The sequence below is a fragment of the Amblyomma americanum genome, chromosome 5 (genome assembly GCF_052857255.1).
Source record: "Amblyomma americanum isolate KBUSLIRL-KWMA chromosome 5, ASM5285725v1, whole genome shotgun sequence".
In the NCBI taxonomy this organism is placed as follows: Eukaryota; Metazoa; Arthropoda; class Arachnida; order Ixodida; family Ixodidae; genus Amblyomma; species Amblyomma americanum.
In genome coordinates this window covers 176,894,490-176,966,578 of record NC_135501.1, presented here as the reverse complement: position 1 = coordinate 176,966,578, position 72,089 = coordinate 176,894,490, and the positions used below count along the sequence as shown (strand labels likewise).

General features: G+C 46.4%; 4 non-coding genes across 4 annotated transcripts; 2 read left to right on the top strand and 2 right to left on the bottom strand.

Moving 5' to 3' along the window:
- Positions 1-24,625: 24,625 nt before the first annotated feature.
- TRNAT-AGU (transfer RNA threonine (anticodon AGU)) lies at positions 24,626-24,699 on the bottom strand. Its single transcript has one exon. It is a non-coding gene; the product is annotated as a tRNA-Thr (tRNA).
- Positions 24,700-41,947: 17,248 nt separating this feature from the next.
- Positions 41,948-42,021, top strand: TRNAT-AGU (transfer RNA threonine (anticodon AGU)). Its single transcript has one exon. It is a non-coding gene; the product is annotated as a tRNA-Thr (tRNA).
- Positions 42,022-51,088: 9,067 nt separating this feature from the next.
- On the bottom strand, positions 51,089-51,162 carry TRNAT-AGU (transfer RNA threonine (anticodon AGU)). Its single transcript has one exon. It is a non-coding gene; the product is annotated as a tRNA-Thr (tRNA).
- Positions 51,163-68,215: 17,053 nt separating this feature from the next.
- TRNAT-AGU (transfer RNA threonine (anticodon AGU)) lies at positions 68,216-68,289 on the top strand. Its single transcript has one exon. It is a non-coding gene; the product is annotated as a tRNA-Thr (tRNA).
- The last annotated feature ends 3,800 nt before the right edge of the window (positions 68,290-72,089 follow it).

Here is a 72,089-nt window from a genome sequence, read left to right as displayed (position 1 = left end):
ACTTGTCATTGTTTCATAATTCAAACTTATTCCGCCAGTCTCTGCAGAAGTCACTTTTACGTTTTGGATAGCATTAACTGGCAGGCACAACCAGTATTTTATAGCTCTTACAAGTGAAGACTTGGTCACAACAATCTTTAGGAAAAGATAAAAAAGATTTTAAAAAAACTCGGGAAAGGCTAAGCCGCCTATCCGCTAGTGGCACGGCCTCCACTCTGATGAACGTTACTTTTCAATTTTTTTTTTCAATGCGTCTAGGGTTGGTTTCAGGAAATCAGTGATGCCGGCTACATTTGATATCCCTGATGGACAGAATGGCAGGGACATTTTGTGTTTTAAATAATGCAGGGGGGGGGGGGGGGGGCACTTTGTTGACCTAAAATGTGGTGAGGCGAAAGCCTTTAGCGCGGTATTGCTGCTTCTGTCACTAATGTGACCTCGGAATTTCTTATTTTAAATTTTTTATTTTCACTTTTTTTTTCTTTTTCTTTTACCATGTATTTTATTGTGTTTTCATTGTGTTTTATTTTCATGACGTCGTCACTTTGATTGAAAGCAGTAGTGTGACACTTTTCTGCGAAAATCCTCGCTGGCGAGTGATGAGCCTACAAAATCTTTCGCCTTACGATTCATTTTCCAAACCAATACACAGAGATGGACGTCGCCAAGTTCCAGGGCGCCCCTCAGGAACTGCTGTCTAGTGCTGCCACTTCTTTCTTTCACACCGTTGTAATCTTTTATTAAAGGGGTTTTTGTTGGGAAAACAGTTCCGGTTGATAAAGAAAACAATATTTGAAAAATTATGTGTAATTTTTTAATGGGTAGCAATTCCGTGCGTGTGAAAGTGTGCGACGTGTGTGAATTCCTAATGTTCTTGGGCCACTCGTGTTATTTTTGTGCACTAATGCGTTCTAAATACACATACATCAATGTTGAGACTTTCCTCGATAGTAGAACACAATGCGTGTCCGATGAGACCATTACAGTTCTTTCCGAGTAATTCTGTATACAGCCACCGACACTGTTCGCACTGTGTCGGTGGAAACATTATTACATGATCGCTGTGCTTTCATTGACTAGTTATCAGATTAGTTCTCCGTGCCTGAGATGTTATGCACCATTTACATATACCCATCACTCGCTGACTAGCAGAGCTCCATCTGTATAATATTCTGCACACAAGAATGCCACACGTTAATAAGTGATGATTCTCATTCTTGTCACGCGTCGTTGTCATCAGGATGTTTGCAGTGCAGGTCCACACGCAGCGATAGCGGCATTCAATGTCGGACGTTGACTCAAGTCCTCAAGAAAGCTTTATCGACGTCATACGAGTTAACAGCGTTGAACACAGCGTTGATTTTGCAGTGGTCAAATGTGAAAACACACCTCAATCGCTCCAAGTAGAAAAATTGAGGAAAAGCGGTGCTCACTCTATCGTTGTCGCCGAAATTCCAGAATAGTTCTTGCTGATACGCCGGTGAATGTGCAGATTTACAGCTTACAAATGTATGGCGAGGACACACTGGCGGAAGCAGGAAGCACTCTGACTGAAGAAGCGCGCAAGAGGTATACGATAAGTGGTTACTCACGCGGAGGTGTTTGCCATCTCTTGCATGCGAGCCTTGCGTTAGATACGCCTTTGCCTACGGCTGCAGGTCGGCCTTGAAAGAGGAACTTACGCAATGGGTGCCCCTCATGTGAGCTGTTCTCTTTACCACACGGCGGGGTGCAATGGCCTGGCTTGAGCTGGCATGGCTCAAACGTCAACAACGCATATCAAGTAAATCAACTGCGCTGAATACAAAGCTGGAGAAATTAATCAGGAATCGAACCCCTGATAATATGGATAATATGATAGCTTACTACTGTATCCTAATGAGCGCAGTCGCCAGTAAAAAAGAATAGCACAATGACGTCACTGGAGCGGTGAAAATCACACAGCCAGCCTGGCGCGGCGCCCTGCTTTGCTAAAACACCTGGCACTTTTGCTATCGGCGTGTTCGTAACCGCGGCGCCAAGGGTTTCTATCGGCCGCTCCTGTGGTACGACACTAGTGCGAATCTTTTTTACTCGAGACTGTACGTGTGTGATTAGGGGGCATTGATTAAGGAAGTAGTGATTAAGCGAGTAGCAAAGTGGATGTCGGTGAAGGGTGAGGGTGCGCGAACGACTGCATGCCTGTGTCACGTGAATCATGTGATCTGGTAACATTGGTAGAGCACGTGATCCAGTAATATGCTAATGAGATCAAGTAGAATCACGAACGGGACCCATTAACGCTATCATACCCTTAAAGGCGTAGCTTAAACGTTCCCCCCCCCCCCAATCCTTTTTGTGCGTTTCGACAAAGGTCCCAATTGAATAGTTGTAAACTCATTCGGGCTAGCTTGAGAGTTTGCACTATTGATTACCCGCTGCACACCAGTTACACGCCAGTTACATACCAAAAACTGATCATAATTGCGGTGCAAAATAGTGGCGAACCTTGGTGTTTTACAGCGGCAGCTATTATGCGCCCGTCCCTGGCTTTCTCGTCGCCGTTGTCGCCGCCGTCGGCGTTACCGGTTGGTGCGCTAATACAGAGTTATAGCATATATCGTTACCGGGTTTACGTTACCGGACGCCGGACTTTCCAGTTAGCGTGGCGCACGCCAGAAGACGTTTTAGCGTACCCTCTCTCCCGTTACAAGTTACCGTAAGGCGGAAACGAGTGATGATGATGGCAGATGCCTAGCTTTTATTGCAAACAAAAATACGAATTCATTGAAATCATTTCTATGAAGTGAGATCCTAGATGCACTTCAATAATATTTTTCTCTGCATATAAAGACGTTCCGAATACACTTCAGCTAATAGCCGACTCAGCGGCTTTTCAAATGTGCCCGTAAAGCTAGACACACTTGCCTACCCTGGCCAGTATACAATTTCACTACGTAGACCTCAGTAAGCTTGCATACACAGCGCCCATTGCGTTGCGAGCGCTGTAAAAAAAAGCACAACTACGACACCTGTTTGCCGTGCCTCGTCGGTTCATTACGTGTTTCTATGTAAACACAGTGGCGCCATCTAGTGACAGAAAGTTAAAGCGCGCCAACTCCGGGCCGGAGAAACTTTTTATTTTCTGCAATTACTGATGAATATAGTAATAGAATTACCATTTTTATCTCAGGGTAAAAATCATGAAAATATCGAGAAATGTTAAATCGGGAACAAAACTGAAGAGCTGCAGTGTAGTCGTTGCTATTTCGCTATGTACACGACATATAGTTAGGCTTAACTGCTCAAAAATTGGCAAATTATCTCAAAAACATGGCCTAGTTGTTACTCAAACCTCGACGTATGAGTGAGAGTTTCCAAATTAAAAGCGAATGCCATCATGTATAGCGAGAAATGGCGCCGAAGAACGCGGCGGCGGTGCTGTATTTGGTCCGAAGGGGCCGTGCAATGCGCCGCCATGTTTGTTTACGAACGAACGCTAACTCTCTGCAACGCTTAAAGAGATTCCGTAAAGTGCTAGCGGACCGGTAACTGGCGGCGCATGCGCAGATGTCGCTAGCCAGGCCCGGTAAACGGTAACGTAAACACGCTAACGATATGCTATAACTCTCTGACATCCGCCGACGTGAGCGTAGTGTGACAAGGGCAAAGACAACGCAGGAAATGCATTTGTCGATATTCTCCCAACCGATACTTGTCTAGTGTGACCGCGCCTTAGCGTAGCGATCATTCACCGTTTGCTGTCTAAAGCAAGCGTTCGATACCAGCTGCGGTGATGTTTTTGCTTGCTTACTGCAAGTTATGCGGTTGGAGAGAACCAAGTGAAGGCATGAGACAAGCGAATGGCTTTGTGTCTCGTCTAATGGGTGCGGAGTGTGCCCTGTCACATTTTAAATTTAACCTCCAGCAATATTAAATCAATACAACTCAGCGCAGTTTACGGAAAACCTCTGCTCCAGTGAGGCATTCGTACATCGTTAGCGGTGTACTCGTCAAGGCGCTAAATCTGTATCAAAGCTGAATACTACTGCACATTCTAACGCAAGGTTTTAAAACAGTCGAGGAAAGTTCTGAACGTTGAGATGTACAGATACTGACCGAATATAACGGCAGCTCGATGCACTTCTGCAAATGGCGGCGCCTCTGGCAGGGGGCGCTGACTTTGTATGAAACTCCGGCAATAGTTTCATGACCAGGAAAGCCCCAACGGACACTATAGCTTCAGTTTGGCAACAGCTGCTTACACAAGAGGACTAGAGTTGCGCCACCATCTCACCCTCTCCTCACCACCCCTTTCTTCTTTCCCTCTTCCCCACTCCTGTTCCTCCTCTTCGGTGTTAGGCTCCTATATAATCTCCGACGAGGATCACCGCAGAAGCCCCGACGAAGGCAGGTCCTCTAGTCGAACCCCAGACCAGCAAACACCATCCCCCCTCTCCATGGTTCGTTTGTGCTACTGTTAAGGTATGTAAGCTACGCGATCCGCTGCGTACATTGCTCCTCAGTGCTTTACACAAAGTGTGCTCGAACTTACTGTAATTCCTGTCCTGTCCTGGAATTCCTGTCCTGGAATTACTGTCCACTGTAATTCCAAACTTGTTGACGCCTTCCTCCGCGGGAGAGATAACTGCCTTTAGGTTTCTACAAAAAATACCCTGCAGAGCTGGGTGCTTCGTGAAGCTGGAGAATATCTCACTATGTGGACATTACAGTCTGCTGCCCGAAAAAGAGAGGAGCTCGCGCAAGAAACACCCTTTGAGGAAGTTCCTCTTTCAAGGCCGAACTGCAGCCACAGCCAAAGGCTTATCTAACGCAAGGCTTGTATGCATGAGACGGCAACGCCTCTGCATGAGGAACCACTTGTAGCTGTAGCTTGCCTCTTCTGTCACAGTGCTTCCTACTACCGTCAGTGTGTCCTCGTCACAAATTTGTAAGCTTTAGAACTTAATGTTCTCCGGCGTAACTGTAAGAAAATTCTGGAGTTCCGATAGCGTAAGCACCGTCTATCTCTTCATTTTTCTACTTGAAGTGATTCAGGTGTGGCCACATTTGACCACTGCAAAAATCAATGCCGTGTTCTAACCTGTGCTTGCACGCGAGGTCGTTAAAGTTTTTTTGAGGACTAGAGAACTCTTTCGCTTTTTCTCCAGGTTGTTGTCATCAAGTGTCCACTGGTAAGCACTGAAAGACTGGTTGTACTTGCTTGTTAACACTTCTCAAAGTCTTAAAGTAACAGCTACAGCGACTGGAGGAATTAGCTTGAAATATGATACACTGACATGCATGCATTTATCTTGAATTAAAACCAGGCCACTGTTTGTAGCTGGTCACATGTCAACGCGGCGGAGGAACAGAAGAATAATAATCTGAAGAAGCGCTTAAGGCGGCTGATTTTACGAACGGATTAGCATGCCTAGCATGATTTCCAATAAATGGCGAGGACAGACCATTCTCTCAAATGTGATAAGCATTTCGGCATGCTATACTTTACGTTGCAAAATATGAGGTAACCATTTCAGTCGGGTGCACGGCTTCGTTCCAAGAAATTAAAATACTAATGCACATTCTTCCCTGCCTCAATTAGCGAAAACCGAAACTATGCGCCCAAAGAGAGGCGTAATAAAATAATTTAGGGAAGGCACCAGTTTTCGATGTTTCTCGGTCACAGATGTTTTAATGCTCCTTACGGAAGCCCAGTTGTGCGATGGACTGCCATCATCCTCTTCAAAGAATCCAGGTCATGAAGAAAAGCAGCCACTTTTGTATGCAGGACCAATTCTTTGCGCAGCGGTTGGTCACCAAATCTGCTCATTTTTGGGTATATTACTTGCTCCAGGGGAATAATTTTTTTAATAAGAAAGACAGTGTGTTACTAGTGCGCTGGATGCACGAATACTTCTTCAATAAACGATGATAAGTTCTCTCGCGGTGTGGGTCCGTGGCGCCATCTGTTGCAAACGAAAGAAGTCATAAATTCTGTCTTTTCAAAGATGAGAGGGAAGTTGACATAAAACTGCGTGCTCTTCATACAAAAAGCTTTTTAATTAAAATGCGCTCTAGTGCAGAATACAAAGCTCGACAAGCAGGATGATACTAGATAAGCTAATGCGCTTTTGACAGCCCTAAACTGTCTATCAGCGCATAGGTCACCTTCACCGCAATGCAAGGATGCTTTACAGCAACTTTATCGCCACAGGCGCACAGAAAAAATGACGGACGACACTACAGACTAGTTACGTGCTTTGAAAGCGAAACTCGTTTTTATTGTATGTTTCTTTTCTTTCTAATGACGCACCTGTCATTAGGACACAGTCTTAAGGCAACGCATATACTAGATCCACCTTTATTCGGCAAGGAGCAACGTGGTTTTTGAGGTCTATGGGTAGCAAGCTCGCTTCGCAGTCTGAATGTCCTTGGTTCAATTACCCGCACCATCGCTAGTACTTTTTTTCATTGTTGATGACGTCACACCAATTCTTCGGTACCACTTCTGCGATCAACGCCGGCAACGACAGGTTTTGTTGCTGGTGAGCCATTAAGGCTTTCGCCTTAAAAAAGAACAACATGCGGAACTTGGGCTGCCATAAAGAGCAGCCTATGCCGTAACACCGCCGTGCCTTGGTGCAACAGTGCTTGAACAGTGCTGCCAGAATCTATAGCACGGCGCAAAAAGCGCACAGCACGACTTGCTAAGCACAAGATAAGTCTCGGCTACGTTGGCCGGGAGGAGATATCGGCAGAAAAAGGCGCTGGCTCAAGGTTCACGAGGGAAGATGATAATAACGACCCTGTTTGTCTGGCGCAGGTCTACGTTGTCTCAGCTGTCTGTGCAGTATGCCTATTTTGGCAGCTCACTTCCGCCTCTGGTAGCACACAGAGCCCGCATTTATGAAGACAAAATATTTTCGCATCATTGGAACCTTCTTGAGTCCAAGTGCTCTTTCGATTTAGGGTTCAGGCTCGTGGAGTAAGTGAGTGAGTGAGTGAGTGAGTGAGTGAGTGAGTGAGTGAGTGAGTGAGTGAGTGAGTGAGTGAGTGAGTGAGTGAGTGAGTGAGTGAGTGAGTGAGTGAGTGAGTGAGTGAGTGAGTGAGTGAGTGAGTGAGTGAGTGAGTGAGTGAGTGAGTGAGTGAGTGAGTGAGTGAGTGAGTGAGTGAAAAAAACATTTGTACATCGGCAAAAAGAATGGGACCAGTGAGTAGTCAGCGCTGGAGAAAATACTCTACCTCCGGCATATTACACCTTCAACCAATCCGATATATATAAGTACATTCCCTGACTTTTTCCCTTTCGAAGAAGGACAAATAAGTGGCAGCGTAGCAGTGCCGTTGGCTCACCCTCGTTCGTGTTATTCGATAATCTCACCTAAAAGATGTGCTTACGCCAAAAGGTATTGGGTTAGGTCGATAAATGAAAGATGTGGCGCCAGTCGCTCATCAGGTCCTTGATTCGTTGATGGAATGATTGATCGGTTTGTTTTATTATTTACTTATTTACAAAATTACGTGCCGCGGAACCAGTTACTGATGATGTCCTTCATCTCTTATTTAATTGTTAGAATGATTTCTTCCTTTATATATTTATTTATATTTTATTTTTCACGCGAAAGCAACAAAGTCGGCAGTAGCGGAAGCTCTTGGTAAGAATGCGATACATGTCAGTAATGCTTTCGCGCCCTTCCACTTGATTTCGTTTCGTACCCGTTCAGTCAGTTTTGGATGAGTGAATCTAGCAAATGTTCACGATTTTTTTTTAATTTTATTGGCGCAATGGACTTAAAACAAATCCATTAGAAATTGCGTTTATAAAACGATAAGCAAAAACACAGAGAAAGTACGAGGGCTCAGGAATTGCTGTTGTCGGGCTGGTTGGTTACTGTCTTGTAAATCTATAAAAAATTGCGCTAAACTGCGCTCGTCCTGTCTTTGTGCCGTTGCTTGCGTCGTTTTTTAGAGCAATTTCGTATGCAATTACAAGACAACAACCAACTACCCGAAAACCACTATTATCAAAACAAATGTCATTGTAAACATCTTTATTATAAAAAATTATTGATCAATATTTCTTTTAGAAAACTGTAATGTGGACAAGATTTGTTGTGGCATGGTATGCGAGGGCTCGTGAATAAGTTCTATCAGTAGGAGGCTTTTAGCATGAACCGAAATCTCCGTTCGCGATTTTTTCTTACATTCTCTCTTTATCGTAAACTACCTGTCGTGTCTGGCATCGAACGCACGGGCCAAGTGAAGCATTCTTGGACAAATATTTTGAATACTGGAATATTTTAAGGTACTGTTATGGAAATATTGAAGGTAAGGGTGTATGTTTCCAATACGTAGCAAAATCTTTTTTGTGTGACGTTTTTTCGCCGCTCGCATGGAGTAAACCATTGTGCAACGTTTGTGACGGTAGCAAAAACGCCAATAGCAAAAAATTTCGAGGCTGCCAAGGGGAGATCTGCAGGTATATTGATTGTTATAGTGAACTCTTAGAATATGTATGAAACTGTTTCGTTCATCAACTCTTTGAAAATTGAAAATTGATTTTAAGGGAAAGGAAGTGGCGCATTATCTGTCTCACATATCGGCGGACACCTGCACCGCGCCGTAAGGGAAGCCGTTGAAAAATGATTTTTTCCAGAATTGCTGAGCCCCGCCGCGGTGGCTCAGTGGTTAGGGCGCTCGACTACTGATCCGGAGTTCCCGGGTTCGAACCCGACCGCGGCGGCTGCGTTTTTATGGAGGAAGAACGCTAAGGCGCCCGTGTGCTGTGCGATGTCAGTGCACGTTAAAGATCCCCAGGTGGTCTAAATTATTCCGGAGCCCTCCACTACGGAACCCCTTTCTTCTTTCACTCCCTCCTTTATCCCTTCCCTTACGGCGCGGTTCAGGTGTCCAACGATATATGAGACAGATGCTGCGCCATTTCCTTTCCCTCCAAAAAAAACAATTAAAAAAATTGCTGAGCACGACGTACTCACTTTCCGAGCGCCACAACTTTTATTTCATCGGCGCAGATATGGTAGCAATAATCCCATCCTTTACTATACCTATCCGACATGTACTACTTTTATAAGACCTCTGATCCACTGGGTACTTTTCAAAGATGTTTTATAGATCTTTTAAAGCTTTTTACACACCCGATCATTTATCTTTTACTTCCTACAAAAGCAGCCTGACCGATATAATTTTTATGGAAGCACCATAAAGGAAGAGTAAGGACAACTGAAGTCAGTCTCTCTTTATCTATTTTCGCGTTTTTATCAAAAAGTGGCTACTTTCGAGATTTTCGTCACAATAGTTTGGTGCGAGTGCCGATGAATAGTACTTCATTTCCAGCTGCAGTTTTTTTTTTAATTGAACTCGAACTCCGGTGCCAAGCGATCATAAACAGGGGTGCAAAATTAGCATCCAACCAACCGAATTTTGCACCGAGCAAAAATTGGTTGGAGTCTCTCTCGGTGTTACTTACATGGGCAAGCAAGCGTGTCAAGCACACAGGACAAGCAAGCGCTTGTTCATTGTTCCCGTGTCTCTCCTTCGTCCTTGTTGCTTCGCGCTGCTGACGATGATTCACCAGCTAGCCCGTACTAAGATATTAGTTTACATAAAAGCGCCTTTTATTCAAAAATCAACACAATTTCCTACTTTTTTTTCCTCGCAGGGCAGTGATAAGAATTCAGACATGGGTGGAAACAAAGCTGCGGTGGCTTGGGCCGCTGTGCTTCTGGCATGTTGGCTGGAATACTGCGAAGCCGCTACGAGTTGGTGGAGTTCGAGTTACTCGTATGTGCAGGAATCAAGCTCCGTTGGCCGCGTAGGATGCAACAATGGTAAGCCCACCACGTGAGCAGCGGTAACACTAGTGCAGTGAAGTGCTCTTATTGCGCCTCGCATGGAAGACAACTACACTCAGCGATGTTTTATCGCGGGTGACGTCATTTGTGAGTTTTCCAATGCACCAAACATAGGAGGCGCCATGAAGCCACTTTTAACGCGATATAGCATCAGAAGCCTCATTGGGGAAAAAAAAATGTGTGGTTGGTCATAAGATTCGGCCATTGGCTGGAGAGAAGTGACGTTACCCGACATGATAATTCTCATTAGCTGGAGGGAAGAGGCGTCATTAGAACACATGACTCCCATTGAATAGAGAGAAGTGACGTCATCAGACCGGAAATGACGCCACGTCCAGTAAAGGCATCAATATCTCCTAATGACATCTCATATTGCCAACACATTGGAGGCATCCCTGTGATTGTTTAATGTATAAAAATTCTGACACATTTATTAATAACGAAAACAGTTTATGAAGAACGGAAAGGCGCTGCAACAGATTGGCCTGGTTCGGACACCCGAACTGAGCTTTTGAGGGAAGGAACGAAGGGGGTGAAAGGAGCGAGAAAAAACAAAATGATAGTTTTGACGCAGTTAAAATGAGTGTGATTTGCTTAAGCACTTGGTTTCGAATTAGCTTGACTATTGCCTAAACACAGCTTTAACACCCCATCTGCAAGACAACTGTTTTCTTTTTAAGTTTCGTACAACGTGACCTTCGCCCAGCCACACCGTATCCAAGTCATTGCATCTAAATGCGCTAAGGTAAAAGGTAAAGGGTAAAAAGAACAAGGTTCAAAGGTCGAGGCTTCAGTGACCCATCGGCTTTTTCAGGATTGCTAGTGAAATAGTGCTTCATGTTCAGTGAAAAACGTAGCGTTTCGCCAGAACAAAGAAAGGCGACGACAGGACGGGTGCTAGACTTACAAGTGAATCAAAACGAACAACGAAAAAACGTCCCATCACTGAGCTACAACACGCATGCGCAAATCTTAAAAGAATGCAAAAGACAAACGCCAACAGTGATTCATTAAAGAGGCCTGCAGTGCGTGACTTCACTAACTGTTACATCCGACGCATACGTGCGCATTAAAGGTACTTTGACGTCGGCAAGTTTGGGCGAAGCTGTCGACATTCGCAAGCAGGTCTAGGAATCCTCATTCATCTTTGTATTCTACCTAAACCGATTTCTTGGAGTTCCGGTTGTTATTGCCACTCTTAAGTCGCGTTCACACTTGTCCAAAAATCCGGCGATCGAATCCGCTTCTCTCGCCGGAAAAACTGTTACCTGTTCTCACCTGTTAACGCCCGGGTGAGGCGGAAACACCGCGTCGCTGCTGTTTCTCCCTTTTACTCTTCTCGGCCACCACGTCACCGCTCGCGTACTACACACATATGGTTAGAAAGGAGCATAAATCGATGCTGTCTCTGTACCATAGCCATATGCACGCTTACGTGCGTTAAACGCAGGCACGTTTCCATTTTTAGTTCAGCGTATGCAAACCGACTCTCAACTAAATGTGCAGTCTAGTGGCGCCATCTGCTTGTCAAGACGGGAACCAGTACTGTCAACAAAACCGACGCTCCTCTTTAGCCTAGTAGCTGCAGAATGGTCGCACTAACTTATACGTGTACTTATAGGTGAGGTGAGACGAAGCGATGGACCGGTGTCCCATTTACGGCCAGTGAACGAGCTGAAAAAGGCAACAACAACGACGAATTCATTCCGAGCCGAGGGGTCCTGCTTCGAAGGGCGCCGCCATGTTTGAAATTGAAAATTGAGAATTGGTTTTTGGGGAGAATAAATGGCACAGTATCTGTCTCGCATATCAGCGGACACCTGAACAGCGCCGTAAGGGAAGGGATAAAGGAGGGAGTGAAAGAAGAAAGGAAGAGGTGCCTGAGTGGAGGGTTCCGGAATAATTTCGACAACCGGGAGATCTATAACTAGCACTGACATCGCACAGCACACAGGCGCCTTAGCGTTTCGCCTCCATCGAAACGCAGCCGCCGCGGTCGGGTTCAAACCCGGGAACTCCGGATCAGCAGCCGAGCGCCCTAACCACTGAGCCACCGCGGCGGATCCATGTTTGTCGCCGCGGAATTTTTCCGGCGGCGGAAATTAGTCCCGGACCGATCGGCCTCGCCGCGCCGCTTTCCGCCTTCGTCGGCGTAAAAAGCGGCCGAATCTGCCCGAACCCGCTTCGCTCGCCAGAAATTTGTTGTAGTGTGAATGCGCCTTTAAAATTTATGCGCAGGAATTAGTATCAAACCTGTATGAACTTTTTCTACATCAGTCGAAACAAACTCTTGTTCGAGGGGGAGAAGATGTCATTCGGCAGGCGTTTGCGAACCTTTAAAGAGGAATAACGTGGGCCCTTTCTTCTTTGAAATATCTTCTTTTGCCAAACAAAAGCTAATCGTCTTGAGAGTTCCGACCACAGTTTCGTAATCCGAGCTTTGTTACTCTCGAGCCCAGGTTACAACGACGGAAGTTTTGAAAGCTTTCTGGAACACTCCCTGGACCAAACGCTGGAGGAGATGCCAGCGATGTACTCCTCCCGGATGAAGTTTGAATATCAGGACCAAGATTGGGAGCCTTACACTGTGGACGGACTGGACTGGCTTCGACGTGTGGGGCCAGTCCAAACCATCTGCAGGGCCGGAATGCCGGTAATGATAACCGTGCTTATTTGATGACTTTTATGACGCAAGGGTATATTTGGCCAGAGAGCGCCAAGGCACAAGGTTGTTCCTTCCACTCAAGATGGGGTCACAGACCCATTTCCCTAGCATTCCCAAGACAGGGGAAAGCTTGTAGCCATTGTATCCCTGGTGGGTACCCGGCTACTGATCCGGAGTACTCAGGTTCGAACCCGAACGCGGCGCTGCGTTTTTATGGAGGAAAAACGTTAAGGCGCCCGTGTGCTGTGCGATGTCAGTGCACGTTAAAGATCCCCAGCTGGTCGAAAATATTCCGGAGCCCTCCACTATGGCGCCTCTTTCTTTCTTCCTTTCTTTCACTCTATCCATTATCCCTTCCCTTACGGCGCGGTTCAGGTGTCCGCCGATATGAGACAGATAGTGCGCCATTTCCTTTCTCCAAAATCCAATTATTATTATGGGTACCCGGCAGCACTGTGGATCGAAACCCGCACCTCCCGAATGCGAGGCAGATGCTCGAACCCCTAGGCAACCGCTGCTGCGCGCTTAGAACTATTTCACCTCGCTGTTAGTCACTAAGCCTTAGCGGCACTCACGTCAGCTGTTTAAATTCTGAAAACTGAAAAGTTTAGCTTAATCACGTCCCCCTACGGAACTCACTGTCCACGTCTTGCGTTTACTCACACCTCACAGAGCTTTTTTTTTTCGCTGAACGCTATTCTTGATTTACAAATATAAAATAAGCAAAAGTTGAGAGATTTTATTGCGCATGCACATTGCTCAGGTTTCTGAGGTAAAATTAGTTGTCCCACGAGTAAACGAAATTTGTTTAGCAGCTTGCTAAGGAAGCAGAAAATTCAAAGGAAGATAAGCAAAGGAGACGCTCGTGTCTACCGGATTGCATGCATGCACCTTGAAGGAGTAATGGACCTCCGGTTCAGGCTGTCGAGTTCACATCTCCATCGACATGTTCAACTTTCTTGGACAAAAATTTTAATATGCTGCAAAACTGTAAGCTACTGGTATAGAAAAAGTGAAGGTAATTTTTCATTCTTCTGATATGCAGCAAAATCTTTCTTACATAGTGTTCCTATTGCTCGCATCGAGCAGTCAAGACGGCCACAGAAAACCAATGGGGAACGCTTATGACGACAGCAAGAACGTTAATAGCAAAAAAGTTCAAGCCTGCCGACGGGAGATCTTCAGATATATTTATTGTTATAGTCAAATCTTACAATATGTGAAAGAATTGCTCTCATTAACTTTTTCCCCTTCAAAAATGCTTTCGTCCAGATTTGTTGGGTATGAAGAGAGTAGGTTATTGCCCTGAATTACACAGCAACTCACTCTCATAAACGTATAAGTGAAGGAAAAATGAAGATGGAATTTAAGCTAAGAAGAGAGGTCGGGATGTCAATGGTGTACTTTTTGTTTCTGTGCATACCTTGTATGGTTAGGTGCAATTCTTTTCAAAAGACGCCGCCTCTGAACATCTTTCGTATTCTGATGCAGGTATTGCGACATTCAAAAGAGGTTCTTCACAACTAGCCCTTTTAAAATGGCCACCAAATGATGGCTGAAATTGAGTGCAGCTCTTTACCGGTTAGAATTAAGTCTAACAGCTCAAAGAAAATTGGCCAATAACGCGCCACCAAGTGCGGAGAAGGGCACACGTTAACTCCACTATTTTTTTTAGACCCCGTTAGGTATTGATTGTTTATTCCGTTATTTAACAACGTCGTCGCTATAAACTGGGACTTATAGATTCTCTTCATGGAGGTTTTTTTTAGGATATAATGTCTTTTTTTATTCCTGACCCAAGTGAGCGATTAAAACTGAAAGACGTGTTTGCTTTATGCATGTTGTTTAAGGAAAGACTAAGCGATACTCAAAAATAGGATCTTTTAGGTAAAAATATGGCTTTTTCAACATGATATTACCAGTAATGCATGACACCAGAAAACCGGCGAATTGTTTTAGATGGTGCGCTCGTTAATCAGTTTTTCATTAACTTTTTAAATATTAGAGTTATGCGCCTCGTTGCGATTAGAGATTTGTAGCCGGTCGTTAGTAATAGCCATACGAGTTTTTAGAAATTTTAAAACGCTATTACCCTTGGCGCTAAATCTCGAAAAAATTTGGCTTTTTTTAATAGTCACGTGCACAGGAAAGGTTGCTTGGCGTGCATGCTGTATGAAAGCGCATGTATTTTGGCACGAAATAGGCAAATTTTGTGAAGCCACAGCGCCGATGACAATTGTTTTTCGAAATTATAAAAACTGATATGGCTATTACTAACGACTGGCTACATATCTCTAATCGCAACCAGTTACCTAGCTGGGATAGTTAAAAAGTTAACTATCAGAAATTACTTAACTATCATACTACTTAAGAGAATTCCCCGGCTTTCCGGTGTCCGCCAGCAATGACAATACTATGCCGCGGAAGCCATTATTTTACCCCCAAAAGCCTATTTTTGAAAATTACTCAGTTCCCTGAAACACCCTGTACATGCGACGCATTTTATTCGCACATGCACACGCACACACGTCTGCATGTGTGCTTACGCACAAAATGTATGCTCGAATGAAAAAAAAATCATGCAGCACACTTCCCGTATAAAAATGGTATAGAAACTGTCTACTGATTTTTTGTAGACTTCATTGCCTTCCCATAGATATTTACTTTTCTCTATTCATAATCCATGGACCATCTAAGCAAAAAGTCTGCTAAAAGTGCATGGCCATACATCTATAGGATATATAAAGACTGTCTATAAGATTTATATATCTGTAGACTAGTCTATAGGATTTGTCTATAGACTGTCTATAGACTTTGTAGGCAGAGGTCTATGGACAGTCAATTGACTGTCTAAAAAAATTTTGGTATGGGTTGGGTGATAATGTTACGTACGGCTAGCTGAAGAATGAGACGGGATGATTGATGCCAGTGAAATGATTTTAATGGCCGCTGGCCTAGCGCGAGCGCTCCGTCCCGCGCCGCTGCCAGCTTAGTCTTGTTCGTGACCCTATCTTTCACCATTTTTTTATTGATGACATGGACATACACGAATATTTTCAAGGATGCAATATTCGGCGCATGCCTCGCAGGTTGTGAAGTTCCGACTAGAGTCTGACATGCCCGTGGTGGCGTCAGTGCCGTTGGGCACCAGATTCGGCACCCTCTTCGCGAACGTCACGCATCACGGCTTGAGCGTCGACTTGGAAATCCCGATCAGAATTCAACGACTGTCCACCTCCCGTCGCTGCAATCTGGCCTGTGACATCAGCGTTTATACCGGCTCGGTTACCGTCTCACTCTCGACTGCACTCATCACTGTCGACGGTCTTTGTGAAACGGTGCGGTTTGTCAGCTGCCAAAGCAGCCGACGCAGTGTCGTGCAGAGTCTCGCCAGCGCAGCCCTCCGTGAATCTCTGGCAAAGAACTACATCGAACCATGGCTGAAGAGGGAATTGCGCGGTGAGTTGGCTTCTGACCGTGATTCGAGAAATTACATTGACTCTACACATATGAAAGGCAGACACGAAAAAACAGCACACGTCAAAACAGCACAGGGAAAAACGGCACAGCGGAAACACAGCACAGGGAAAACAGCACGGTGACAAAACAGCACAGGGAGAAAGCAGCACGAGGGACAAAACGGCATAGCTAAAAACACACACAGCGAAAAACAGCACGACGACAAAACATCAAATCGGAGTAAGGTGCAGCGCTGATGGACTATCATAGCCATAACCGCAAACGATAAACCAAAACACCTGCGGCAGCGACATTTGGAGTTAGCGAATACTCGTTTCGCTGGCTCAGTAAAAAACATGGTAGGTTCATTCAATGAGGAACATTGTTGCCTGAACAGTGCATATAACAGAACTAGTGGTTATGTAGTCTTTGCCTACTTGGCTTCACTGATCTAGTCTCTTCATTATTAGGTAAGAATAATTTGGGCAGCTGAGAGAGAAAATGGTCCGGGCATCTGCTCTGCGGTCAAATACCCTGCGTAGTTTATCTTGACTTACTTGCACCAATTCCTTATTTTTTTTGCTGAACCCTCGTAATCTTCAAGCCCGATTGGAAAATAAACATACTGTGAAACGAAATTTCATGCGTTAATTCTACAACTCTGCATCAGTAGACTCTCACCTGTGTTTGTCACGTTTTCTGGTGGTTCCTGAGCAAAAGGGTAAAATTTGGCGAAAACTGATGTTTAATAGAATTAGGTTCCGAACGAAAAAAGTAGGTTTGGTTAAATGTTGCGAACATTGATGTTTCGAGATAATTCATGATTGAATATGTAATGCGCTGGTGCATGAATATTCAGGTCAGGTGTGCAGTTCATTTTTTCTAAGTAGCCACCGGTAAACCTCAGACAACCACTTTTTAGCGTCCTGGTTAAACACCAAACAACCTGAATATATCGGCTCGGGTAATTCTGCCATCGTTAAAAGTAAGCATCATAGACCACATATTTTCAGTGTATGAAGGCCTTGTTGCTCGCTGCAAACAAAATTCCTGCAGGTTCAAATGCTGACAGCCTGAGTTTTGAAGAATAAGCACTTTGGGGGCACCCAGAGCACTACGTCGGGCGTATTTTCCAGACCTCAGCATCATGATTGTCAACCCACCCAAGTGACGCTTCCAGAACAGCTTCTTCAGCGTTATTCATTCCACTACCCGCCATAGAAAAGTGGACATTTGAGATCGCGAATATTACCCTGCCCTCTTCTTTATTGAGTCTGTGAAACAAGCAGTCGCTTACTCGAACGGTCGCTGCCGCAGGTGTTGTGATTTACCGTTTGCGGTTGTGGCTGTCGTAGGTCACCCCTCCAGCAGCGCTGCACCTTACTCCGATGTGCTGTTTTGTCGTTGTGCCGTTTTTTGCCTGTGCTCTTCTGACGGCGTGCTGTTTTTTTTCCCTGTGCCGGTTTGTCGCTGGGTTGTTTTTACCATGTGCTGTTTTGTCGCTGGGCTGTTTTTTGTGCGCTGTTTTGACGCATGCTGTATTATCGCGTGCTTTTCTTTCATAGCGAAATATGATAAGCATAAGGAAACACATTATTTAGAAATTTTTTTTCAGAGCTCTATAACTACCGCAACACTAAAACATAACAAATTTGCAGTCGGCGTAAATAAATAAAAGTACTGCCTATATTTTTTCTCTCTCCTTTTCTGGCATTCTTGGGGGCGGGGGGAGGGGGGGGTGGGGGGGGCTCAAACTATTGGCAGTACTCGAAAGCTGTCTTCAAAGGCTGCTTATGCGACAATGCGAACACAAACTGAGAGGAATATTGTCGTCGTCAACCTTCCAACTGACTGACACCGATTCCTCAACTTCTAGCCGCAATAGCAAGCGTTCATGTTTGTATTGTGCCTGAAGTAGTTAATTTGGTCTGATTTTCCTAGTTTGCGTGTGGTTCCAGATAATCCATTCCAAATTATTAACTCAGTCAGTGTAACTACACACGCAAAGAGGTCAGCGTCGTCGCAAAACTCCCCCCGGTGTGACGCAAGTTTTAATATCATTTACTGAAACGTTAAATTCGAGCCGCTCGTATACAATTATGGGAAGGTGGAGTCCATAAGATATGGAAAATTATGGGGACATCCACAAGTTTTCTGTATGAATTTTATAACATTTTCATATAATTTCCATAAATTGCACGTATCATCAATGGAGTCCGTAAGTTTCCATACGCGCTTTCTATAAAATCCACACCGGCTCTATACACTCCGCATTGCCTCCATATATGGAAATACATGGGATTATAGGAATCACCTTATGAAAGCTTTCATAGGGATGGCGCTTTGTCTACCGACTGAACAGAACGACTAGCGATGCTGACACATTTTTCATTTCACTTTCGACTACAAAATTGAAGACGTGCCCTACGCAACAACGTCGTTATGCAAAGAAGGAGAACGGCTGAAGGAGTACTGCCGGGACCACTAGAGGAGCACTGTCAGGGATGTTAGAAGAGCACTATGAACGCCGATAGGGGAGTATTGTTAAGGCCAGTAGGAAAGCACTGTTGAGCCATTAGGGGAGCGTTCCATTGCACGCCTATGTTGCGGAAATATAGAACTTTCTACACATTCTAAAAACAACCCAGATCACAGCCGAGGAAATCGAACAGTACGAGCATTACTCTACGGAAATTCCGCGTTACCAATTATAACTTCTCAGCCCAATATTTCTGTTATATTCATTAGCTTAATATTCGAATTATTTTTTTAGTAATTTCTTTAATTGCTAAAAGCAAAATTGCTCTTGTTTGTTCAAGGAAATAGGCAACATTACTGGTTGTTTCAAACCTACTGCATGTGTCAAGACCTGCTGCATGCTAGCCTCGTCTGTTTTGGTTTTTTTTTTGCTCATTTCAGGTTCCTCTCTGCGAAGAATCATGAGGCAGCGGTGGATTTCGCATAACCAATCTCCGGTCACCAGCTTCGTCTGGTAAACGGGGACAGCATAACACAAGTCGATCAATTTTCACGGGACGCATTTCTACGCCCGAATCGCGATATCACAATTTATGTCTGTTATACCAGCTTTGGTTCTAGGCAGTAAAGCTGAAAGCAGAAAACGTACGCGAAAATTTTGGTTTCTTGTATAAGATTCAGGTTTGAAGTATTTCGCGTACGGCTGGCTAATTAAAAAAAATGAAAAGGTGCACACAAAAGGTCATTTAGTGCTGTGAATGCGAAGCAGCCATTGACTTAAAGGCCTATTATTTGAGAAAATAATCAAAGAAATCAGACTACAAATAGTGACGCAACAAGAGGTTAATGAACCCAGTCGATCGCCTGCCTGCTTTGCATACATTGCTGTAAAAAGCGCTGCACTTTCACAGTGAAATTAGAGGGCTGCCTTTTAGAAAATGGGGGGGGGGGGGGAAGCAAACATTTTAACTAATAGGATCAAAAGCTACGGTGAGCAAACAAATTACAACATCAAGTGCTCACACAATCAAGAAGTATGAGAAGGTACGGATTAATTAGTAAATAATAGTAGTGAGCTTTTATTCACAGGAAGTATTCAAGCAAGCACTAGCTTTGAAAGATCACCCCCACCAAAGAATTTAATAATTTAATGAAACAACTGGTCTCATTAAACACTATATGTACCTAACATAAAATAGAAGTAGCACCGGACTTTCGAGATTCCGCAAAGTGAGCAGACCATGACACGTGGCGTTATCTAAGTACGATAATAAGGCAAAGTAAAAAGGCACTATCACAAAAGAGCATCTACAAAACTGACTTTTACCAAAAACCCTTTCAGTCGCAGTTTTCAGCGCTCAGCAACACGCAAGTAGCGTAAACGTTCAGCGCAGTGCTCACTTTGTGAGAGATTGGGCTATATATTCCTTCAAAGCGTTCCCTAACAGTTAAAGCGATAAAAAGCGTGTGTACACTTTGAATCACCGAAATTTCACGTCACTAAAGCCCTGTGCGTAATATTTATACATTTAATAACTGCCAAAAGCATGTTGACTGCGTCGTTGCTTGACAACGATCGCAAATAAATCCGAGTCACGCACTATTTGCCTCCGCGCAGAATACACAACGTACAAACAGATATATTGCAGCTGCCAGAAAATGAACAAAATTCACAACACAACATTTGCGCTTTCCTAAAAGCAAATAAGCTATCATCCGAAACTCATAGCTGACACCACCTATACAGCTAGTCGTTATCAGCAACCTTTCTGGCTGCTATACGCCTTCACTGACAACGGCATATCATAAAAGTTGAACATTCTCAGACAAAAGTTTTGAAAATTGAAAAACCGTAGGTACTGTTCTGAAAATATTGAAGCTAGGTGATGGCCCATTCTTCCGATATGTAGCAAAATCTTTCTTTTAAAGTGTTTCCACCGATCGCATCGAGCAGCTAAGACCGCCATAGAAAACCAATCGGGAACGCTTGCTTTTGATGATAGCAAAAGTGTTAATAGAACAAAAAATTGCAGAGTACACTTAAGCTCCGCCTTACGGGTGTGACGCGGTAGCGTAGTAGGTTATGCTTTCCATTCTGAGCAGTTTGACACCTAGAACGCATATTCATTTTTAAATTGCTTCAAATAAATATTTGATCAATTACACATCCTAAACTGTCTTAATTAGCATGATGAAGCATACGCTTTTCATTCTGAGAATTTTGACACCTTTGAACCCTTTTTCCATTTTTTCAATTTTTTTCATTTCTTTAACTACTCAGTTAATTAAAATCATTTCAGCAACTCTTCATCGCCAATCACACACCAGTCAATCTTAAATCACTGGAACCACAAATTACCATGACACTGTTTTTTTTTTTTTTTACGCAGCCCCCGATTATTTCTGACATGAGGTGCCGACTATGCCGACGGCTTTTTGACCGAACGCGCTGTATACGCTATCGCGTAAAAAATTGCAAGATTACCATCGGGTGGTCTGCGGATATACTGATTGTTACAGTGAAATCTTACATTATATGAAAAAAAATAGCGTTCACAAAAGATTTTCCCGCTCAAAAATGCTTTTGCCCAGAATTGCTGGGTACGTACCGGAGGGAGTGTGACACCGCACCGTCCCTGTGTGAAGCCAATGGAGCAGTTGTAAACTTGGCAGTTTCCTACGCAGCAACATTTCTTCGCGGGCTGTGCGCTCTGCGTATCGAACGATTACGTTTTCCGGGGTGGCAGCAACGTCAAAACCTACGACTTCAACCATGGCTTAAACTGTGCCTAGTGCGGTAAAATGCGCTCAGGTAACCGATGAATACTTAGCACCAGGACAGAGTAACCAAGCACTTGAAGTTAACTTTTATAATAGGCGAGCAGCCGCACCCAACGAAGTGATGAAGCCACGAGTTGCTGAGAGCAACACAGGCCGGTCAAGGCCGGCAGCATGTTGGCTGGCAGTCAGCGATAAGCAAGCAGAAGAGTCATGGCATAAGAGCCACTTCCCGCAGATGCGAGCGAGCATGTTTTTTATCGAAAACTGGTTGTACTTTCCAGCAAATGTACGAAAGTAAAGCCAGTAACTATAGAATGTTGTTTCAAATGACTATGAACCAGAAAAATAAAACCAATTACTTTTTTCTTGCTCGTACTTGTTTCACTCACCTCATTTTGGCGCTTGAGTTCCACTGCTTCAACTGATGTCGCTGGCGCTTGGTTCTAGACCGCGATCCAGCACCGCCTTCGCAACCCAGATCAATTGACCTAGATCTAAATCTTTCACATGGGCACTGCTAAATCTTTGGAGCAGACGTCGTCTGCTCAAAAAAAGGTTTCGATTCCTCTCAGAATTGCTGCACCCCATTTGTTGTTTTGTGTCTTGATCCAGTTGCACGGAATCATGATTTCTGTTGCGCACAAAAACATATTGGAGAAGTATGCACACATGGAACCTGTGCTCAAAATAACCAATATCTGAAATATTCTTACTCTCGAATAATGTAGAGTGACCTCCTATATACGTTCATCACTTTAAATAGCTGCGCACTATATAAATCTCACTGGCGCGTTTCCACGAGCCTTGTGATCCATCTCACAATTTCTGTTGGAATTTATGTAAATAATAGGCAAACACTGGATTTCCCGATATAGATTTTCTAAAATCTGCTCACAGCATGAGTCTTTCAATATTTGGAACTTGGAATGCAGATCACAGTTTGATTGCTTTAATTTGCATCCTAGTCTGTTTCAGGCGCTCCGCATTTCTGTGCACTGCAAAAATACCTTGCAGAACAGGGCATACAACAATTACTGTGTGTTTTAAAAGCAACTTCACCAGCCTTGCGCAAAAGACAGGAATGTTCCGCTAAGACAACTCGCCGTCTCACAAACCGACCGCTGCAATTGGAAAACTGCCCCTACAAACAAAATATCAGTGCACAAAGTTCTACACTGATGCCTCAAAGACATCCTCAGTTTCATGTGCAGTGCACAGTTGTCAATTTTCTGAAACAAAAACACGGAATAGACACACAAACATATTTACTGCGGAATTCCATGGTATTCTGTTGGCTGTTAGATTCATCCTGGAAAAGAAAGTCCCGAGCTCTGTTATATACTCAGATTCCTTAAGTGTGATTATGGCCCTGTCTACTGGGAAACCCTGTAAAAACCCTGTAATGAATTCCCTCTTGACATGCTTTATGTCTGCGCACACATTAAACCTTAAAATTACAGTATGCTGGGTATCAGGTCACTGTGGAATAGACGGAAATGAAGAGGCTGATAGGCTTGCAGCATCAGGTGCCGAACTGAGTAGGATTGATATAAAACAACTTACATACCAGGACCTCAGGCTATATATTAGGACTGCACTTCGCAAAGAATAACAGCAGGATTGGGATCAACAAACAGACAACAAACTGCACACAATAAAACGACGGATTGGGAGGTATGCCACAGAAAAACAAAATAGATTCAATGAAGTCGCTCTCTGCAGACTGAGGATAGGACATGCATGCATCACATACTCGCATCTTTTACAGGATTCTCCGGCACCCCTATGCGCGAGATGTGGGGTACACATCTCTGTTGTCCACACATTAATCATATGCCCCAGACTGGATATGCAAAGACGACAGCACTTTCATGAACTTTACACATTTAACATACCAATGCACCCTTCATTATTTTTACGTGATCACCGCATGTTCTCATCGGAGAGAGTTTTTAAACATTTAACTGATGTAGGTTTTTTAAGAGAGATTTCATATTCAAAGTAACCTCAGTACCTCCTCATTGCTGAGGAGTGTGCTGAGCTCACCCATAGCTGCCAGACGCCTCGCTCCTCTTGCTCAAGTAAGGGCTGTGGTTGAGGCTACCTGGCCTCGGCGTTCATATATAACTCCTCTTAGAACAATTTTAGGCATTATACATCATTTAAGCCATTCCACCAGATTTTTAGGCACAGCGCTGTGTTCGTCCTTGTTCGTCCTTCTTCTTTTCTGTCTTCTGTCTTCTTTTCCTTGGCTAAAAACGTGCCGTTGCGCTGAAGAACTATGAACTTCAATCAACAATACCAACTAGCCCAAGAACTAACTCTACTGAAGTACATTTCTTCAGGCTATAATCATGCACATACTCACTACTCCTAGGCCCTATACACCTGCTTTTAATGCTATCATCTGTACACATTCCAGCCCGATTCGACCAGGAACATCGTGTTCTGGCGCCCTTTGGCCTTAGTTGCCCTTGCGCCATAAAAACCTAGCATCATCATCAGCAATTGGAAAACTGCCGGAATTGGACTTCTAGCTGCTAATGTGGGCGCAGTGTTTTTGACTAAGCACGGGCGAATTTACACAAGCTTGACTCCATAGCATCAGCACCGATATGAGTGTATGTTGTGCCATACTATGAGCCATATGTTGTGTTGAAAGCTCCACTCTCCGAGCTGCAGCTTTAAAGGTCAACAAGGTTTCACTTTGACCTTGAGCCAGGCTTCGCACACCTAACGTCATACCACGTGACTGGCCACAGCTGGAGCCCAACTGCGCGTGCGCCGCGCCGCGGCGCAGCGCCTTCGCCGTACCACGTGACATGACCACGTGATTAGCCGTATATCAGGCGCGCCTCGCCGCGCACTCTTCAGTGGGAGCCGTTCGGGTCCCGACCACGCGGAGCGATGCAGCTGGGTCCTTCGCTCGTCTCATTAGGAACAGCTCAGATAAACCTCAACCATTTTTGTGGAGCTCAATTGTCACTCTCGTTGTTGGTTCTTGTAAAGGTTTAATGATGTTGGGTACCCCTTTACAACTGGCATGCTCGCGCAGGTTGGATTTACAAGTTTCGAGAATGTCGCATTTCTGCTGTTTAAATGTTTATAAATGCGAGGGAAAGGTGTTCCAACGCTTATTGCTACGTTAAATAAATTTTAAAAAGAAATGAAATAAAGAACATTCAATTAACCGTTAAGCAAAACGATAACTTAACATTGTTGCAACGTTTTGAAACTACCTGGCAGGTGCCAGAAAGAGGGAAAGGGGTGGAAAGCCCTCGTATTCCTTGTCATAAATGTATTGGCCTTTAGGACTCCTAGTCTCGAATTATATACACTCATGCCTGTATGTCTCAACAGTGAGGAAAAGGAAAAAAGAAAGCTGTCCAGGCACCGGTGAGATTCGAACTCACGATCTCCTGTTTACTAGACAGGCGCTTTAACCAACTAAGCCACGGCGCCGACGAGACACTGCACCAAGCTCGTCCTAAATAAGCTCCGACGAATGCAATAGCGCATATTACGGATGTAATTATCGTTCAGTGCACGTTGCCTCCACGCCTTGTCCGCTTGCTCATCGCCAAGGTGAGCACGCGCGCAGTGCGTGCCTAGCTTCCCAGAAGAACAGCCGTCGCGATCGGTTGCCTGTCTCGTCCGGGGCCGTCGTTTCACTGGAGAAAGCGGAAGCCCGGAGTAACAGAGGCGGTCGTAATCCTGGAGTATATGTTAGGCCTCTTTGACATGACAGGTTATCATGAGAAACTTCAAGATCGCGTGATCTTGACCTTGAGCAAAACATGGCTGAGTGCCTAGACAGGCAAAGCATAAAGGTAGCGTAAAAAAAATATGAAGAATTTTAAAGATATATTTCAGAGTCTAGGAAAGGACCTGTCCACACTCCACCATCGGCACCGAAGCATTGGCAAGGTAAGGGTATACAACTAGTTACGTTAGGTAATGGCCGCAGATCCGGGTGGACCGTGAGAGCGAAATAACTAGGAGAATAAGGCTGAAATCGAGAGCATTTGGCAGATACTTTTATATAATGAATAACAATTTACCTCAAGATAAAAGTATATAAGCGCCGTATGCCGCAAGTATTGACCTAAGGGGCAGAAACGTGGAGCATAGCCAGAGGGTTGATATTAAGTTGAGGACAACGTAGGTACCTAAGGAAACACAAATGATAGGTAGGTGGAATGTTCATAGAGAGGAAGAGAGCAGCGTGCTTCAGCAACACACGTGAGTTATTGATATCCTGCTCGAAATCAAGAGGAACAAATGTGCGTGGGCAGGGAATAGGATGAGAAGGCAAGGTACCCGATGGTTCATGAAGGTAACGGAGCAGATTCCAGGGAGGGCAAGCGTAGCAGGGAGCGTAAGAGTAAGGTGGGCGGGTGAGATCGGGAAGATTGCAGTTGTCCGCATCCGTGGACAGATTTTTTTCAGTTCTTGTGAACGGACGGTTCAGTGGTTGTTTCTATGTGCACAGTGTGTTTCTCTATCACCCTTCATAGAAAAAAAAACCCTGGCCATGGCTGTTTTTCCATGGAAACATACTTGCGTGGAGCAGATTTTTTGGCTTGAAGGTGTATATAAGAGAGCATTGATACTTACTCAGTGCCGGCACTCACCATGTTGGATGGTGTCTGCATACAATGGGGCACTGCTGCTTATAATTCTGATGTGAGAAAGTTACAAATGTCAGTCGGAACCATGCCAATCACCCGCCGTGGGTGTGTGCCATTAAGCCTGAGGACGTCATCATCATCATCATCACCCCATCGAAAAAAGGACACTGAGAGCTGGCTCGAGCGCGAGCGCCGAATCTTAGTGAAGAAGTTGAGGACGAAGACTAAAGTACACGCCTCGCTCTTCTCATAGGCCTTCCTTCCTTCCTTCCTTCCTTCCATCATTCCTTCCTTCCTTCCTTCCTTCCTTCCTTCCTTCCTTCCTTCCTTCCTTCCTTCCTTCCTTCCTTCCTTCAAAGACGACCTCCGATCTCACTGCAATCAGAAAAGAAAGGTGGCCACCCAAGCTGACGAGAATTCCACCGGCGAAAGCAGAAAGAGCCCTGCTACGTCGTTAACGTGGAGGCGCCACCCCGTTGCTGTACTGTTCCACCACGGGTTCCGCTTTCCTGTGCCACCTGCACGGAGTGTGGCTGTTCTCGGTGCGCGTCATGTACCAATGGAGCCGGCTCACCCCAGACGCGTGCTCAGCCGGCGGCGTGGCGATATGGAAGAAAATGGTTATTCCGTTCCTCAAGGACAGCGCCTCCAGCCACTGCATATGGTGAGTGTACTTCATCAGCGCCAGACAGAGCACGGGCACGTCCGTCATTTTGTGACACGCCTCGAAAATGTTCCTACATACGCACTTTTCTGCCCCCTACCGTTCAGTGCTCACTTGTCATCGGCGTATACCGTGGACCACTCGAGGCGCTTACCGTCGGCAGCTTACGGAGTGGAAGCAGATCAACTCCTGGAGGACGGCACCTACAGCCACTGCACCAGGCATGTCTACTTATTCCGTATCTACTGACGCGCCTATGTAGGCAGACCTGCCGGTTTGCAGCGGTTTTCGACACTGGTCCGATGGACGCTGCCGTTCTCTGTTATCTATTCAGTGCCGAGCTGCCCTCCGAATACCTCATGGACCACTGGTGCCGACCGCCACCGGAGGCGTTCATCACCGACAGCGTTAAGCGGTGGAACCAGATGGCTGCTCAAGTCCTGGAGGACGACACCTACAGCCACTGCACCAGACATGTCTACTTTTTCAGGTACCACCGATACGCGCAGGCCGGCCTGCCAGTTTGCTGCGCTGTTCGACACAGAGGTTCCGTAGGGGAGGGCACCGGAATAAATTTGACCACCTGAGGATCTTTAACGTGCACCGACATCGCACACCACACGGGAAACTGAAATAGAACTTATGAAAAGCGTATAAAGTGACATAGGTACGGCCACACGTGCATGATCAAAAAAATAATAATAGTATGAAAACCGGACAGAGCATGCGGTAAAAATGTATTTCATGCAAGAATTTTGGACCTCATAACCAGTTGCGAGTTCGGGCTTTTCATTCGTGCATCTCTGTTTCTTGTCTCGTTAGCAGTGTTGAGTTGAAGCACGCAGTAACTAAGAAGCTGAACCAAGTTGCCGCGATTTTAACACTGCTTGAATTGTCCACATTCCCGTATTCGCTGAGTGTTTGGTCATCCAAACGGGCCCTCAACGGGCGCTGTCGTGCATTTCGCGGAGAGGGTGGAGATGCGATGCAACTTTCGCTGTTACTTCGCTCCGTGAAAACCAGAAAAAGAATGTGAAGGTTGTTTAATATTCCACACACGCACACACCTGAAATGAACGGGTATACAGTCAGGTTTTACTGCCTCGTCATCATTGTAGTCTGGCCGCAGAGTATGCGCAGACAAGCATTTATACCCGCGAAAGAGGGGACACGACAAGACCCTAGCGTTACTTGGACCTCGCTGCTCATGCACCTAATTTCGCCGGTTTAGCGCAATTGTTGTAACGAAGGGACAGTGCTAGATATTGGTAAGGCCTGGGTATACGCTCTCCATCAGCTACAATGGTAAGACACGATGCTGCAGCTGTAGCGAGGTATCCTGATATTCTGTGATGCTTCTCCACACTCAAGGGAAGTGAATTTGCAGTGAATTTCACATTAACTTGAGCAGACAAAATTAACACTGGACGGAGGGGACCTGAGAAACAGTGGTCCTCTGTATATTTCCTCTTCTGTGCGTCTTCGCTGCCATGCAGTCCCCTAATGCTGGCGTGGTGGGAAGCCTCCACAAGAGCGCCTCTTCACCCCCATATCACACTCCACAATCCCTCGTCATCTCTTGCTAGCCCCCCTTCTAGGATTCTTCCCACCCAAGCTTTATCATTTCATTTATTTGGTCTACCTATCTCGAATATTACGGCATCAATAGATTAGCGCCTTCCTTCTGGAATTTTCGTTGAACTCCTTGGCTTTCACCGACCTACGTATATGGTCGTTCCGAACTATGTCCTTTCAAGTCAATCCGAACATCCACATCTGCTATGGTCTTAAAACACAGGTTTCGATAGTTGTGCAGAACCGAGCTAGTCTAGCCCCGCCAACACAGTCTTGGCTGACCTTATCTCCGCGAGATAGAAGGGATACTGAATATAATTACTCACAAGGAACGAATATAGCCTGCATTATTCGGAGCTCTTGTCTCCGGCGAGCTGTTTCGATCTCGAAAAATCAACTTGCCCCTTCCTGCAGTTTCACTAACATTGGGAATTCTGTACACGAATTGATCACTAACTAAGCGATGCTTAGTGGGGTTATAGCAGCAATCGCTTTTATGAAGGCCCCAAATTGGGATAGCAGGTTTCAATTCAGCTCTTTCACTGTTGCTCACGGTTCACAACCACAAGAAATTATGTACAGAACACGAACGAAACGCAAACCGTCAACTCGTACGGGTTTAGTAGTAAATTTAAAAAACTACAGAAATGTAATCCCCGCAGGTGCGATAACCTGGGTGGCGACCGGTGGACCTGTGGGATCATCTGCGACGTCCGAAGCACCCACGTTGGAGGGTGTACAGCAGCATCTTGAGCTACTGCCTTCCCGTGAGTCACTTGCTGCTGGCTCTGTTTGTCACCACTTTGGTCACACTTTCATGGTTTCATGACGCTCGTTGTGTCATCACGAGAGGCGTGGCGATGGGCCCCTTCGCACCCCTTCGCTGCTCACTGAACTCAGCCCAACCGACTTCTGTGCGATCACAACGCAGCTCACCGCCACGTCCACGACCGTCGACTCCATCTCGCTTATGTCCTTCGGGATACTCCTCGAGGGGACAAAGCGACGCTAAACAGCGTCGCAGTTCTATTAGTCACGCATGCAATGATGGGCTGTCCTCTCCATACCAATGACATTTTATTAACTAATTTTTTTCATTGATTCTGCATACATCTAAGTGACATGGTGGCATTAAAAACCGCCTTGTGCACTCTTTAGCGTCGTGAGCTAATTTATTATGCACTAGAAACATTACGCTTAAGTTCGCCTCATTTCTCGACAAATACACGTCGATATGAAGAATTATCTGCATATACGTATTTGAATTTTTGCAATTTTAGTGCTGTCGCAAGAAAACAAAGAATTCAAGTTGAGACGCCTGATGATCTCCATAAATATTGTAACGTTCTGTTAAATGTTTACAAAAGTTCTTTACTGCCAGCGATAAATGACACCGGGGCCACGCTTTGGGCCGGGCTGGAACAGGTATACAATTTTGCTGATGCAAGTGCACCAACGGTGCGGTAACTGATGGTACAGGCGCGTATCGCGAAGCCCCCAATAAACCGGTCTCAATCCTTATAGACGCCGTAGCACTCCTGCGATGAGGACACAGCCAGCGGTGACGTCCTCGATAAGGTGCCCATGGCGCGGCGAAATCCCCAGTTCCTCATATCTACCGGGTGTTTCAATTAACACCACAGTTGGCGGACACTAGAAACCAGGTGAGTCGCTACTGAGCTGGTTGTTTATTTTTTTTTTGCAACTTGCTGCTAGCCGCTTTGTTACACGACTGAGTTAAATATGATTGCACTAGACACGTCATACGGGGAAAAAATATCCGCAAAAAGGAAGTTCACTCAACAGAAATATTAACTCGAACTATGAGTCGGGCGTCTGGTTGTAATCAGATATGTAGCTATCTCTAAGAAAAGACATCGGTTTTTATATCATAAACACGATTCCTGACGGTGCTGCGGCTCAACAAAGTTCGGGCTTTACTGGCGCAATCCAAAAAAATCCCACCTTATTTGCGGCTTTACCAGGCGGAAAAGGACAAACTGGATGTTTTAATCCGTAAAGGGATAAAAACAGCACTAGGTTTACCACCCTGTGCGCCAACAAAAAAGATTTTGAGTCTAGGGGTTTCGAATACCCTCGAAGAGCTCATTGAGGCTGCAAGGACCTCGCAGTATCAGAGACTTTTACGCAGTCGTACTGGTCGCAGCATTCTGGAGAAGCTGGGGCACGAGCCTCGAGCGTGCTCGAGACGTACGGACCTGGTTCCTAGACAGGTTAGGGACAAATTAAAGATACCCCCACTCCCCAAAAACATGCATCCCATCTGCCATGAGAGCCGGAGGAAGGAAAGAGCAGTAGCGTTGCAAGCCCGCTTTCAGGGCAGACAGGATGTCTTGTATACGGATGCCGCACAATGCACAAACAGTTCGGGGCACATTTCGGTAGCCACTAGGGAAAACGGAGGCCCGGTAGCGTGCTGCAGCACCAGACACTCGACAGTAACGGAGGCGGAAGAGTTGGCCATTGCGCTGGCTCTAACTCAACAACAGGTTAAAATTATCGTGAGTGACTCAAAATCAGCAATTAGAAACTTTGACGCGGGCTGCATTTCAGCTACAGCAGCACGAGTGTTGGCCGGCAGTCCACCACCGGCAGAACTGGTAGCGCTCATCTGGACACCCGCGCACCAAGGGTTGAGGGGAAACGAGAAAGCGCACGCACTGGCCCGAGGATTAGCTACTTTCCGGGATCCCAGTGGCGTCTTGTGCACAACCCCTTCCCCCTCGCGCGATGAGGAGCTCCTACAGTTCGAAGACGACCTTAACACGTATCAGGAAATCCTAAACCATTACAAATTAGGCCGAGCGGTACTTCCAAAAGCAAGTAATCAGCTAACCAAAAACGAAGAGGTTGCTTGGCGCAAGCTCCAAACCGGAGTATTCCCTAACCCTCAGCTTTATAGCAAGTGGCACCCTGAGATTTTCAGCCCCAGGTGCAAACGTTGCGACGGCATAGCGGACATGATCCATATGGTATGGACATGTCCGAGTTTTGGACAACTTGACCGAACAGATGAGTCCTGGGAGGCACTGCTTCACAACGAGGACGAAACTAAACAACGTGAAGTCATCCGTCTCGCCCTTGCCGCTGCTGAGATCCAAGAGATCCCGGTCGACGGCTGAGGGGGAGGACATGGCTGGGACCGAGCGGCGCCTCGGATACCCATCATCCTTTTGACGGGTGCTAATAAATGTTATTTCTCTCTCTCTCTCTCCCCTTGCCGAGAGTGCCGAGTGATGTCCATCAAACTGCGTCACTCCACTTAACGATTATGACAAGAGCTACACTGCCAACCGAAATAAACAAAAAGTGTGCCGTCTGCACCGCGCCTGTTGAGGATCAGAGTTCGGCAGCCCAAGTTGCATATAAAAATATATATCGGCGTTATATTGAAGCAATGTTCCCGAAGCAATCGAGTTCCTGTGAGAGCAATAAGACTAAGAAAAGAAAAACGCTGGAGGCTGGAGAACCGATTAGTCACAAAATCACAAAAAGAATGGCTTGTGAGCAGCTAACCCTTTTGGCAAACCCTACATAAAGAATGCACATTTTTCTTTAACGTTCATCCGGGATGACCAGTCACACTTAAACGCTTCAGCAAACGGTTGAAAGGCCATGACAGCCTTGTTACAGGCTCTCTCTTTATGTCCCTGCTGATGCCTGCACATTCCGAGGCACATGGTAATAAAGAAGATCTGCGTCTCGGTTGTCCTGTCCAGTATTTTTGGTCCGTCGTTATGCTTTACCGCCGTGTACGCACTGTACGCCAGCTCCAGCGCAGGCACGACTGGGAAGATGTCCTTGTCCACCGAACGGAGGCACGCTACGCGCTTCTCGTACTCGGCCGCAGACAGTCCAGAAATCCATCGATTCCCGATGCTTCCGTACGCGTCGACGACAACCCCTGTGCTGTCAAGCGCGCGCACAATTTCCCTCGCGTACTGGTAACCGAGGCCTCCGTAGTTCACCGCCCGGGTCCCGGCTGCGTAGAAGAGAGGTCTTGACAAGGCTGCCATGGAGATAAAGGCGATATTCAAGACGGGGACGTAACTAATAATCGGCACATCGTAGCTACCCGGAGCGCCCAGGAGCTCAACGTTGCCTACAAGATTTTTCGTGGTGTAATTTCTGATCGCTTCTCTAGTCTCCATCCAGTATTCCATGAAAGAGGACGCATTGTCAGGAAAGGCACGATATATGTTGAATAGATCGCCTACCGTGATAAGTTCATTTGGGGGCCAAAGCAGGGTTTTGAGGCCGTCAAGCTTCGCGATAGCCATGCTCTTGCTACGCCATTCTAGCCAATCTACGTCCCTTATCAATTGTACTGCTCTTTGATGGATTCCTTTTATCAGCTCGATGATGGACTGGCGTTCAAGAGGCGTCAGACGCGAGAAAGCAAAGAGAGCATTGACCAGCAGGTGGTAGCTGGCTTCCACCTGAGACGAGCAGTAACGGTGGAGCGTTTTGTTGGCGTCTGGGTCGTGTCCATGTGACAGTAGCATGGAAGGGTCAGATATTGGGCCATAAACATCCCGGAATAGCCACAGGACATGTTGCATCAGCTCCCTGTTCTCAAACCTGGCGAAAGCCGCGTTGATGGCTTCGAGCAAGTGCGCTTCTTCAAAGATCATCAAATCTTCTTTAGAAAAGTTCTCATTCGATCTGATGTGCTGATTAAGCAGCTGCGGCATGTCACTGGCGAAACTGGCATGATTGGATGCGTCGCCTAGGGCAAACCTGCGCAGTGCGTCGGTGGTAGACGCGCTCTTGCTCAATAACATGCGGAAGATTGCCCTCCTGGTCTCGTAGCTTCGGAGGATGACGCTGTCACTGGCATGCACACCCTCCGTTTGACTCCAACGCTTGCGGTACTCGTCTCTGCCGTTCAGACCCTCTAGCGCTGCCTGCCACTCCGCTATCAGCGGGTTCCGGGTGATGAGTACTCGGCGAGATGGGTGGTAAGCGTTCCGGGGCAGGACGGCAACCCGGAACCACAGCGGCGCCTGCCAGTTGTATGCGACGTCCACAAGAACACCGAACACACTCGCCACTTGCGCTCGCTGGTCGATTGATCGAAGTTTCAGCATCTCCATGAACTGCTCTACGGCGTCCTTGTTCGCTGGCTTGTGAGTCAAACAGCTGGCGTACATTGCAGCCGCCTTGTTTCCGACCGCTAGGAACTCTTTCCCGTCCTCGAGTAATTTCTCGAAGCCATCCAGCCAATGTCGCCGCATGGATGAGAGAGTGGACGTCGAAACGTCCACGCCGTATGCCGTGGCGGAGGGTGTCTGGTGGCGAGGGCAGACAAAAGCATCGAAGTCCTGGCACGGGTCGACGCTGTCGTTAAGGATGGCGTCGAGGAGGTTCCTGTGTGCCGCGCAATCCAGCGTCATGCACAGCCAGCTGCCCCCGGCTTTGATTTGGCCGGCATGCAGCACTGTTGTCAACACGGCGGCAGCGATTAAAACGAAGCCGGTGAGCGCGGCAGCTGTCTTCGCGTCCAGCCAATGGAGCCATTTGGCGAAGCCTTGGGGTGGTGGTGTCAGTTCCTGTCAATAAACAGAAGGTAATGATATCGACGGGGGACACTTGCAAATCGGGAAAAAAATACGCATGTTATGCACAGAGGTAAGGGAATACGTCTACTTATGGCAGGTAGCGATGGCTGATCCCGATCGCTAGAGGGAAATAACTAGAGAAATAATAATGCGGTGGAGCGCATATGACAGGTTCTTTCAGGTCATGAATGGTGGTTTACCAATATGCCTCAAGAGTAAAGTATACAACAGCTGTATCATACCGGTACTCACCAACGGGGCAGAAACAGGCAAGCTAACGAAAAGGGTTCAGCTTAATTAAGTTAATGAGAACGAAGCCACCTACGGAAAAAAAAATGAAAGGTGTAACGTTAAGAGACCGGAAGCGGGCAGAGCAGGTGAGGGAGCAAACGTGGGTTAATGACATCGTAGTTGAAATCAATAGGAAGAGATAGGCTTACGGAGGGCACGCGATATGAAGGCAAGACAACCGCTGGTCGTAAAGGATAACGGAGTGGATTCAAAGAGAATGCAAACGTAGCAGCCGGCGGCACAAAGTTAGATGGGCGGGTGAGTTTGCGGTGATATGGTGAAAATGATTCCGGTCAGCGAGCTATGCAAAGAAAAATGAGAGGTGCAACGTTAAGAGACCGGAAGCGGGCACAGTGGGTGAGGGAAAAAACGCGGGGTAGTGACATTCTAGACAAAATCCAGAGGAAGAAATGGGCTTGAGTAGGGCATGTGATGAGAAGGCAAGCTAACCGCTGGTCCTTAAGGGTAATGGAGTGGATTCCAAAAGAAGGCAAGCGTAGCAGGGAGCGGCGAAAGATAGGTGGGCGGATGAGATTAACAAGTTTGTGGGGATAGGGTGGCTGCAGCTGGCAAAAGACAGAGTTATTTGGAGAGGCATGGATGAGGCCTTTTCACTGTAGTGGGCGTAGTCAGCCTGAATATCATTATACTCAGCTTTACATCGAATACATCTGTCGAAACGAGGCATCGTTCCGTTCCACAATACTGACGAAGCGCTAGGAGACCACTGCCTTGTCCAGAGCAGCACTGTGGAAGCTATACAGGCAGGAGGGCAAGAGGCGTGACCTCTTGTGCAACGCAGCCCGTCCATCGCGCCTCGCGCAACATTCGTGGTCATGGCGTGGATCTGATAGGCCTTTCGAAACGCTACTCTCACTCTGCACGTGCGCGAGTGATCAGAGCCCGCTATCATATGCCAGGATGAAGAATGACAGCAGGCGCTCGGGACGTTGTCCGCGAACATGTTGCCCGATAACAACCGCAATTTTATGCCCACACATTTCAAGCTCAAAAAATCAGGTGAACACCGGAACTCCGTCCTTAAGAGTATGAAGAGATTTCGTTAAAGGCTAGTTTCAGCGGTTTCTCTTCACAAATTTTCACTGTTCTTTGTTCACGTATCCACATTTATCACAATTATCGCAACGCAGTTTCTGCAGTCTTTGAACTCTTCCACACTGCTGTTTAGGCAAATAATCTTATCTATACATTCAGGAATATTCCACACGGTCCCAGATTCCGCACTCAGAAAACTGTACTGCTTGCGTGCCATCTGCTAGGGCAGCGGCGTACATCTGATCGCGAAGGGTTTTTCGTTGGCCGCCGCATGCCGGCGCCACTTTGCAGTGTCAAGCAAAGCGGATATCAAAAAGCAAAGGCACAGTAACTGTCGCACTTATCGGTGGACACCTCAACCGCGCCCATCGGGAAGGCACGACGGTGAGAGTGAAAGATGAAAGGTAGAAGGAGATGCCGTAGTGATGGCTTCAGAACAATTTCGACCACCTGGGCATCATTAACGTGCAGTGACATCGTACAGCGCACGGGCGCCATTTAATTTGAGTTTTGCATGGAACAAAACGCGGTTGCCGCGCCCAGATTCGAACCCTTGTAGTCAGGCTCAACAAACGGGTGCAAAGCTTTGTCGTACCAAGAAGCAAAGGTAACGAAGAGGTGAAGTAGCACAAATTTTATGAGACTGACAAGTGCGCTAGCTACCACTGAATTTCGCGGATTATTATAACGATCATTACCAGGAAATCGGGCAAGCGCTTCTAGTTCCCGTCCCTGCCACCACGCGACGAACAGCAGAAATGCAGGCGCCGCGTCAGAAATTCTTTATACGGTGTCGTGTCCCGCACCCAAGCACCATAACGACTGAGGCGGCCAGCTGCAGCTAGTAAAAATTACTCATCAGGGAGATATGTCTCCTCACCATGAAGGACGAATGGTAGCCACCTGGGGACGCGGCTCCATCGCGCATCTCGTAGCCTTCGGAGTTGTAGCTGGGCCTCCGGTTGCCTCTGGATGAAACCGATGCCCGGGAATCCCGCCAGCGGTACGACTGGCGCCGCTGAACTGCCAAGGTAGACGGAATCACCTGGAGGGAGACGCGCACAGGAACCTGGACTCCAATTCGTGAGCAAAAGGCCGGCATATGCGGCCGGTTGGTGTGACTAGAACACGTTCTGGGGCAAGTTGGTGCACAGCTTGAGTAGATGAAGCGCACAAAGGAGAGCAAACAGACAGAGAATAACACGAGATTGACGCTTCGTGTTATTCTGTTGTGTTACGACTAGCAAAGGCTTCTACGCACAGCCACCCCATGAGCACAGCTGATGTTGCGTTGACGCAATCAACGGCTATAGCGCGGCGTGTACAATGAATCATCTAAAACAAGAAGTAACAGGCGGAGCTATAAGGTATCAGAAAAGAAGCGCACAGACCTGAACACTATAAAAGGCAACAAACGTTTTGCACGAAACTGCGAATTTTCTGGGTATTTATGCACTGAATTCGAGCGTGATTTTGGATATGATACGCCAAGAGAAAAACTAGTAACAAAACTTAAAAACACTGCCTGTTACACATAGTAATGGATTAATTAATAAATGAATGTTCAAGCTTTGTTCCCTTTCATGCTGCTCACAATACTACAGTCAGATTTGATATTCCCGCGATAACTTTAGACTGAACCTACTTGGACAAAGTGTTCAACCGCCACTGATATTTCACAAGAAAGCTAAGCATAGTACGGCCTTTGTCAAAAATATGCACGCCTGCGCAACACACGGCTCGATTTGCATTGGCGGACCTGCAGAGCTTTTGAAGTTGAACAAAACTCTCGTCCTCATTCCTGCGGAGATTAAAACTTCCCATGGTTCTACAACAATAGCCCCACTACATGGCCGAGAACCGAAGCTTGTTGGCTCTATGCACATTTCTTACAAAAGCATTACATGAGCATAGCTGGGTGGATCCTTTGTCCACCGCTCCTACATGGCCCCTTTTTCAGGAGGGGAGGTATGCACACTTCAAAACTTCTTTCGGTCTTGGTCTTCCGAAGCGCGAGAGATCTCATCAATTAACGTTGACTGTATAAGTTGCAGAAACTGATACGGTTCTATAAACCCCACCTCTTTTCACGAAATTTGAGCCCCAGTGGAGCATGCCAGTTTCAATCGGGTGAAAAATCGAAGCAGTTCGAGCCGGAAACCCGGCATCACTACGATATGTGTCTGGGGAACAGTTAAGCCTATTTTTGTTGAGAGAAGTGCAGCGCCTTAGCAGAGCCTGAGATTCTTTTGTTTTTGCGTTTCGAGCCTGTATGAAATTTTCAAGCATGAAAATAGGTGTGCGCCACAACTGGGGGCGCATTAGATTCTTGTAAGGTACGGCTCCTTCCTCCCTTGCAGTGCGTTTACCGCGAACCGGAATGCATGTTCCAATTTTCACCACCGCAGCGGTGGTCTAGTCGTTTGAGCATCCACCTCGCATGCGGGACGTGCGGGGTTCGATCCCCAGTTCCGCCGGGTACCCCCCGGTGATACAATGGGCACAAGCTTTCCCCTGCGTGGTGCTCGGATTCTTTAGGGTGAAATGCTTGGGAAATGGGTCCATGACCCCACCTCGAGTAGAAGCAACAAACCCTTGTGCCATGGCGCTGTTTGGCCACAGATGCCCTTGCGCCATAAAAATTCATGATCATCGTGTACAGGTTTTCGCTTAAGCCACTCCAAGAGCAGTGGCGACCGGACTTGGCTTATGCAAGTGGCTAAAATGCTCCCCTAAGCGCAGTTAAGTGGAAAAAAACAATGAATTTGTGTCATTTTTTTATTTTAGAGTAAGGAATCACGTAAAGGACAATTACATCCGGACAGTAACATTCAAGTGTTTTGCTTCATTCTCATCATTCCGAAGATGGTCAGAAGCGAAAGTGCTTCCGTTCTTTTTAGTACAAATTTTTAGTAGAAATTTTTGCAAGTCTGAAGCTCGAAATGCAGCGCACAAAAATGAAGAACCTTGCGGCACTTCTGTTAGTGGGACACTTTTGTTAGTGCATGCTATAGCAGGGACATTTGTAACTTCAGCGAAACAAGTGGCACGTATATTTCGAGTATTGACCAGAAGCGCTTCCAGCGTACGACCGAGCTCACAGTCCGGATACGTCTCGCGGTCGCCAGCAAACCTCGAGGAATATTTTATTTCTGATACTTGTCCCTACATTTTCTTTTGTCATTTTCGTCATCATCATGACTGCGATTTCGGCTGGTATTAATAAATACTTCGGTATAGCTTTCCTGATTCTACTCGCTAAAGCACCGCTAGAGCATATGTGTGCCTCCACGTGTTATTGCATCCACCGCTTATCTAGGACACTGGATTCGATATCTTTAATCATAAGTAATTTTTCCCACTGAAAACAAACATTCAATACGGCACACTTTACTATGAACTGTCGTCACTCCGGAGCGAGATAAAGATGCATGGCGAAACTCCCCTCAATGCCCGCGCCACCTAGGACCTCGAAATTGCCCAGGTTATTGAGAATGAGTTTCGGTTATAGTGTATTTTTGACTTCTCCAGCGCCTAAGTATCGTCTTATCCTAATTACTCTGCACATGAGATGCCATTGTATATGTATATTGCCGCGAAGCTTGCTTTTTGTCTGGAACCTGCTGCTCTCGCTCGCGGGGCGAACTTTTGGCTCAGTCACCCCCCGGCGCTGCTTCGCTTGGGGGATCTTCTTATCGCGGCAGGCACGCCGTATTATCAATTTTCTGGGACGCGAAACGCGACCAGAGTTATCTCGATTTTTCCTAGCCTCGCACAAGTGTGCCTACTAAGTTCTGGAACTTTCCTTGCCGCCTTTAAAATCGAGCACGGCTAAGAGCGGCGGGCATTCTGTTAGTCGACGACCGCCGAGCACGTTCGCTGCTATCGCCGCCGCTGAGTTCTCAGAGCTGTTCTTAGTGGGCGTAAGCCAGCCTATTAAAGTATTCTCTTACGAGCTGCTCTGTGCCTTCCTCAAGACCGGACCCCAGTCGGTGCTACGTGAACCCGGCGGAGTTCCCGTCACCACCTCGTGACAATATGCAGAGAAATGGGAGAAGGTATTTGCCCTGCAGTGGGTGCAGACAGTATTGTAATGATGGCTATTATGATCATGCCATGTCCTCAACAAACTGGTCTACATCCTGGGTCTCCCGTCTGCGTATAGGCTGATGAGCAGAGAGCATCCTTGATTACACCCGCCTCGGGTCACTCCACCGATGTACCACAGTGCTTTACGAGCCCCCCGAACGAAACCGCACCTACCGGTACAGGTGGCACTGGCAGCGCCGGCAGAAAGTCGGGACCGGGAACCGCGAGGTCTCCTTCACAAGACTTCCCAGAGGTCGCATCTAACGGCCGGTTGTGAGCGGAAATAGCGGAGACGTCCGCAGGCTGCTGAGCTGCCGGCATAGCTTGTGGCGAGACCAGGTTGGAGACCGCGGCCACGTCTTCAGGCTGTTGCGGCGGGGACACGACCGGCGGCGGTGGGCCCCGGTTAGCGGCCACGGCATCGTCATGAGCTTGTTCCGATGGGGGTACAACCGACGGAGGGACCTCGTTCGAGACCACGGCCACGTCTCCAGGCTGTTCAGGCGGAGATGCAAGAGGTGCCAAGTCCTGGCCCGAGACGGCGGCAGCGTCCTTAGGTTGTTCCGTTGAGGACGAAGCTAGGGGTGGCGGCGGGAAGGGGTTCGAACCTGCCGGGATATCCTCAGGCTGTGGCAACGGCGGTGCATCAGGCGGGGCCGAGGTGGGTTTGGAGAGGGGAGCGACGTCGTCGCGTACGCGTCCGCCATCTTGGGCGGCGTCGCTCTTGCTGACCCTTCGTCCCGCGTCGTCAGCGGGCGCTGAAGACCGCCGTTTCCCGCCGCCCTCCGAGATGGAAGACTTGTGGCCACGGCCCTTGCGAGAACACTTCGAGCGGTCCTTAGGCGGTTCCTGCGTCGACATGGCCGCCCGCTGCGCTCGATGATCTTCTTGTTCTTCAGGCTACGCTAGCGCGAGCGCACGGGCAAGTGTTCGCGTGGCTGAAACGGACGGTCATGATAATGATTATGATGATGATGATTTTAATCGGCACGAAAACTGTTGGCCGATCCCCCTGTTAGGGGAGTCCATTGGATCTTGCAGCCGCTCTAGCCCTTTCGATCAGCTGCTGCTGAACTTTCGTGTCTGAGCTGCTCAGCATTTCCTCCCACCGCTCAATTCAACGTTCTTCTATCCTTTCTATTTCTGTGTTGTTTTGCAGGCGCAGTACAGTGGTGCTCAGCGCAACGCAACATAGGCAACTACAACAAAAGCCACAACAAGAACGATTAAAGAAAATGTAAGTAAGTTATACTGATCTTAATGGCACAAAAGCAGCTGCTGCTTTATGATACGGATGAAAGAAAATGAAATACCATGATCATCGTAAGCGACAAAATGTAGTGACAGGAAACAATATTCATCGGCTTCAGAAGGCTTCATAACTGTTATTCTTCTTTTTTTTTACTACAGTTCTCTTGGTTCTTTGTGTTTATATGCGCCCTTTCTGGACATGCAAATCAAAAAAATATTTTCCCGCACCCCCGCGATGGCTCAGTGGTTAGCGCGCTCGGCTACTGAGCAGGAGAACCCGGGTTCTAACCCGACAGCGGCGGCCACATTTCGATGGGGGCGAAACGCAAAGGCGCCCGTCTGCTGTGCGATATCAGTGCACGTTAAAGAACCCCAGGTAGTCAAAATTTCTCTGCAGCCCTCCACTACGTCACCTCTTTTTTCCTTTTTTATTTCACTCAAAAGTTTATCCCTTCCCTTACGGCACGGTTCACGTGTCCGCCGAAATGTGAGACAAGATACTGCGCCATTTCCTTTCCACAAAAACCAATTTTCCAATTTCCTGATTTTCCGAACTCACATCGCAAATAGTGTAATAGGTCAAAAATAAACATGATCAATGCATACTCGATTCAGACGATCCTAACTTTATGCCGAAACAGAAACTTAAAGCGAATTCACAATGGCGAGTCGGGGAGGTCGGCCGACAAGTTTAAATCAATTTGTTACGCTCCATGCCCGTTCTTCGATAGTGCTTCGGAAACGGTAGCTAATTGATCGAAATCAGTCCCGCAACGTTTGCGGCTCGCTAGTGTGAATCCGCCTTTAATCCAAACCGAATACAATGAGATAAGCTCTCCCGGCTTCTCCTATTATAGTAATAATAATAATAGGCAGGAGCGAAGTCATATTGAAAGACTATTGTTTGGTCACTATCAGCGTCTCCACCGCTAAGAAAAAGTTTTGAATCGCCGACGGCCTTTTTCTTTTGTTCTCGATTTTGTCTTTCATTATTTAGCTCTGTGCTGAATCTCTGAGCATTGAAATGTTCATTCTCGATATTTCTGTGATTCCAGGGAGAGTCTTCAGATCCGTTATCATGCTTTTAGATGCCAACTGCGTGTGCGTATTTCCAAATGTATTTACATGTATATACCATAAATTACTTCCAAAGTTAGCTGCACCGCCAGCATTCTTCTTTGAGTTTGTATTAACATAATTGTACAAGTTTTCTTTTTATTCTTTTCCCCTCAGCTTCCACCTGCATTTCATCTGCTTAACGGTGGCCGCAAGCATTGCTATCTCCGTTCTCTCTTCCACCCGTGTCTGCATGAAGCGAAACTGTCCATGACAAAGACAACGGCCAACGAAAGTCACAGCGTTCTCAAAATCGTGAACACTTCCAGACAATTACGGAAGGGACCGGTCGCCGTCATTCTGTCACGCTACAGGAACCGAGAGAGCGCATAGCGTCCTTGGGACCAGGTAACTCGGCAGGGTCCGGTGGCAGCGTGCACTGAACATTAAGTGAGGAACGTCGAATGGTATCGGATAGATGCTTGAGTGGAGCGGACCACGGCGTTAGGCTGCACGGCGCCGTGGCTTAGTTGGTTAAAGCGCCTGTCTAGTAAACAGGAGATCGTGAGTTCGAATCTCACCGGTGCCTTTGCATCCCTTCTTTGAGAGCACCTGCTAAACAGCAGTGCCGTGGGATCAGAATTTATTAATTTTTTTGCATGTTTATTCGTCGTGGTTCATACCACGCGACAGTAGGCGTGGCAGGGAGTGAGTCGATGAGTTATTGTATGGTAAGGAACGGTACGGCATGATATGGCACGGTATCGTAGGTTTGGCATGGTATCGTATGCTATGGTATTTTGCGTTACGATATGGTGTTGTAGGGCATGGTTGGCACGGCATGATAAAGCACGGTACAATACGCAATAGTGTTAAGGTACGGTATGTTCGATACCGTGCGGAATGGCACAGCATTATATGGCACTGCAAGGTATGGCATGTTTGGTATGGTATGGTGTGTAATATTGTGTGGTAGGGCATAATATTACATGGTACAGTACAGTTTGTTTGGTATGGTGTAGTATGGTATGGTATGGAATCGTATAGTATGTAAAGTATGGTAAGTTTTGGAATGTTACTGTACGGTGTGGTATGATAGGGTAGGATATGACAGGATAGTAAGGCACTCTACGGCATGCTATGGTATGGTATGTTTGATATGCTATGGAATCGATGGTATGGCTGAACATGGTACGACATGATACGGTACGGCATTGTATGGTATAGTATGGTACGGCATGGCGTGGTATAATGCAGGAGCACATAGTGTGGAGCGGTATGGCATGGTATGGCACAGCACAATATGGCCTGTAATGGCATGACGTGATATGGTAATATAGTACGGTAAGTATGTTATGGCACGGCATGGCAGGGTACGTTAAGGCGTAATATATTATGGTACAGTATCGTATTGCATGGTATGATAGTGCATGGTATAGTTTGGTAACGTATGTTATTTCATCGTGCCATAACATACCTTACCATACAATAACATGCTTATCATACCATACCAAATGGTACGGTATGGCATTGTATGGCAAGCTGCAGTATGAAATGACACGGTTTGGTATGGAATAGTATGGTATGGAATGTGAAGTTTAACGTTCCAGAGCTGCACATAGGCCCCCTCAAATCTTATAGGAATAAGAACTTCTGTCGCGCTCGGCCGCGCTCAACATCTGATTACTCCGAACTTTCCGATTAGCACGTCTGCACCGTCGATATATAGCAACCTCGGGTTCGATCCCGGCCACGGTGGTCGCATTTCGATGGAGGCCGAATGCCACAGGCCCGAGTACAGTGCGACGTAAGTGCACGTTAAAGAACCCCTGGTGGTCGAAATTATCCGGAGAAGCGGTATCACGCGATCGCTATCTTTCCAGAGCGACCCAGTGTACTACTGATAATTTTCTCGATGAGGCGAACAGAAAGCGATATGTTCGCAAGCCGAAGGCGATTATAAAGGGCAAAGCACTAAAATATACAGATATTAAATTTTTGGTGCACCTAGAGCCCTAAGTCGGTCGTATTTTCCAGAATTCAGCTCCACATTGGCCAACCCGCAGAATCTATGCCTCCAGAGCAACTTCTTCAGCGTTATTCATTCCATTACCCGCCATAAAAAAGTGGACATTTGACATTGCGAATGTTACCCTGCCCTGTTCCTTATTGAGTCTGTGAAACGAGCACTCGCTTACTCCAAAGGTCGCTGCCGCATGTGTTGTGATTTATCGTTTGCGGTTGTGGGCTATCGAAGTTCACTCCTCCAGCAGCACTGCACCTTACTCCGATGTGCTGTTTTCTCGTTGCGCTGTTGTTTTTTTTGCCTGTGCTCTTCTGTCGACGTGCTGTTTTTTCCCTGTGGTGTTTTGTCGCTGGGCTGTTTTTTGTGCGCTGTTTTTACGCATGCTGTATTATCGCGTGCTTTTCTTTCATAGCGCCATATGATAATTATAAGGAAATACATTATTTAGTAATTTTCTTTCAGAGCTCTAAACCTACCGCAATACTGAAATGCGATCAGAAATTTGCAGTCGGCGTAAATAAATAGAAGCAGTGTCTTTTTTTCTCTTTTCTTTTTTAGCATTCTTGGGGGGGGGGGGGGGGGGCAAACTATTGGCAGTACTCTAAGTCTGTTTTCAAAGGCTGCTTATGCGACCAGGCGAACACAAACTGAGAGGAATATTGTCGTCGTCAACCTCCCAACTGACTGGCACCGATTACTAAGCTTTTTAGTCGCAGGAGCAAGCATACATGTTGTTTTGTGCCTGAAGTAGTTAATTTGGTCGGATTTTCCTAGTCTACGTGTGTTGGAGACAATCCATTCCAAATTATTAACTCAGTCTGAGTAACTACACACGCAGAGGTCATCGTCGTCACAAAACTCCCCCCGATGTGACGCATGTTTTATTATCCTTTACTTAAACGTTCCATTCGAGTCGCTCGTATAGAATTATGGGAAGGTGGAGTCCATAAGATGTGGAAAATTATATGGCCATCCATACGTTTTCGGTATGAATTCCGTAACGATTCCATATAACTTCCATAAAATGCACCTATTATCACATGGAGTCCGTAAGATTCCATACGCGCTTTCTATAAAAATCCACATCGGCTCTATACACTCCATATTGCCTCCATATATGGAAATATATGGGATTATAGGAATCACCTTATGAAAACTTTCATAGGGATGGCGCTTTGTCTACCGACTGAACAGAACGACTGGCGATGCCGACACATTTTCCATTTCACTTTCGTCTAGCAAAATAAAAGACACACCCTACGCAACAACGTCGTTATGCAAAGAAGAACCGCTGAAGGAGCACTGTCGGGCATGTTAGAAGCGCACGATGAACACCGACAAGGGAGTACTGTCAAGACCAGTAGGAAAGCACTGTTGAGCCATTAGGGGAGCCTTCCAATGCACGTCTATGTTGTGGAAATACAGAACTTTCTACACATTCTAATACAATTAACACACATCATAGCCGAGGAAATCGAACAGTACGAGCATTCCTTTTTCGGAAATTCCGCGTGACCAGTTATAACCTCTAAGCCCAATTTTTCTGATATATTCATCGGCTTAATATTCAAATTATATTTGTAGTAATTGCTTTAATTTTTAAAAGCAAAATTACCTTTTATTGTTCAAACCCGCCGCGGTGGCTCAGTGGTTAGTGCGCTCGTCTACTGATCCGGAGTTCCCGTGTTCGAACCCGACCGCGGCGGCCGCGTTTCTGTGGAGGCAAAACTCTAAGGCGCCCGTGTGCTGTGCGATGTCACTGCACGTTAAAGATCCCCAGGTGGTCGAAATTATTCCGGAGCCCTCCACTATGGCACCTCTTGATTCCTTTCTTCTTTCACTCCCTCCTTTATCCCTTCCCTTACGGCGCGGTTCAGGTGTCCAAAGATATACGAGACAGATACTGCGCCATTTCCTTTCTCTCCCCCCCAAAAAAACAACTATTTATTGTTCAAAGCAGTAGGCAACATTACTGGTTCTTTTAAACCTACTACATGTGTCAAGACCTGCTGCATGCTAGCCTCGTCTGTTTTGTTTTGTTTTTTTCTCATTTCAGGTTCCTCTCTGCGAACAATCATGAGGCAGCGGTGGATTTCGCATAAATAATCTCTGGTCTCCAGCTTCATATGGCAAACGGGGATAGCATAACACAAGTCGATCAATTTTCAAGGGACGCATTTCTACGCCCGAATCATTACATCAAAATTTATATCTGTTATACCAGCCTTGGTTCTAGGCAGTAAAGCTGAAAGCAGAAAACGTACGCGAATATTTTGGTTTCTTGTATAAGATTTCGGTTGGAAGCACTTCGCGTATGGCTGGATAATTAAAAAAATGTTAAGGTTCACACTCAAGGTCATTTAGTGCTGTGAATGCGAAAGCAGCCATTGGCTTCAAGGTCTATTATTTGAGAAAAGAAACAAACAACTCAGACTACAAATAGTGACGCAACAAGAGGTTCACGAACCCAGACAATCGCCTGCTTTGCATACATTGCTGCAAGTGGCGCTGCACTTTCACAGTGAAATTAGAGGGCTGCCTTTTAGAGGACGGGGGGGGGGGGGGGGGGGCAAACTATTTATCTGATACCACCAAAACCTACGGAGAGCAAACAAATTACAACATCAAGTGCTCACACAATCAGGAAGTGTGAGAAGGTACGGATTAATTAGCAAATAAGAATAGTCAGCTTTTATTCACAGGAAACATTAAAACGAGCACTTGCTTTGAGAGATCGCCCACAACGAATAATTTAATAATTTATTGAAACAACTGAACTCATTAAACACTATATGTCTCTAAAATACAAATACAAGTAGCACCGGACTATCGAGATTCCGCGGAGTGAGCAGACCATGAGACGTGGCGTGATCTACGCACGATAATAAGGCAAAGTAAAAAGGCAGTATCACAAAAGAGCATCTACAAAACTGACTTTTACCGAAAACATTTTCATTCGCGGTTTTCAGAGCTCAGCAACATGTAAGTAGCGTAAATTTTCAGCGCAGTGCTCACTTTGTGAGAGATTGGGCTATATAGTCCTTCAAAGCGTTCCCTAGCACTTAAAAAGAAAAAAGCGTGTGTACACTTTGAATCACCGAAATTTCACGTCACTAAAGACCTGTGCGTAATATTTATACATTTCATAACTGCCAAAAGCATGTTGACTGCGTCGTTGCTTGACCACGATCGCAAATAAATCCGAGTCACGCACTATTTGCCTCCGCGCAGAATACACAACGTACAAACAGATATATTGCAGCTGCCAGAAAGTGAACAAAATTCACAACACAACATTTGCGCTTTCCTAAAAGCAAATAAGCTATCATCCGAAACTCATAGCTGACACCCCCTATGCAGCTAGTCGTTATCAGCAACCTTTCTGGCTGCTATACGCCTTCACTGACAACGGCATATCATAAAAGTTGAACATTCTCAGACAAAAGTTTTGAAAATTGGAAAACAGTATGTACTGTTCTGGAAATATTGAAGCTAGGTGATGGCCCATTCTTCTGATATGTAGCAAAATCTTTCTTTTAAAGTGTTTCCATCGATAGCAACAAACAGTAAGACCACCATAGAAAACCAATGGGGAACGCTTGCTTTTGATGATAGCAAAAGTGTTAATAGAACAAAAAATTGCAGAGTACACTTAAGCTCCGCCTTAAGGGTATGTCGCGATAGCGTAGTGGGTTAGGCTTTCCATTCTGAGCAGTTTGACACCTATCACGCATTTTCATTTTTTAAATTGCTTCAATTAAATATTTGATCAATTACACATCCTAAATTGTCTTAATTAACATGATCAAGCATAGGCTTTTCATTCTGAGAATTTTGACGCCTTTGAACCCCTTTTTTATTTTTTAAATTTTTTTCATTTCTTTAACTACTCAGTTAATTAAAATCATTTTAACAACTCTTGATCGCCAATCACACACCAATCAATCTTAAATCACTGGAACCACAAATTACCATGACACTTTTTTTTTTTACGCAGCCTCCGATTATTTCTGACATGTGGTGCCGACTATGCCGACGGCTTTTTGACCGAACGCGCTGTATACGCTATCGCGTAAAAAATTGCAAGACTACCATCGGGTGGTCTGCAGATATACTGATTGTTACAGTGAAATCTTGCATTATATGAAAAAAATTGCGTTCACAAAAGGTTTTCCCGCTCAAAAATGCTTTTGTCCAGAATTGCTGGGTACGTACCGAAGGGCGTGTGACACCGCACCGTGCCTGTGTGATCCCACTGGAGCGATTGTAAACTTGACAGTTTCCTACGCAGCAACATTTCTTCGCGGGCTGTGCGCTCTGCGTATCGAACGATTACGTGTTTCTGATGGGAAGCTACGTCAAAACCTACGACTTCAACCATGGCTGCAACTGTGCCTAGTGCGGTAAAATGCGCCCAGGTAACCGATGAATACTTAGTACCAGAACAAAGTAACCAAGCACTTGAAATTAGCTTTTATAATAGGCGAGCAGCCGCACCCAACGAAGTGATGAAGCCACGAGTTGCCGAGAGCAACACAGACCGGTCAAGGCCGGCAGCATGTTGGCTGGCAGTCAGCGATAAGCAAGCAGAAGATTCATGGCATAAGAGCCGCTTCCAGCTGATGCGAGGGAGCATTTTTTTTATCGAAAACTGGTTGTACTTTCCAGCAAATGTACGAATGTAAAACCAGTAACTATAGAATGGTGTTTCAAATGACTATGAACCAGAAAAATAAAACCAATGACTTTTTTCTTGCTCGTACTTGTTTCACTCACCTCATTTTGGCGCTTGAGTTCCACTGCTTCAACTGATGTCGCTGGCGCTTGGTTCTAGACCACGATCCAGCACCGCCTTCGCAACCCAGGTCAATTGACCTAGATCTAAATCTTTCACATGGGCACTGCTAAATCTTTGGAGCAGACGTCGTCTGCTCAAAAAAAGGTTTCGATTCCTCTCAGAATTGCTGCACCCCATTTGTTGTTTTGTGTCTTGATCCAGTTGCACGGAATCATGATTTCTGTTGCGCACAAAACATATTGGAGAAGTATGCACACATAGAACCTGTGCTCAAAATAAACAATATCTGAAATATTCTTACTCTCGAATAGTGTAGAGTGAGCTCCTATATACGTTCATCACTTTAAATAGCTGCGCACTATATAAATCTCACTGGCGCGTTTCCACGAGCCTTGTGATCCATCTCAAAATTTCTGTTGGAATTTATGTAAATAATAGGCAAACACTGGATTTCCCGATATAGATCTTCTAAAATCTGCTCACAGCATGAGTCTTTCAATATTTGGAACTTGGAATGCAGATCACAGTTCGATTGCTTTAATTTGCATCCTAGTCTGTTTCAGGCGCTCCGCATTTCTGTGCACTGCAAAAATACCTTGCAGAACAGGGCATACAACAATTACTGTGTGTTTTAAAAGCAACTGCACCAGCCTTGCGCAAAAGACAGGAATGTTCCGCAAAGACAACTCGCCGTCTCACAAACCGACCGCTGCAATTGGAAAACTGCCCCTACAAGCAAAATATCAGTGCACAAAGTTCTACACTGATGCCTCAAAGACATCCTCAGTTTCATGTTCAGTCCACAGTTGTCAATTTTCTGAAACAAAAACACTGAATAACACACAAACATATTTACTGCGGAATGCCATGGTATTCTGTTGGCTGTTAGATTCATCCTGGAAAAGAAAGTCCCGAGCTCTGTTATATACTCAGATTCCTTAAGTGTGATTATGGCCCTGTCTACTGGGAAACCCTGTAAAAACCCTGTAATGAATTCCCTCTTGACATGCTCTATGTCTGCGCACACATTGAACCTTAAAATTACAGTATGCTGGGTACCAGGTCACTGTGGAATAGACGGAAATGAAGAGGCTGATAGGCTTGCAGCTTCAGGTGCCGAACTGAGTAGGATTGATATAAAACAACTTACATACCAGGACCTCAGGCCATATATTAGGACTGCACTTCGCAAAGAGTGGCAGCAGGATTTGGATCAACAAACAGACAACAAACTGCACACAATAAAACCACGGATTAGGAGGTATGCCACAGAAAAACAAAATAGATTCAAAGAAGTCGCTCTCTGTACACTGAGGATAGGACATGCATGCATCACACACTCGCATCTTTTACAGGATACTCCGGCACCACAATGCGCGAGATGTGGAGCCCGCATCTCAGTTGTCCATACATTAATCATATGCCCCAGACTGGATATACAAAGACGACAGCACTTTCATGAACTTTACACATTTAACATACCAATGCACCCTTCATTATTTTTAGGTGATCACCGCATGTTCTCATTGGATGGAGTTTTTAAATATTTAACTGATGTAGGTTTTTTAAGAGAGATTTCATATTCAAAGTAACCTATTTACCTCCTCATTGCTGAGGAGTGTGCTGAGCTCACCCATACCTGCCAGACGCCTCGCCCCTCTTGCTGAAGCAAGGACTGTGGTTGAGGCTACCTGGCCTCGGCGTTCATATATATCTCCTCTTAGAACAATTTTAGGCATTATACATCATTTTAAGCCATTCCACCAGATTTTTAGGCACCTTCTTCAGGCTATAATCATGCACATACTCACTACTCCTAGGCCCTATACACCTGCTTTTAATGCTATCATCTGTACACATTCTAGCCCGATTCGACCAAGAACATCGTGTTCTGGCGCTCTTTGGCCTTAGTTGCCCTTGCGCCATAAAAACCTAGCATCATCATCAGCAATTGGAAAACTGCGGGAATTGGACTTCTAGCTGCTAATGTGGGCGCAGTGTTTTGACTAAGCACGGGCGAATTTACACAAACTTGACTCCATAGCATCAGCACCGATTTGAGTGTATGTTGTGCCATACTATGAGCCATATGTTGTGTTGAAAGCTCCACTCTCCGAGCTGCAGCTTTAAAGGTCAACAAGGTTTAACTTTGACCTTGAGCCAGGCTTCACTCACCTAACGTCATACCACGTGACTGGCCACAGCTGAAGCCCAACTGCGCCTGCGCCGCGCCGCGGCGCAGCGCCTTCGCCGTACCACGTGATATGACCACGTGATTAGCCGTATATCAGGCGCGCCTCGCCGCGCTCTCTTCAGTGGGAGCCGTTGGGGTCCCGACCCCGCGGAGCGATGCAGCTGGGTTCTTCGCTCGTCTCATTAGGAACAGCTCAGATAAACCTCAACCATTTTTGTGGAGCTCAATTGTCACTCTCGTTGTTGGTTCTTGTAAAGGTTTAATGATGTTGGGTACCCCTTTACAACTGGCATGCTCGTGCAGGTTGGATTTACAAGTTTCGAGAATGTCGCATTTCTGCTGTTTAAGTGTTTATAAATGCGAGGGAAAGGTGTTCCAACGCTTATTGCTACGTTAAATAAATTTTAAAAAGAAATAAAATTAAGAACATTCAATTAACCGTTAAGCAAAACGATAACTTAACATTGTTGTAACGTTTTGAAGCTACCTGGCAGGTGCCAGAAAGAGGGAAAGGGGTGGAAAACCCTCGTATTCCTTGTCATAAATGTATTGGCCTATAGACTCCTAGTCTCGCATTCTATACACTTATGCATGTATGCCTCAACAGCGAGGAAAAGAAGCAAAATAGAAAGCTGTCGAGGCACCGGTGAGATTCGAACTCACGATCTCCTGTTTACTAGACAGGCGCTTTAACCAACTAAGCCACGGCGCCGACGAGACACCGCACCAATCTCATCCTAAATGAGCTCCGACGAATGCAATAGCGCATATTACGGATATAATTATCGTTCAGTGCACGTTGCCTCCACGCCTTGTCCGCTTGCTCATCGCCAAGGTGAGCACGCGCGGAGTGCGTGCCTAGCTTCCCAGAAGAACAGCCGTCGCGACCGGTTGCCTGTCTCGTCCGGGGCCGCCGTTTCACTGGCGAAAGCGGAAGCCCGGAGTAACAGAGGCGGTCGTAAGCCTTGAGTATATGTTAGGCCTCTTTGACATGACAGGTTATCATGAGAAACTTCAAGATCGCGTGATCTTGACCTTAAGCAAAACATGGCTGAGTGCCTAGACCGGCAAAGCATAAAGATAGCGTAAAAAAAAATATGAAGAATTTTAAAGATATATTTCAGAGTCTAGGAAAGGACCTGTCCACACTCCACCATCGGCACCGAAGCATTGGCAAGGTAAGGGTATACAACAAGTTGCGTTAGGTAATGGCCGCAGATCCGGGTGGACCGTGAGAGCGAAATAACTAGGAGAATAAGGCGGAAATCGAGAGCATTTGGCAGATACTTTTATATAATGAATAACAATTTACCTCAAGATAAAAGTATATAAGCGCCGTATGCCGCAAGTATTGACCTAAGGGACAGAAACGTGGAGCATAGCCAGAGGGTTGATATTAAGTTGAGGACAACGTAGGTACCTAAGGAAACACAAATGATAGATAGTTGGAATGTTCATAGAGAGGAAGAGAGCAGCGTACTTCAGCAACACACGTTATTGATATCCTGCTCGAAATCAAGAGGAACAAATGTGCTTGAGCAGGGAATATGATGAGAAGGCAAGGTACCCGATGGTTCATGAAGGTAACGGAGCAGATTCCAGGGAGGGCAAGCGTAGCAGGGAGCGTAAGAGTAAGGTGGGCGGGTGAGATCGGGAAGATTGCAGTTGTCCGCATCCGTGGACAGATTTTTTTCAGTTCTTGTGAACGGACGGTTCAGTGGCTGTTTCTATGTGCATAGTGTGTTTCTCTATCACCCTTCATCGAAAAACAAACCCTGGCCACGGCTGTTTTTCCATGGAAACATACTTGCGTGGAGCAGATTTTTTGGCTTGAAGATGTATATAAGAGAGCATTGATACTTACTCAGTGCCGGCACTCACCATGTTGGATGGTGTCTGCATACAATGGGGCACTGCTGCTTATAATTCTGATGTGAGAAAGTTAAAAATGTCAGTCGGAACCATGCCAATCACCCGCCGTGGGTGTGTGCCATTAAGCCTGAGGACGTCATCATCATCATCATCACCCCGTCTAAAAAAGGACACTGAGAGCTGGCTCGAGCGCGAGCGCCGAATCTTAGTGAAGAAGTTGAGGACGAAGACCAAGGTACCCGTCTCGCTGTTCTCGAAGACGCCCTCCGATCTCACTGCAAGCAGCAAAGAAAAGGCGGCCACCCAAGCTGACGAGAATTCCACCGGCGAAAGCAGGAAGAACCCTGCTACGTCGTTCACCTGGAGGCGCCACCCCGTCGCGGCACTGTTCAACCACGGGCGCCGCTTTCCTGTGCCACCTGCACGGAGTGCGGCTGTTCTCGGTGCGCGTCATGTAGCAATGGAGCCGACACACCCCAGACGCGTGCTCCTCCGGCGGCGTGGCGGTATGGAAGAAATTAGCTATTCCATTCCTCAAGGACAGCGCCTACAGCCACTGCATAAGGTGAGTGTACTTCATCAGCGCCAGACAGAGCACGGGCACGTCCGCCATTTTGCGACACGCCTCGAAAATGTTCCTACAGAAGCACTTTTTCTGCCCCCTCCCGTTCAGTGCTCACTTGTCCTCGGCGTATGTCGTGGGCCACTCGAGGAGCTTACCGTCGCCAGCTTACAGAGTGGAAGCTGCTCAACTCCTAGAGGACGGCACCTACAGCCACTGCACCAGGCATGTCTACTTATTCCATACTACCGACGCGCATATGCAGGCAGACCTGCCGGTTTGCTGCGGTGTTCGACACTGGTCCGACGGACGCTGCCTTTCTCTGTTATCTATTCAGTGCCGAGCTGCCCTTCGAATACGTCATGGACCACTGGTGCCGACCGCCACCGGAAGCGTTCATCAACGGCAGCGTTAAGGGGTGGAACCAGATGGCTGCTCAGGTCCTGGAGGACGGCACCTACAGCCACTGCACCAGACGTCTACTTTTTCAGGTACCACAGATACGCGTATGCCGGCCTGCCAGTTTGCTGCGCTGTTCGACACAGAGGTTCCGTAGGGGAGGGCACCGGAATAATTTTTGACCACCTGAGGATCTTTAACGTGCACCGAAATCCCACACCACACGGGAAACTGAAATAGAACTTATGAAAAGCGTATAAAGTGACATAGGTACGGCCACACGTGCATGATCAAAAAAATAATAATAGTATGAAAACCGGACAGAGCGTGCGGTAAAAATGTATTTCATGCAAGAATTTTGGACCTCATAACCAGTTGCGAGTTCGGGCTTTTCATTCGTGCATCTCTGTTTCTTGTCTCGTTAGCAGTGTTGAGTTGAAGCACGCTGTAACAAAGAAGCTGAACCAAGTTGCCGCGATTTTAACACTGCTTGAATTGCCCACATTCCCGTATTCGCTGACTGTTTGGTCATCCAAACGGGCCCTCAACGGGCGCTGTCGTGCATTTCGCGGAGAGGGTGGAGATGCGATGCAGCTTTCGCTGTTACTTCGCTCCGTGAAAACCAGAAAAAGAATGTGAAGGTTGTTTAATATTCCACACACGCACACACCTGAAATGAACGGGTATACAGTCAGGTTTTACTGCCTCGTTATCATTGTAGTCAGGCCGCAGAGTATGCGCAGACAAGCATTTATACCCGCGAAAGAGGGGACACGACAAGACCCTAGCGTTACTTGGACCTCGCTGCTCATGCACCTAATTTCGCCGGTTTAGCGCAATTGTTGTAACGAAGGGACAGTGCTAGATATTGGTAAGGCCTGGGTATACGCTCTCCATCAGCTACAATGGTAAGACACGATGCTGCAGCTGTAGCGAGGTATCCCGATATTCTGTGATGCTTCTCCACACTCAAGGGAAGTGAATTTCAAGTGAATTTCACATTAACTTGAGCAGACAAAATTAACACTGAACGGAGGGGACCTGAGAAACAGTGGTCCTCTGTATATTTTCTCTTCAGTGCGTCTTCGCTGCCATGCAGTCCCCTAATGCTGGCGTGGTGGGAAGCCTCCACAAGAGCGCCTCTTCACCCCCATATCACACTCCACAATCCTTCGTCATCTCTTGCTAGGCCCCCTTCTAGTATTCTTCCCACCCAAGCTTTATCATTTCATTTAGTTGGTCTACCTATCTCGAATATTACGGCATCAATAGATCGGCGCCTTCCTTCTGGAATTTTTTGTTGAACTCCTTGGCTTTCACCGACCTACGTATATGGTCGTTCCGAACTATGTCCTTTCAAGTCAATCCGAACATCCACATCTGCTATGGTCTTAAAACACAGGTTTCGATAGTTGTGCAGAACCGAGCTAGTCTAGCCCCGCCAACGCAGTCTTGGATGACCTTATCTCCGCGAGATAGAAGGGATACTGACATTCATTACTCACAAGGAACGAATATACCCTGCATTATTCGGTGCTCTTGTCTTCGGCGCAGTGTTTCGATTTCGAAAAATCAACTTGCCTCTTCCTGCAGTTTCGCTAACATTGGGAATTCTGTACACGAATTGATCACTAACTAAGCGATGCTTAGTGGGCTTATAGCAGCAATCGCCTTTATGAAGACCCCAAATTGGGATAGCAGGTTTCAATTCAGCTCTTTCACTGTTCCGCACGGTTCACAACGACAAGAAATTATGTACAGAACACGAACGAAACGCAAACCGTCAACTCTGACGGGTTTAGTAGTAAATTTAAAAAACTACAGAAATGTAATCCCCGCAGGTGCGATAACCTGGGTGGCGACCGGTGGACCTGTGGGATCATCTGCGACGTCCGGAGCACCCACGTTGGAGGGTGTACAGCAGCATCTTGAGCGACTGCCTTCCCGTGTGTCACTTGCCAACACTGACTGCTGGCTCTGTTTGTCACCACTTTGGTCACACTTTCGTGGTTCCATGACGCTCGTTGTGTCATCATGAGAGGCGTGGCGATGGGCCCCTTCACACCCCTTCGCTGCTCACTGAACTCAGCCCAACCGACTTCTGTGCGATCACAACTTAGCTCACCGCCACGTCCACGACCGTAGACTCCATCTCGCTTATGTCCTTCGGGATACTCCTCGAGGGGACAAAGCGACGCTAAACAGCGTCGCAGTTCTATTAGTCACGCATGCAATGATGGGCTGTCCTCACCATATTAAGGACATTTGATTAACTACTTTTTTTCATTGATTCTGCATACGTCTAAGTGACATGGTGGCGTTAAAAACCGCCTTGTTCACTCTTTAGCGTCGTGAGCTAATTTATTATGCACTAGAAACATTACGATTAAGTTCGTCTCATTTCCCGACAAATACACGTCGATATGAAGAATTATCTGCATATACGTATTTGAATTTTTGCAATTTTAGTGCTGTCGCAAGAAAACAAAGAATTCAAGTTGAGACGCCTGATGATCTCCATAAATATTGTAACGTTCTGTTAAATGTTTACAAAAATTCTTTACTGCCAGCGATAAATGACACCGGGGCCACGCTTTGGGCCGAGCTGGAACACGTATACAATTTTGCTGATGCAAGTGCACCAACGGTGCGGTAACTGCTGGTCCAGGCGGGTATCGCGAAGCCCCCAATAAACCGGTCTCAATCCTTATGGACGCCATAGCACTCCTGCGATGAGGACACAGCCAGCGGTGACGTCCTCGATAAGGTGCACATGGCGCGGCGAAGTCCCCAGTTCCTCATATATATCGACCGGGTGTTTCAGTTAATACCAGAGTTGGCGGACACTAGAAACCAGGTGAGTCGCTACTGAGCTGGTTGTTTTTTTATTTTTTTGCAACTTGCTGCTAGCCGCTTTGTTACAGGACTGAGTTAAGTATGATTGCACTAGACACGTCATACGGGGAACAAAATATCCGCAAAAAGGAAGTTCACTCAACAGAAATATTAACTCGAACTATGAGTCGGGCGTCTGGCTGTAATCAGATATGTAGCTAGCTCTAAGAAAAGACATCGGTTTTTATATCAAACATGATTCCTGACGGTGCTGTGGCTCAACAAACTTCGGGCTTTACTGGCGCAATCCAAAAAAATCCCCCCTCGCCGAGAGTGCCGAGTGATGTCCATCAAACCGGGTCACTCCACTTAACGATTATGACAAGAGCTACACTGCCAACCGAAATAAACAAAAAGTGTGCCCTCTGTACCGCGCCTGTTGAGGATCAGAGTTCGGCAGCCACAACAGATTAACAAATTGCATATAAAAATATATATCGGCGTTATATTGAAGCAATGTTCCCAAAGCAATCGAGTTCCTGCGAGAGCAATAAGACTAAGAAAAGAAAAACGCTGGAGGCTGGAGAACCGATTAGTCACAAAATCACAAAAAGAATGGCTTGTGAGCAGCTAACCCTTTTAGCAAACCCTACATAAAGAATGCACATTTTTCTTTAACGTTCATCCGGGATGACCAGTCACACTTAAACGCTTCAGCAAACGGTTGAAAGGCCATGACAGCCTTGTTACAGGCTCTCTCTTTATGTCCCTGCTGATGCCTGCACATTCCGAGGCACATGGTAATAAAGAAGATCTGCGTCTCGGTTGTCCTGTCCAGTATTTTTGGTCCGTCGTTATGCTTTACCGCCGTGTACGCACTGTACGCCAGCTCCAGCGCAGGCACGACTGGGAAGATGTCCTTGTCCACCGAACGGAGGCACGCTACGCGCTTCTCGTACTCGGCCGCAGACAGTCCAGAAATCCATCGATTCCCGATGCTTCCGTACGCGTCGACGACAACCCCTGTGCTGTCAAGCGCGCGCACAATTTCCCTCGCGTACTGGTAACCGAGGCCTCCGTAGTTCACCGCCCGGGTCCCGGCTGCGTAGAAGAGAGGTCTTGACAAGGCTGCCATGGAGATAAAGGCGATATTCAAGACGGGGACGTAACTAATAATCGGCACGTCGTAGCTACCCGGAGCGCCCAGGAGCTCAACGTTGCCTAAAGATTTTTCGTCGTGTAATTTCTGATCGCTTCTCTAGTCTCCATCCAGTATTCCATGAAAGAGGACGCATTGTCAGGAAAGGCACGATATATGTTGAATAGATCGCCTACCGTGATAAGTTCATTTGGGGGCCAAAGCAGGGTTTTGAGGCCGTCAAGCTTCGCGATAGCCATGCTCTTGCTACGCCATTCTAGCCAATCTACGTCCCTTATCAATTGTACTGCTCTTTGATGGATTCCTTTTATCAGCTCGATGATGGACTGGCGTTCAAGAGGCGTCAGACGCGAGAAAGCAAAGAGAGCATTGACCAGCAGGTGGTAGCTGGCTTCCACCTGAGACGAGCAGTAACGGTGGAGCGTTTTGTTGGCGTCTCGGTCGTGTCCATGTGACAGTAGCATGGAAGGGTCAGATATTGGGCCATAAACATCCCGGAATAGCCACAGGACATGTTGCATCAGCTCTCTGTTCTCAAACCTGGCGAAAGCCGCGTTGATGGCTTCGAGCAAGTGCGCTTCTTCAAAGATCATCAAATCTTCTTTAGAAAAGTTCTCATTCGATCTAATGTGCTGATTAAGCAGCTGCGGCATGTCACTGGCGAAACTGGCATGATTGGATGCGTCGCCTAGGGCAAACCTGCGCAGTGCATCGGTGGTAGACGCGCTCTTGCTCAATAACATGCGGAAGATTGCCCTCCTGGTCTCGTAGCTTCGGAGGATGACGCTGTCGCTGGCATGCACACCCTCCGTTTGACTCCAACGCTTGCGGTACTCGTCTCTGCCGTTCAGACCCTCTAGCGCTGCCTGCCACTCCGCAATCAGCGGGTTCCGGGTAATGAGTACTCGGCGAGACGGATGGTAAGCGTTCCGGGGTAGGACGTTAACCCGGAACCACAGCGGCGCCTGCCAGTTGTATGCGACGTCCACAAGGACACCGAACACACTCGCCACTTGCGCTCGCTGGTCGATTGATCGAAGTTTCAGCATATCCATGAACTGCTCTACGGCGTCCTTGTTCGCTGGCTTGTGAGTCAAACAGCTGGCGTACATTGCAGCCGCCTTGTTTCCGACCGCTAGGAACTCTTTCCCGTCCTCGAGTAAATTCTCGAAGCCATCCAGCCAATGTCGCCGCATGGATGAGAGAGTGGACGTCGAAGCGTCCACGCCGTATGCCGTGGCGGAGGGTGTCTGGTGGCGAGGGCAGACAAAAGCCTCGAAGTCTTGGCACGGGTCGACGCTGTCGTTAAGAACGGCGTCGAGGAGGTTCCTGTGTGCCGCGCAATCCAGCGTCATGCACAGCCAGCTGCCCCCGCCTTTGATTTGGCCGGCATGCAGCACTGTTGTCAACACGGCCGCAGCGGTTAAAACGAAGCCGGTGAGCGCGGCAGCTGTCTTCGCGTCCAGCCAATGGAGACATTTGGCGAAGCCTTGGGGTGGTGGTGTCAGTTCCTGTCAATAAACAGAAGGTAATGATATCGACGGGGAACACTTGCCAATCAGTGAAAAAACTTACGCTTGTTATGCAGAGAGGAAAGGGAATACGTCTACTTAGGGCAGGTAGCGATTGTTGATCCTGATCACTAGAGGGAAATAACTAGAGAAATAAGAATGCAGTGGAGCGCATATGACAGGCTCTTTCCGGACATGAATGCTGGTTTACCGATATGCCTCAAGAGAAAAGTACACAACATCTGTATCTTACCGGTACTCACCTACGGGGCAGAAACGGGAAGGCTAACGAAAAGGGTTCAGCTTAATTAAGGACAACGCAGCGAGCTACGGAAATGAAAATGAAAGGTGTAACGTCAAGAGACCGGCAGCGGGCAGAGCGGGTGAGGGAGCAAACGTGGGTTAATGACATCGTATTTGAAATCAATAGGAAGAGATAGGCTTAAGGAGGGCACGCGATATGAAGGCAAGATAACCGCTGGTCGTAAAGGGTAACGGAGTGAATTCCAAGAGAAGGCAAACGTAGCAGCAAGCGGCAGAATGCTAGAGGGGCGGATGAGATTAAGTTTGCGGGCATACGGTGATAAAGATGATGATGACTCTTGATAACCTCAGATGCCAGTAAACTCCGGAATAATTCAAACATGTTTCAATTGTAGTGACATTATCGTCTCTGGGCGCCTCCAGGCCGTGGTTTCACTCCTTTAGATCTCTCTTACCCCTCAGCGCGACCCAAGATCCAGAGCGTTCGCGAGTCTGTAAAGGTTTGGTCGACGTTTATGGACGAAATCGGAAGTTTTACACGTGGACACGTCTCCATAGGTGAGTTGAACTCCACCTTCTCGCACTGCGGGGACAAGGTGGCCGCAGCTGGCAGAGCACAGGGTTATTTGGAGAGGTATGGATGAGACCTTTGTCCTGCAGTGGGCGTATTCAGCCTGATGATTATTATAATCAGCTTTATATCGAATACACCTGTCGAAAAGAGGCATCGTTCCATTCCACAGTAATGAAAAAGCGGTAGGAGACCACTGTCTTGTCCAGAGCAGCACTGTGGAAGCTACACAGGCAGGAGGGCAAGTGGCGTGACCTCTTGTGCAACGCAGCACGTCTCTGCGCCTCATGCAACCTTCGTGTCATCGCGTGGATCCGATAGGCATTTCGAAAGCTACTCTGGCACTGCACGTACGCGGGTGATCAGAGCCCTTTAACGTATGCCAGGTTAAGACAGCAGGCGCTCAGGACGTTGTCCGCGAACATGTTGCCCGATAACATCCGAAATTTTGTGCCCACATATTTCAAGCTCAAAAAATTAGGTGGACACCTGAACTCCGTCCTTAAGGGTATGAAGAGATTGCGTTAATGGCTCCTTTAAGCTGTTTGTCTTCACAAACTGTCACCGTACAAACTGTCACCGTTCTTTGTTCAAGTATCCACATTAATCACAATTATCGGAACGCAGTTTCCGCAGTTTTTGAACTCTTCCACACTGCAGTTTAGGCAAATAATCTTATCTATACATTCAGGAATATTCCACACGGTCCCAGATTCCGCACTCAGAAAACTGTACTGCTTCCGTGCCATCTGCTGGGGCAGCGGCGTACATCTGATCGCGAAGGGTTTTTCGTTGGCCGCCGCATGCCGGCGCCACTATGCAGCGTCAAGCAAACCGTATCGATATGAAAAAAGCAAAGTCTTAATAACTGTCTCACTTCTCGCTGGACACATCAACCGTGCCCATCGGGAAGGCAGTACGGTGGGAGTGAAAGATGAAAGGTACAACGAAATGCCTTAGTGAGGGCTTCGGAATAATTTCGACCACCTGGGCATCATTAACGTGCACTGACATCGTACAGCACACGGACGCCATTTGATTTGAGTTACGCCTCGAACAAAACGCGGTTTCCGCGGCCAGATTCGAACCTTTATAGTCCGGCTCAATAGACGGGTGTAAACATTTGCCTTGCCAAGAAGTAAAGGTAATGAAGGGGTGGAGTATCACAGATTTTTTATTTATTTATTCTTCCTCAAAGGTCCCTTTCGGGACATTACATGAGGGGTCTTAAAAGACTGAAGAGTGCGCCAGCTACCGCTGAATTTCGCGGTTTATTATTTCGCGGGCAATCGTGTTTGTCGATTAATGTTTTTCTTCCAGCTCATAAAAGGTCATTATAAAGTTAATACCTCTAATTATTTTGCTTACTCCTCAGGTTATAACGCGGGACAAAGGCATGCACTAAAAAAATAACCGCTTTAAACGCACGAAATAACTGCTTTAAATATCCTTTTTTTTCCGAGGACAAATACTAAATGGAATAAACTTAATAGCGAGACTGTTAATCATAATCCTTTAGTGATGTTTCAATAATGTCTGCAAGTATTATGAATTTGAGTGCTTATATGCTTGTATTTTGTTTTGTTTTTCGCCCTGCTATGATGTGTACTAGATCGCAGTATCTATAAATAAATAAAATAAATAAAAACATTCATTACCAGTTCCGGCAAGCGCTTCAAGTTCCCTTGCCTGCCACCACGTGACGAACAGCAGAAATGCAGGCGCCGCGTCAGAAATTCTTTATACGGTGTCGTGTCCCGCACCCAAGCACCATAACGACTGAGGCGATGAGCTGCAGCTAGTAAAAACTACTCATCAGGGAGATATGTCTCCTCACCATGAAGGACGAATGGTAGCCACCTGGGGACGGGGCTCCATCGCGCAACTCGTAGCCTTCGGCGTTGTAGCTGGGCCTCCGGTTGCCTCTGGATGAAACCGATGCCCGGGAATCCCGCCAGCGGTACGACTGGCGCCGCTGAACTGCCAAGGTAGACGGAATCACCTGGAGGGAGACGCGCACAGGAACCTGGACTCCAATTCGTGAGCAAAAGGCCGGAATATGCGGCCGGTTGGTGTGACTAGAACACGTTCTTGGGCAAGTTGATGCATTGCATGAGTAGATGAAGCGCCCAAAGGACAGCAAACAGACAGAGAATAACACGAGATTGACGCTTCGTGTTATTCTGTTATGGTACGACTAGCACAGGCTTCTGCGCACCGCCACCCCATGAGCACAGCTGATGTTGCGTTGACGCAATCAACGGCTATAGTGCGGCGTGTACAGTACATCATCTAAAACGCGAAGTAACAGCCGACGCTATAAGGATCAGAAAAGAAGCGAAAAGACCTGAACACTATAAAACGGAAGAAACGATTTGCACGAAACCGGGAAATATCTGCTTATTTATGAACTGAATTTGAGCGTGACTTTTGGATATGATACGCCAAGAGAAAAACTAGTAACAAAACGGAAACACGCTGCCTGTAACACATAGTTATGGATTAAATAATAAATGAATGCTCAAATCTTGTGCCCATTCATACTACTCACAACAATACAGTCAGCATTGATATTACCGCGATAACATCAGACTGAACCTACTCGGACAGTGCTCAACCGCCGCTCCCATTCCGCAAGAAAGCTGAGCAGAGCACGGCCTTTGTCAAAAATATGCACGCCGGCGCAAAACACAGCTCGATTTGCATTGGCAGACCTGCAGAGCTCTTGATATTGAACGAAACTCTAGTCCTCATTCCTGCGGAGTTTAAAACTTCCCGTGGACTTACTACAACAGCCCCACTACATGGCTGAGAAGCGAAGCTTGGTGGCTCTATGCACATTTCTGAGAAAAGCATTACATGAGCATAGCTGCGTGCATCCTTTGTCCACCGGTCCTACATGGCCGCTTTTTCAGGAGGGGAGGCATGCACACTTCAAAACTTTTTATGTTCTTGGTGTACCGACTTATAATAAACTGCATATCTCCAACCAAAAATATTAACATTAACCCAACGTTTCGAAGCCGACTCGGCTCCTTCATCAGGAGTGACCGAAGCACATAGGATCCCACCATATTGATGTTGACTGTATAAGTTGCAAAAACTGATACGATTTTATAACCCCCACCTCTTTTCATGAAAATTGAGCCCCAGTGGATCATGCCAGATTCAGTCGGGTAACAAATCGAAACAGCTCGAGAAGGACCCTCGGCATCACTGCGATATATGTCTGGATAACAGTTAAGCCTATTTTCGTTGAGAGAAGTCCAGCGCCTTAGCTGCGCCTGAGATTCTTTTGTTTTTGCGTTTCGAGCCTGTTTGAAATTTGCAAGCATGAAAATAGGTGCGCCACAGCAAGGGGCGCATTAGATTCTTGTAACTAAGGTACAGCTCCTTCCTCCTTTGTAGCATGTTTGCCGTGAACCGTAATGCATGTTCAGATTTTCACGACCGCAGCGGTGGCCTAGTCGTTCGTGCTTCCGCCTCGCATGCGGCAGGTGCGGGATTCAATCCCCAGTGCCGCCGGGTACCCACCGGTGATACAATGGGTACAATCTTTCCCCTGGTCTGGTGCTCGGCTTCTTTAGGGTGAAATGCTTGGGAAACGGGTCTTTGACGCCCCCCCCCTTGAGTAGAAGCAGAAAACCTTGTGCCATGGCACTCTTTGGCCACAGATGCCCTTTCGCCATAAAAACTGATGATCATCGTGTGCAGGTTTTATCCGAAGCCAGCCACTCTAAGAGCGGTGGCGAGCGGACGTGGGTTATGCAAGGGGCCCAATGCTGCCCGAAGCGCAGTTCAAGTGGAAACAGCGGAAATAATTTCTATATCTATTTTTTTTTATTTTAGAGTAAGGAAGCACGTGAAGGACAATTCTATCCGGACATAACATTCAAGTGTTGCGCTTCATTCTCATAATTCTGAAGATGCTCAGAAGCGGAAGTGTTTCCGTTCTTTTTAGTAGGAATTTCTAGTAGAACTTTTTCCAAGTCTAAGCTCGAAATGCAACACACAAAAATGAAGAACCTTGCGGCACTTCTGTTAGTGGGACATGTATGTTAGTGCATGCTATAGCAGGGACATTTGTAACTTCAGCGAAAAGAGAGGCACATAAATTTACGTATTGACCTACATTTTCAGTTGCCTTTTGCGTACTCATCTTCACTGCGATTTGGGCTGGAATTAGTAATTACTTCGGTTTATCGCTGCTCATTCTACTTGCTAGAGCACCACTAGGGCCTATGTGTGCCTCCACGCGTTATTGCATGCACCGCTTATCTAAGACACTGAATTCGACATCTGTAATCATAGGTAAATTTCCCCACTGAAAACATAAACATTCATTACGGCACACTTTACTATGAACAGTCGTCACTCCAGAGCGAGATAAAGATGCATGGCGAAACTCCACTCAATGCCCGCGCCACCTTGGACCAAGAAATTGCCCAGGTTATTCAGAGAGTTTCGGCTCTAATGTATTTCTGACTTCTCCAGCGCTTAAGTATCGCCTTAGCCTAATTACTCTGTGCATGAGATACCATTGTATATGTATATGCAGATATATGGGAGCGGTCTTTGCCCTGCAGTGGGTGCTGTCAGTATTGTAATGTTGATTATTATGATCATGCCATGTCATCAACAAAGCCGGTCTACGTTCTGGGTCTTCCGTCTGCGTATAGGCTAATGAGCAGAGAGCTTCCTTGATTAGACCCGCCTCGGGCCACTACACCTATGTACCACTGTGTTTTACGAGCCCCCCGAACAAAACCGCACCTACCGGTAGAGGTGGCACTGGCAGCGCCGGCAGAAAGTCGGGACCGGGAACCGCGAGGTCACCTTCACAATTCTTCGGTGAGGTCGCATCTAACGGCCGGCTGTGAGCGGAAATGGCGGAGACGTCCGCAGGCTGCTGAGCTGCGGGCATAGCTTGTGGCGAGACCAGGTTGGAGACCGGGGCAACTTCTTCAGGCTGTTGCGGCGGGGACACGACCGGCGGCGGTGGGCCCTGGTTGGCGGCCACGGCATCGTCATGAGGTTGTTCCGATGAGGGTACAACCGACGGAGGGACCTCGTTCGAGACCACGGCCACGTCTCGAGGCTGTTCAGACGGAGATGCAAGAGGTGCCAAGTCCTGGCTCGAGATGGCGGCAGCGTCCTTAGGTTGTTCCGTTGAGGACGAAGCTGGGGGTGGCGGCGGGAAGGGGTTCGAACCTGCCGGGATATCCTCAGGCTGTGGCAACGGCGGTGCATCAGGCGGGGCCGAGGTGGGTTTGGAGAGGGGAGCGACGTCGTCGCGTACGCGTCCGCCATCTTGGGCGGCGTCGCTCTTGCTGACCCTTCGGCCCGCGTCGTCAGCGGGCGCTGAAGACCGCCGTTTCCCGCCGCCCTCCGAGATGGAAGACTTGTGGCCACGGCCCTTGCGAGAACCTTTAGAGCGGTCCTTAGGCGGTTCCTGCGTCGACATGGCCGCCCGCTGCGCTTGATGACCTTCTTGTTCTTCAGGCCACGCTAGCGCGAGCGCACGGGCAAGTGTTCGCGTGGCTGAAACGGACGATCATGATGATGATATTAATCGGCACTAAAACTGTTGGCCGATCCCCCTGTTACGGGAGTCCATTGGATCTTGAAGCCCCTCTAGCCCTTTCGGTCAGCTGCTGCTGAACTTTCGGGTCTGAGCTGTACAGCATTTCCTCCCACCGCTAAGTTCACCGTTCTTCTATCCTCTCTATTTCGGTGTTGTTTTGGCAGGCGAAGTACAGTGGTGCTCAGTGCAACGCAACATAGGCTACTACAACAAAAGCCACAACAACAACGATTAAAGAAAATGTCAGTAAGGTATACTGATCTTAATGGCGCAAAAGAAGCTGCTGCTTTATGATACGGATGAAAGAAAATGGAATACCATGGTTATCGTAAGCGACAAAATGTAGTGACAGGAAACAATATTCATAGGCTTCAGAAGGCTTCATAACTGTCATTCTTCTTTTTTTTACTACAGTTCTCTTGGTTCTTTGTGTTTATATGCGCCCTTTCTGGACATGCAAATGCATCCAAACAGCATGAAAATTGCAAAGGTGGTGGTTCTGCATAAAGGTGGTGCGCATGATGATATCAACAATTACAGACCTATTTCAGTACTGCCATTATTTTCTAAAGTGCTTGAGAAAGTGATAAAATCACGCATAAGTAAGTTCTGTATAGAAAGAGAGCTTCTTGTGAGGCAGCAATACGGTTTCCGTCCAAATAGCTCAACTGAAATAGCCCTTCTGAATATTAAAAACAAGGTTATCAATAATTTTGAAAATAACCGATTCACGCTAGGTCTGTTCCTTGATTTCAGAAAAGCGTTTGATTCTATTAAACATCAAATATTATTTTATAAACTTCCTTTTTATGGAATCCGTGGCGTTGCTCTCAATCTGATTCGTAGCTACCTGACGGACAGATACCAATTTACAAGCCTTAATGGACATTCTTCTATTCTAGAACCGATTGCATATGGTGTTCCACAAGGTTCAATACTGGGACCCCTGCTGTTTATAATTTATATTAATGATATTGTCCTCATACCAAATACACCCGATATTATACTTTATGCAGATGACACCAGTGTGTTTTTTTCAGGAAAAGAGTTATCTACACTAGAAACCCTCGCGAACACCTGGCTACATGAGCTTTCATGCTGGCTCCGGATAAACCAAATGCAATTGAACGTTCGGAAAACAAAGTACGTAATGTTTAAGCCGCGAAATAAACCTGAAAATTTTAATATCCAGGTCAAGTACCAAGGCTCAGCCCTTGAACGCGTTTCCATTTATAGGTTCTTAGGTGTCCTATTTGCGGAAAACTTAAGCTGGACTTCTCATATAAATAAGGTTCACACAAATATCTCTAGATCTCTAGGCATTTTGTATAAAGTGAGATATTTGGTTCCCAGCTCTATTAAACGTCAGTTGTATTTTGCTTTAGTACAGTCTCATTTACATTACTGTCTGTTAATATGGGGCACCACTACCAAGACAAACTTGCGCAGGCTTGAGATATTGCAAAAACGAGCTCTGCGTTGCATAGAAGATGTAGGTCCGCTAGAACATACATACCCATTATTCTTAAAACATAATTTACTCAAGATAAACGGACTGTTTCAACTAAAGCTTGCATATCATATATATCATGAAGTCACCCGTGACCCAGTTTCCTTTTATGCATTATACTTCCCTAACAAGAAACTTTATGATTTTAGGTATAGTCACTTTCAAATGCCTCTGATGAGAACGAATTATGGTATGCAGCACATTGATTACTTAATACCTGATTTACTTAATAAACACCCACGTATTATGGAACTTCTGCAGCAGCCTCGTTCCCCCCGTAACTTCAAGAACAATGTTAAAATGTACCTTCTGTCCCTGTCTCCTCCATAAAGTGTCCAGTTTCTAGTTTGTTTTTTTTTTACTCGCTGGGTGTATGTCCAGGTTCGCTATTTTTGGTTTTGTTGTCCTAAAGACGTAGGAGACATGCGATGCGGTTTTCATTGTTTTTGGTTTACGTGCTATTTCTCCCCTTGCCTGTATGTTAATTCTGTTTATCTCATTGTTTGCTATGTCAATTTTTTTTGTTTTGTCCTAGAGACATTTTAGCTATGCGTTGTTGTTTCCTTCATTTTTCATTGCATTTGTGTAATTATGTGTAACTCATTGATCCTTACATATAATTCATGTAGTACGTATGCGATGTTGTTACTTTTCTTGTTTTGCTTTGTGTATTTTGCTGTATAATTTGCCACCCCCCCTGAGCAATGTAACGGGTGACGGGGCCACGTCAGGCAAAAAATGAATTGCCTTTTGTCCCGTCACCTTTGACAAATCGATGTCAAATAAACTTCAAACTTCAAACTTCAAACTTCAAAAAATATTTTCCCCGCGCCCCCACGATGGCTCAGTGGTTAGCGCGCTCGGCTACTGAGCAGGAGAACCCGGGTTCTAACCCGACCGCGGCGGCCACGTTTCGATGGGGGCGAAACGCAAAGGCGCCCGTGTGCTGTGCGATGTCAGTGCACCTTAAAGAACCCCAGGTAGTCGAAATTTCTCTGCAGCCCTCCACTACGTCACCTCTTTTTTCCTTTTTATTTCACTCAAAAGTTTATCCCTTCCCTTACGGCACGGTTCACGTGTCCGCCGAAATGTGAGACAAGATACTGCGCCATTTCCTTTCCTCAAAAACCAATTTTCCAATTTCCTGATTTTCCGAACTCACATCGCAAATAGTGTAATAGGTCAAAAATAAACATGATCAATGCATATTCGATTCAGACGATCATAACTTTATGGCGAAACTGAAACTGAAACAAAGAAGACGGCCAACGAAAGTCACAGCGTTCTCAAAATCGTGAACACTTCCAGACAATTCCGGAGGGGACCGATCGCCGTCATTCCGTCACGCTACAGGAACCGAGAGAGCGCATAGCGTCCTTGGGACCAGGTAACTCGGCAGGGTCCGGTGGCAGCGTGCACTGAACATTAATTAGGTGAGGAAAGTCGAATGGTATCGGAGAGATGCTTGAGTAGAGCGGACCACGGCATCTGACTGTACGGCGCCGTGGCTTAGTTGGTTAAAGCGCCTGTCTAGTAAACATCAGATCGTGAGTTCGAATCTCACCGGTGCCTTTGCATCCCTTCTTTTTAACTAAACTAGAGCGCACCTGCTTAACAGCAGTGCCGTGGGATCGGAATATATTTTTTTTTTTGCATGTTTATTCGTCCTGGCTAATACCACGCGACAGTAGGCGTGGCAGGGAATGAGTCGATGAGTTATGGTATGTTAAGGAATGGTACGGCATGATATGGCACGGTATCGTAGGTTTGGCACGGTATCGTGTGCTATGGTATTTTACGTTAAGATATGGTGTGGTAGGGCATGGTTGGCACGGCATGATAAAGCACGGTACAATACGCAATAGTGTTAAGGTACGGTATGTTCGATACCGTGCGGAATGGCACAGCATTATATGGCACTGCAAGGTATGGCATGTTTGGTATGGTATGGTGTGTAATATTGTGTGGTAGGGCATTATATTACGTGGTACAGTACAGTTTGTTTGGTATGGTGTAGTATGGTATGGTATGGAATCGTATAGTATGTAAAGTATGGTAAGTTTTGGTATGTTACTGTACGGTGTGGTATGATAGGGTAGAATATGGCAGGATGGTAAGGCACTGTACGGCATGCTATGGTATGGTATGTTTCGTATGCTATGGAATCGATGGTATGGTAGAACATGGTATGGCATGATACGGTACGGCATTGTATGGTATAGTATGGTACGGCATGGCGTGGTATAATACAGGAGCACATAGTGTGGAGCGGTATGGCATGGTATGGCACGGCACAGTATGGTCTGTAATGTCATGGCGTGATATGGTAATATAGTACGGTACGTATGTTATGGCACGGCATGGCAGGGTACGGTAAGGCGTAGTATATTATGGTACAGTATCGTATTGCATGGTATGATAGTGCATGGTAGAGTTTGGTAAGGTATGTTATTTCATCATGCTATAACATACCTTACCATACAATACCATGCTTATCATACCATACCAAATGGTACGGTATGGCATAGTATGGGAAGCTGCAGTATGAAATGACATGGTATGGTATGGTATGGAACGGTATGTGAAGTTTAACGTTCCAGAGCTGCACATAGGCCCGCTCAAATCTTGTAGGAATAAGAGCTTCTGTCGCTCTCGGCCGCGCTCAACTTCTGATTACTCCGAACTTTGAGAATAGCATGACTGCACCGTCGATATATAGCAACCTCGGGTTCGATCCCGGCCACGGTGGTCGCATTTCGATGGAGGCCGAATGCCACAGGCCCGAGAACCGTGCGACGTTAGTGCACGTTAAGGAACCCCTGGCGGTCGAAATTATCCGGAGAAGCGTTCTCACACGATCGCTATCTTTCCAGAGCGACCCAGTGTACTACTGATAATTTTCTCGATGAGGCGAACAGAAAGCGATATGTTCGCAAGCCGAAGGCGATTATAAAGGGCAAAGCACTAAAATATACAGATATTAAATTTTTGGTGCACCTAGAGCCCTAAGTCGGTCGTATTTTCCAGAATTCAGCACCACATTGGCCAACCCGCCGAATCTATGCCTCCAGAGCAACTTGTTCAGCGTTCATTCACTCCATTACCCGCCATAAAAAAGTGGACATTTGACATTGCGAATGTTACCCTGCCCTGTTCCTTATTGAGTCTGTGAAACGAGCACTCGCTTACTCCAAAGGTCGCTGCCGCATGTGTTGTGATTTATCGTTTGCGGTTGTGGCTATCGAAGTTCACTCCTCCAGCAGCACTGCACCTTACTCCGATGTGCTGTTTTCTCGTTGCGCTGTTTTTTTTTTTTTGCCTGTGCTCTTCTGTCGACGTGCTGTTTTTTCCCTGTGGTGTTTTGTCGCTGGGCTGTTTTTTGTGCGCTGTTTTTACGCATGCTGTATTATCGCGTGCTTTTCTTTCATAGCGCCATATGATAAATATAAGGAAATACATTATTTAGTAATTTTCTTTCAGAGCTCTAAACCTATCGCAACACTTAAATATGATAAGAAATTTGCAGTCGGCGTAAATAAATAGAAGCAGCATCTTTATTTCTCTTTCCTTTTTTAGCATTCTTGGGGGGTTTTTAACTATGGGCAGTACACATAGTCTCTTTTCAAAGGCTGCTTATGCGACCAGGCGAACACAAACTGAGAGGAATATTGTCGTCGTCAACCTCCCAACTGACTGGCACCGATTACTAAGCTTTTTAGTCGCAGGAGCAAGCATACATGTTTGTTTTGTGCCTGAAGTAGTTAATTTGGTCGGATTTTCCTAGTCTGCGTGTGTTTGGAGACAATCCATTCCAAATTATTAACTCAGTCTGAGTAACTACACACGCAGAGGTCATCGTCGTCGCAAAACTCCCGCCGATGTGACGCAAGATTTAATATCCTTTACTTAAACGTTCCATTCGAGTCGCTCGTATAGAATTATGGGAAGGTGGAGTCCATAAGCTGTGGAAAATTATATGGCCATCCATAAGTTTTCGGTATGAATTCCGTAACAATTCCATATAACTTCCATAAAATGCACCTATTATCATATGGAGTCCGTAAGATTCCATACGCGCTTTCTATAAAAATCCACATCGGCTCTATACACTCCATATTGCCTCCATATAGGGAAATATATGGGATTATAGGAATCACCTTATGAAAACTTTCATAGGGATGGCGCTTTGTCTACCGACTGAACAGAACGACTGGCGATGCCGACACATTTTCCATTTCACTTTCGTCTAGCAAAATAAAAGACGCACCCTACGCAACAACGTCGTTATGCAAAGAAGGAGAACCGCTGAAGGAGTACTGCCGGGACCACTAGAGGAGCACTGTCAGGGATGTTAGAAGAGCACTATGAACGCCGATAGGGGAGTATTGTTAAGGCCAGTAGGAAAGCACTGTTGAGCCATTAGGGGAGCGTTCCATTGCACGCCTATGTTGCGGAAATATAGAACTTTCTACACATTCTAAAAACAACCCAGATCACAGCCGATGAAATCGAACAGTACGAGCATTACTCCTTCGGAAATTCCGCGTGACCAGTTATCACTTCTCAGCCCAAATTTTCTCTTATATTCATAGCTTAATATTCCAATTATATTTTTAGTAATTGCTTTAATTGCTAAAAGCAAAATTACCCTTTATTGTTCAAGGTAGTAGGCAACATTACTGGTTGTTTCAAACCTACTACATGTGTCAAGACCTGCTGCATGCTAGCCTCGTGTTTTTTTGTTTTTTTTGCTCATTTCAGGTTCCTCTCTGCGAAGAATCATGAGGCAGCGGTGGATTTCGCATAACCAATCTCCGGTCTCCAGCTTCGTCTGGTAAACGGGGACAGCATGACACAAGTCGATCAATTTTCACGGTACGCATATCTACGCCCGAATCGCGATATCACAATTTATAAATGTTATACCAGATTTGCTTCTAGGCTGTAAAGATTTCGGTTTTAAGTATTTCGCTTACGGTTGGCTAATTAAAAAATGTTAAAGGTGCACACTCAAGGTCATTTAGTGCTGTGAATGCGAAAGCAGCCATTGACTTAAACGCCTATTATTTGAGAAAAGAAACACACAACTCAGACTACAGATAGTGACGCAACAAGAGGTTCATGAACAAAGTCGATCGCCTGCTTTGCATACATTGCTGTAAATAGCGCTGCATTTTCACAGTGAAATTAGAGGGCTGCCTTAAACATTTTAACTAATACAATCAAAAGCAGCGGAAAGCAAACAAATTGTAACATCAAGTGCTCACCCAATCAGGAAGTATGAGAAGGTACGGATTAATTAGAAAATAAGAGTAGTGAGCTTTTATTCACAGGAAACATTCAGGCGAGCACGTGCTTTGTGAGATCACCGC